The sequence below is a fragment of the Papaver somniferum genome, chromosome 7 (assembly GCF_003573695.1).
Source record: "Papaver somniferum cultivar HN1 chromosome 7, ASM357369v1, whole genome shotgun sequence".
NCBI lineage: Eukaryota > Viridiplantae > Streptophyta > Magnoliopsida > Ranunculales > Papaveraceae > Papaver > Papaver somniferum.
This window is the reverse complement of record NC_039364.1, coordinates 194,134,783-194,206,871: the sequence shown is the minus strand read 5'-3', so window position 1 is coordinate 194,206,871 and position 72,089 is coordinate 194,134,783. Positions and strand designations below refer to the sequence as shown.

The window sequence follows — 72,089 nt, the reverse complement described above, 5'->3', positions numbered from 1 at the left end:
CTTGGGCTTGATATGGTACACTGTGCTGCTTCATATTATCCTTCTTCATTTGTTGATGGTCGCCACGTGTATGGTGGAGATTATGGTATCTACAATTTGCCCCTTTTCTTGAGGGTCGATGATAAGCGATCTTTAAGAAAAATTCCTCTCACCATAATCGTTCATGCTTCGGTTGTTGTTTCCTTCGGCCGCTCCTTGTCGAAAGGTTCTGCATTCTTATCATACTGGTACAAGCACTCTTCGTGGCTTGTTCTTTGTTGGTATTTGGCATTGACATTTTCAATACCCGGCTTGGTGCTTGTCCGTTGCATGCTTCAAGTTGAAAATGCTTTGTAAGGCCGGTTGAGAAGCAACAACCTATACATCGTAGCGTCGACAAATTTTACTTCACAACACCGTATTATTTGGGGTCACAGGACCTCGTAGGATTACTCAAATTTATCTGGCACAAAAATGTAAGTGGACGACATTTCGTATCAGTTTTTTGTATTATAATAAATAAGGTAAATTCATCTTATGAGCAGTAACAAATTTATTAATTATTTGTATGGTTTGATCTTGCCCCTGCATTGTGGGGAATCGTAAATCGATTGTCGCTGAGGTAAGATGAGTGTTTGAACCTGTCACCCCGTTGGCCAATCTCGGGCCAGGAGATTACCGAACGGTGGGGGTTGAATATCTCCCAGAGACGTGGTGTAAAACTGAATGTTTTGCAAACACCCGTTCCGCTGAGATGCCAAAGGCATGTCATGTTGGGCATCTCTTTCTTATGGAAGCCTTCCCCCTGGTCGTACACTCATAGACGCTTATGGGGGAGTCCGGAGAGATTGCGTGTGAACGCTTTACCATAGTGTTCAGTATGAAGCAACGTCATCATATTTGCATATCGTTACCAGGTCCTTGTATTAGGTATGTAATCCCTGAAACTTTTGATACTTCCATAATTAGTGAATCAAGCCACACTGTCGATATTGGACTTAAGATCATCTCTTTAGGATTCACATCATTGGCTTGCCTTCTTAAGATCAGCGGACTTAAGATCATCTCTTTAGCTTGCCTTCTTCGCTCCTTGAACTACGAGACAAATCATCTCTTTAGCTTACCTTCTTCGCTCTTTGAACTACGAGACACTTTGTAGTCCGGGTTAACTTGGATTATTAACATCGAGCATCATATGACTTCGAACCTTGGCTCATCTTCTTCAGGCCTTGCATCTTTGTCTGCGGATTTTGAATCGACATTGCAGGATTATGACAATCAGTTATGAAACATTGGCGTCAGTCTTCGGTTCTTCAGTTCATCTGTATTCGGCTTCGGGTTTTGGCAAGCACTACTGGCATCGGACTTTGGCTGGTGCTGTGTCATCGGGGTGGAAGAAGAGTCATTGGGCTTGAGTTGTACGCTGGTAGATCTTGCATCATCGTCACTAGACTGCAGCAACCTCGTTTATTACGATCGTGCCAGTCATAGACCTCCCTGAAGTATGCTTCGTAATTAACTCTTGTAGAAAGTAGGTTAACTCATCGTCGTCTACATCAGACTTGGCATTTTCATGCCATTGTTGACGTCAGTCTTGGGTTAAACCGTGGCTTCTAGTTGTATTCCGACACATGCTTTTAACTAAGCTTGAGCCAAACTCTTTTAGTTGCCTCCACTGGTATTTTAGCTTAATTTATAGTCCCTTTTGAGCCGGAGCTGCATTATCTGGATATGGAGCCGAAGATATACCGTCATGTTGATAGACCGAAGCTGCACCACTGGGGGTAGAATCGTTCTCGTCGATGTACCAAAGAAGGTTAGACCTGTAATAACTTATTGTAATCCCTTGAGTCGAACAAGCAACATCACAAAGTATTAATACTTTAGTATTAATACCATGTGCAATCGTCCCTGTTGGACTTCGTAACTTGAAAATCATACTTTGGTTCACATGCGTCATCTTTGGACCAAAACTGAGCTTTGCATTTTTGCTTCCAGGTTATACGCCATCGTCATGTCCGGGTTTGCATCAGCGCACTTTGGATATTGTAACAAGACTTTAGCTCTTCGTTTCCCAAGACCGTCGTCATCAGATCATGTATCTTCGTTGGTTTTGCATCGTCATTGACTTTCAAAATCCATCGACTTTTGATTGGCCTAAAGATCACTGCAAATTCTCTTGGTCCTCTCTTGCTTGGTTTTCTAGCTGGCCACTTCGAGGATTAGCATCCTAGCAAGACTTTGGATTGTTGTGGTAAGACTAGAATCTTCCTTGTCATCAGGGTTGCCGTAGTGTGCGGGTTCACTTTGTTCTTTGGTGTGGAGCATCTTCGTTTCTTCATGAAGTATGGTCGAAGAATAGCGGGTGCATGTCACCATTGAAGAACCTTCGTTGTTGGTTCCTCGTCAGCATAGCCTGCGTTGGTGGAACCTTCGTCAACTGAGTGTTCAATGAATATCATAGCCTTCGTTGTTGGAACCTGAATGGTGGAAGCCTGCATCATCATCGTCTTGGTACGTTGGACCACCATCGTTGTACTTGGAGTCATTTTCTTCCTTATCTTCGGACTCTGGTTCATTATCCTCAGACCTTGCATGACTTTACATCGTCGGTATTGAACTTTGAACCATCGTCCATCCTTATGTCTTCATCCTCTGGTGGACTTTGTACTTCATCGTCCACTTGGGTGAACTCTGGCATTGGACTTCGATCCTGCCATCATCGTCTACTGGAGGAACTGAGCTACATATATGTAGCATCTCATCGTCTTGACCACCTACTGTTGTGGTTACGAGGAGTCTTTACAGCATCGTTGAAAGCTTGCATCGTTTTGGTGTGAACTAGAGACAATATTAATTGAAAACTTGTTTGTCAGACCAAAACTTGTCAGATTAATTCATAAAGACTAGGACATCAGTAAGATAAGACATGATAAAGTAGTTTTGCAGAGAAAATACAGTGGTTGACTAATAATATCTTAAAGTTTTGAAAGAAAATAATAGAATTCTCTATTCGAAACGAAGAGCTTGGGCTAAACAGTGCTAAATCCGGAAAAATGCAGAAACTTTCATTTTCTGTTCTTTTAAAAATAAAGCAAGAAATGAAGTGAGACAGAATGGATGCAATAAAAATAACAAATCCGGTGCATATTCTGGCAAAGATCAATTAGTTCATAAAAAATCCGTTCACACCAACTAGGAATGAAGAGTATTGGGTTGTAGACCAACAGACCTGCCTTAAAATTACCCATAAAAAACCAGTTCTAATAATGGTTTCATTGTAATCTTTCACAAACAGATTTTGAGCACTTCAGATTTTGAGTTACAATTGAATCATTTTTTCAAACAGTTGAAAGGTGGCTCAAGTTTTGATCTAGCAATGGTAAGACAAAGTGTTAAGTAATTGTGGAATCGTGCTTTTGAAAGCTAATATAAAAGGAAACGATGGTATAACGATACCCATTTTATAGTGCACCGGCAAAAGTAAAACGAAGGGAAAAATTAAGCAACGAAGAGTCTTGACTGAACTCTCGAAGAAATGGATAAAAATGGGTTTTATAATTGAAAATCTTTTTAGAAAATTGATAAAATACTGAAAAAATAATAATTATGGTTTTCAGATGGTAAACGTTGGATTTTGATGATAGCCAAACAAACTTTCCGTCTGAAAACAACGATTCAATGAAATTTCAGATGATAGAAATAAATTAATTTCGGAATAATAGCAGAATGCTTAAGAAACTAAAAGCACAGGTAGAATAAATTCTTTACCCATAGCCTGATTCTAGCGCCAAATTGTGAACACCCTTAATTTGGTTGCACAACCAATTGAAACACATGATAAAGTAATAACTAAAAACAAGATACAAAATCAAATCATGAACAAGTTTAAGTGCAGTAAAATAAAATAGAAATTAACACAGCAATATACGTGGTTCGACGGATTGTCTACATCCACGGGGCTAATGGGATAGTTTATTAAGTATTAGATCTGTTACATCTGGTATGAAGAAAAACTCCATTGATGAAGTTCAGAGAGGTAGAGAGAGAAAGCCGAAGCCCCCCCTTCTCTAAACCTAATCGCATCTGCTTATAAAGGGGAGGGATGTTTGGTTCATTACTAAAGTGACCTTGGCGTCACACTGAAGCAGTCTTGGGCTTGATATGGTACACTGTGCTGCTTCATATTATCCTTCTTCAGTTGTTGATGGTCTCCACGTGTATGGTGGAGATTATGGTATCTACAATTTGCCCATTTTCTTGAGGGTCGATGATAAGCGATCCTTAAGAAAAATTCCTCTCACCATAATCGTTCATGCTTCGGTTGTTGTTTCCTTCGGCCGCTCCTTGTCGAAAGGTTCTGCATTCTTATCATACTGGTACAAGCACTCTTCGTGGCTTGTTCTTTGTTGGTATTTGGCATTGACATTTTCAATACCCGGCTTGGTGCTTGTCCGTTGCATGCTTCAAGTTGAAAATGCTTTGTAAGGCCGGTTGAGAAGCAACAACCTATACATCGTAGCGTCGACAAATTTTACTTCACAACACCGTATTATTTGGGGTCACAGGACCTCGTAGGATTACTCAAATTTATCTGGCACAAAAATGTAAGTGGACGACATTTCGTATCAGTTTTTTGTATTATAATAAATAAGGTAAATTCATCTTATGAGCAGTAACAAATTTATTAATTATTTGTATGGTTTGATCTTGCCCCTGCATTGTGGGGAATCGTAAATCGATTGTCGCTGAGGTAAGATGAGTGTTTGAACCTGTCACCCCGTTGGCCAATCTCGGGCCAGGAGATTACCGAACGGTGGGGGTTGAAAATCTCCCGGAGACGTGGTGTAAAACTGAATGTTTTGCAAACACCCGTTCCGCTGAGCTGCCAAAGGCATGTCATGTTGGGCATCTCTTTCTTATGGAAGCCTTCCCCCTGGTCGTACACTCATAGACGCTTATCCGGAGAGATTGCGTGTGAACGCTTTACCCAGTATGAAGATATGAGACCGGTGGTGCTTGCCCCGGTTCTCCATTATCCAAAAACGTATCCAATTTATGGAAATGTATGCATTATTCCGAATTGAAATGTATCAAATGCATATAACAATGTATGCTAATATAAACAAGATGCAAGGAGTCTGAATATTTGCAAACTCTTTAGTTGTGTGTATGCCCCCTTTTGGTTTCGGAAGGTGGTTCTTAAAGCTTGCGAAAGCAAAAGTATCTGATCTAACGTAGGATGCTTTGGCTGTCGAATTTGAGCTGCCCCTTGAACTGTGCTTTTGAAATGATTGCCCCGACGAAGAATTTATTAACTTCTCCGTTGCTGTCACCTTTTCTCTATTGCAGTTGACAAAATCCTGATTTGCTGGAGATCTGTAACAACCAGCACATGCTTCTGCGTGTATTGCCGTCGGGCATGTTTGAATGAAAAAAGTTTCGAGGTTACAGTAGAAGGCTTGTTTACTTGGTATCCACGTGAGATATTTAATCTCATATTGTATTACCCGCTCGTTTTAGGATCGGTCCATGACAAGAAATTATTTTATTTCTTGTGCTTCAAGATACTCGTTAGTAATACCAACATTATGAAATTATTTAATTTCAATTAGCAACTTGAAAACCGCCAAAAAGACCTCGAGATTGACCTTTGTTTATTGATTGGGTTAAAATTATTAAACCCCAAGGACACTTTAGGAGCTTGTAGGGACTTGTATTGTCATCATCATGCATCATCGGAATTTCACCGAAGCTAGATTTTCGGAGTGGGGCCGACACCATATTGGCCAAACTTCTTATGCTTCTCAGTAGTTAACTAGTGCGGTGTCTGGAGCAATAATCGTCGTCTTCGGCAAGCATCATGTCTGCGCTACTTCTCATTTATTGTACAGACGCCTTCGTCTTCGAATCGTCGTTGCAAAGCTTTGCACTCTCCATTGGATTATGCATCGTTGATGTCTTTGGAGCATCCCCACCGGATTTTGGATCATCGTGAATGCAAAAGAGATATCTTCCTATCTCTGTGGTAAGAGATATCTTCATTCACGAAGATCATATCTCTTTTTTAAGGGATATCTTCATTCATGAAGATATGAAGTTCAGGGAGATTGCTCCGTAAACATTGACCGTCCTGCTCGACCATCATATTCTGGATCATAGTTGTGAGCCTTTGGCTCATTGTTAGTCTTTGGATACTTGAAATAACGCAAAATGGGATGCTGAAGAGACCCTTATCATAAATCATGTGAAAATACATCATCACAACAACCGCCTTGTTGTCATTGCATGATATATTAGACTTGTCTTATATAGACAACGAGACAATGAGAGCTGTCTTATATATTAAACATATTGCAGATTCTCTAGCTCTCCTTGTCCGAGTGGCGTCATCGGAGTACAGTATGTATGCATCATAGGGCAGAGCTGAGCGCCGGGAGAACTCTTCTCAAGTTTGCTTTCAGCATCGTTATTGGAATGAAGATCGAAGCTGGGAAGAAACCGTAGGTACACCATCGCTGGAGTGGGGGAACGCAGGTACATCAGACTCGTGCTTCGTCGTTAGAATTGGCATCTTTATGGCATCATAATGGTGCCATCGATGGCATCCCATTTTGCGTATGAACGAGGTTCGTACTTTGCGTACGAACGGAAGTATAAGAATCATTCTTATAAAGAATGAAGCATCAGCTCTCATATCATCATACTAAGCATTGATGCTTAGTTTAAGGCAAGTCCATCGTACTGATACAAAGCTTTCGTCATTCGCTTCGTAATTTGAAGGTTTTGTCATCAGCTTCGTATTTTGAAGCTTCGTGTTTTGAAGCTTCGTCCTTAGCTTCGTGTTTTGAAGCTTCGTGTTTTAAGGCTTCGTGTTTTAAGGCTTCGTGTTTTGAAGCTTCGTGTTTTGAAGCTTCGTCCTTAGCTTCGTGTTATAAGGCTTCGTGTTTTAAGGCTTCGTCCTTAGCTTCGTGTTTTGAAGCTTCGTGTTTTAAGGCTTCGTGTTTTAAGGCTTCGTGTATTATGATGACGTGTTTTGAAGCTTCGTGTATTGAACCATAGTGTTCAGTATGAAGCAACGTCATCATATTTGCATATCGTTACCAGGTCCTTGTATTAGGTATGTAATCCCTGAAACTTTTGATACTTCCATAATTAGTGAATCAAGCCACACTGTCGATATTGGACTTAAGATCATCTCTTTAGGATTCACATCATTGGCTTGCCTTCTTAAGATCAGCGGACTTAAGATCATCTCTTTAGCTTGCCTTCTTCGCTCCTTGAACTACGAGATAAATCATCTCTTTAGCTTACCTTCTTCGCTCTTTGAACTACGAGACACTTTGTAGTCCGGGTTAACTTGGATTATTAACATCGAGCATCATATGACTTCGAACCTTGTCTCATCTTCTTCAGGCCTTGCATCTTTGTCTGCGGATTTTGAATCGACATTGCAGGATTATGACAATCAGTTATGAAACATTGGCGTCAGTCTTCGGTTCTTCAGTTCATCTGTATTCGGCTTCGGGTTTTGGCAAGCACTACTGGCATCGGACTTTGGCTGGTGCTGTGTCATCGGGGTGGAAGAAGAGTCATTGGGCTTGAGTTGTACGCTGGTAGATCTTGCATCATCGTCACTAGACTGCAGCAACCTCGTTTATTACGATCGTGCCAGTCATAGACCTCCCTGAAGTATGCTTCATAATTAACTCTTGTAGAAAGTAGGTTAACTCATCGTCGTCTACATCAGACTTGGCATTTTCATGCCATTGTTGACGTCAGTCTTGGGTTAAACCGTGGCTTCTAGTTGTATTCCGACACATGCTTTTAACTAAGCTTGAGCCAAACTCTTTTAGTTGCCTCCACTGGTATTTTAGCTTAATTTATAGTCCCTTTTGAGCCGGAGCTGCATTATCTGGATATGGAGCCGAAGATATACCGTCATGTTGATAGACCGAAGCTGCACCACTGGGGGTAGAATCGTTCTCGTCGATGTACCAAAGAAGGTTAGACCTGTAATAACTTATTGTAATCCCTTGAGTCGAACAAGCAACATCACAAAGTATTAATACTTTAGTATTAATACCCTGTGCAATCGTCCCGTTGGACTTCGTAACTTGAAAATCATACTTTGGTTCACATGCGTCATCTTTGGACCAAACTGAGCTTTGCTTTTTGCTTCCAGGTTATACGCCATCGTCATGTCCGGGTTTGCATCAGCGCACTTTGGATATTGTAACAAGACTTTAGCTCTTCGTTTCCCAAGACGTCGTCATCAGATCATGTATCTTTGTTGGTTTTGCATCGTCATTGACTTTCAAAATCCATCGACTTTTGATTGGCCTAAAGATCACTGCAAATTCTCTTGGTCCTCTCTTGCTTGGTTTTTCTAGCTGGCCACTTCGAGGATTAGCATCCTAGCAAGACTTTGGATTGTTGTGGGAAGACTAGAATCTTCCTTGTCATCAGGGTTGCCGTAGTGTGCGGGTTCACTTTGTTCTTTGGTGTGGAGCATCTTCGTTTCTCATGAAGTATGGTCGAAGAATAGCGGGTGCATGTCACCATTGAAGAACCTTCGTGTTGGTTCCTCGTCAGCAGAGCCTGCGTTGGTGGAACCTTCGTCAACTGAGTGTTCGGTGAATATCATAGCCTTCGTTGTTGGAACCTGAATGGTGGAAGCCTGCATCATCATCGTCTTGGTACGTTGGACCACCATCGTTGTACTTGGAGTCATTTTCTTCCTTATCTTCGGACTCTGGTTCATTATCCTCAGACCTTGCATGACTTTACATCGTCGGTATTGAACTTTGAACCATCGTCCATCCTTAGTCTTCGTCCTCTGGTGGACTTTGTACTTCATCGTCCACTTGGGTGAACTCTGGCATTGGACTTCGATCCTGCCATCATCGTCTACTGGAGGAACTGAGCTACATATATTAGCATCTCATCGTCTTGACCACTACTGTTGTGGTTACGAGGAGTCTTTACAGCATCGTTGAAAGCTTGCATCGTTTGGTGTGAACTAGAGACAATATTAATTGAAAACTTGTTTGTCAGACCTTACAAAACTTGTCAGATTAATTCATAAAGACTAGGACATCAGTAAGATAAGACATGATAAAGTAGTTTTGCAGAGAAAATACAGTGGTTTGACTAATAATATCTTAAAGTTTTGAAAGAAAATAATAGAATTCTCTATTCGAAACGAAGAGCTTGGGCTAAACAGTGCTAAATCCGGAAAAATGCAGAAACTTTCATTTTCTGTTCTTTTAAAAATAAAGCAAGAAATGAAGTGAGACAGAATGGATGCAATAAAAATAACAAATCCGGTGCATATTCTGGCAAAGATCAATTAGTTCATAAAAAATCCGTTCACACCAACTAGGAATGAAGAGTATTGGGTTGTAGACCAACAGACCTGCCTTAAAATTACCCATAAAAAACCAGTTCTAATAATGGTTTCATTGTAATCTTTTCACAAACAGATTTTGAGCACTTCAGATTTTGAGTTACAATTGAATCATTTTTTCAAACAGTTGAAAGGTGGCTCAAGTTTTGATCTAGCAATGGTAAGACAAAGTGTTAAGTAATTGTGGAATCGTGCTTTTGAAAGCTAATATAAAAGGAAACGATGGTATAACGATACCCATTTTATAGTGCACCGGCAAAAGTAAAACGAAGGGAAAAATTAAGCAACGAAGAGTCTTGACTGAACTCTCGAAGAAATGGATAAAAATGGGTTTTATAATTGAAAATCTTTTTAGAAAATTGATAAAATACTGAAAAAATAATAATTATGGTTTTCAGATGGTAAACGTTGGATTTTGATGATAGCCAAACAAACTTTCCGTCTGAAAACAACGATTCAATGAAATTTCAGATGATAGAAATAAATTAATTTCGGAATAATAGCAGAATGCTTAAGAAACTAAAAGCACAGGTAGAATAAATTCTTTACCCATAGCCTGATTCTAGCGCCAAATTGTGAACACCCTTAATTTGGTTGCACAACCAATTGAAACACATGATAAAGTAATAACTAAAAACAAGATACAAAATCAAATCATGAACAAGTTTAAGTGCAGTAAAATAAAATAGAAATTAACACAGCAATATACGTGGTTCGACGGATTGTCTACATCCACGGGGCTAATGGGATAGTTTATTAAGTATTAGATCTGTTACATCTGGTATGAAGAAAAACTCCATTGATGAAGTTCAGAGAGGTAGAGAGAGAAAGCCGAAGCCCCCCCTTCTCTAAACCTAATCGCATCTGCTTATAAAGGGGAGGGATGTTTGGTTCATTACTAAAGTGACCTTGGCGTCACACTGAAGCAGTCTTGGGCTTGATATGGTACACTGTGCTGCTTCATATTATCCTTCTTCAATTGTTGATGGTCGCCACGTGTATGGTGGAGATTATGGTATCTACAATAGTCATTACAACTAGTTTTAGTGCGTTAAATGTGAAACTGATACAATATATTTGTTTCTAATATATTGACAATTTGGAGGAACAGTTTTGGAAACTTTTATAAACCATATTAAGTTTAGCAATATTTTTTTCTTTAGAATTTTTTTTCTTGAAAATAGATTATATTACTAGAAATTACCTAGTCAGGCAAAGGACCTGTCTAGCTTTATGGTTTACAAACACATCAGTGTCATGGAATAGCTCTCTTAACTCAAAGTTTAAGGGGTTTGAGTTATAGTTTGAGGCTATTGCTTGCATTTTTGGCAACCACTCCTGCCTTATGGAATTACAAATAAGCTTGCGGAAATATGAAATATAGTCTACATTGTCATCCAAGAGTGCATCGTTGCACTGGTACTGGTTATTGCTCCACTTCTTCCTCAACTCCTTTATCAACTTATTTTCCTCCACCTGGATATTGCATGTTCTTTGATAGTTCAATTGTTCCCATTTTAGAGCTGCGAGGACTCCAAGTGTACTGCCTTCATGTTTTGTATCTGCTCTGCAAGTGAACACCTTGTTGTCTTCGGTATTGGTTGTTTCATCTGCAATAATAACAATAACCAGAGAAGTTCTGGGGTAAGCTTGATAATAACAATGAGTAATTACAGACGAGATTTGAATTGGGACTGCCAGCTGAAGGTTTTGTAGTTGCATTGATGATGGGATTCTGTTGAGGATGGTAGTTGAGGGGTTTATGGATGATTATTGAAGATGTGAAGTAATCTGGATGATTATCGTCTCAGGATTGGTCCGGATTGCCTGAAAGCTTTTGGCACATCTCGTTTTCCATATGTACCAGCACGCTGTAGCCTCGTTTTTTTCCTCCATGCAATTTCATGGGCATCTCTTCCTGTATTAACAAACCAGTTTTATATCCATTCTTGAATAGTTAGGTCAGAACTATAAGGTCATCTGCATCCTAGGCCAAACCACACTTCCCTACTAAAAGAGCATTAGACGAGCAAATGTGAGATTGTTTCCTGATGATTCTAACAGAAGCATCACTGGGGCTAAAATGGTAGGTATTCTAGAGTTCGGTTTATCATTCACAGGTTGAACATCACTGTAAGCTTTCCAAATTAAGACTTGTATCCTGGGGAAAATGTCTAATTTCCAGATTTTTCTCCAGATTGGGTTTGGAGTTGGTTCCAGATGGGTTACTGGATCAGCTAATGTTAGGCACCTATACACCGATTGAACAGTTAGTTTGTCATTTGTGGTATGGGGGCAGATAAGCTTGTACTGGCTATTAGCTATGGTGTGGAGGTCAATTATCTGAATGTTTTCAACTGCCTCAGGACGGAACACTTATTTGAGGAAATTTAAGTTCCAATCTCTGGTTTGCTCATTAAATATTTCACTGAGAGTATTTAGAGTGTTTGTTATCACAGGTTTAGTTTGCTCGGGGGTCAAAAAGTTTGGATTTGTTTACCGGAAACCATTGATGTTTCCAAATTTTTATGTTTTCCCCTGTACCTATTTTCCACTAACTCCATTTTTTAACAATTTCTAGGCTAACATTTAGACCCTTCCAAAGCCAAGAGAGATAGATCATTGCTCGGTCAAAATCACAAGTATTGTTATCTCAAGATTGTTGTTAAATTTAGTTATTAAAACTATATCTTGATTTGTAGTCTACAATTAGTTAAGTCCCGGACTAGGATAGAAATGTAGTTGAGAAACAGAGGATCACGGCAGTCATCATTGCGTTCTACCGTTTGAAGACGGAGATCAACCGAAGCTTTTGGAGAATTTCATCAACAAAAGGTAAGTGAAGACTAAACCACCTATATCTCAAGTTATATTCATTGTTCTATCATCTGAGAAGATGTCGCATAACTAATTAAACTAGTATTCATAGACAAGAATTTCAAGTCAAGTTTATTCTGATAATTTCTCGAAATATAATGACTAAGCTTAATGAACATTTGTTCATGCCTGATGAATTTCGGTTAAGAACAATTTATTGTTCGGGATCAAAATCATGATTCAGCCTTTATCATTCGAGAATAGCCTGGAACAGTGATATGTGTCATTGATGTTATTCGGGAATGTTTTTGAATAAATTTAGAGAAATATAGAACTATCATATTGTCGGATACAAGACAGTGGTGTCAGTCTTACAAACTGGGAAAATTGTTATACGTCTGAACCTGTATTACATGTACTCGTACACGCAGCAGAGTATTTATACATACTGACTTACAGATTTGTGATAAGCATATTCTTATGCACATCATATGAAAATTTGTTTAACTCGTGAACCAGATCGGTATGCATACTCGTATGTAAACCATTCTTGAACTGTGGTTACGGAACCGGGGTAAGTATCCAAGCCAGTACGAGAGCTCAAACATTTTTCCTGAACTTGGTAGTGTTTCCAAACCGGTAACCGCAAACCGATTTAGTTCTGTGAACTCCAGAACCGACGATATTCTTAAGGTTTCCAAACCGGTACGCAAACCTAAAAAGTTATGTAAATTCCGGAACTTTTTGGTTTGGTGGAAAGCTTACAAACCGGTACGCAAACCTAAAAAGTTCGGTGAACTCCGGAACTTGGTTTTGGTTAAAAGTTTCCAAACCGGTATGCGTCCTATGACTGAACCGACTCACGAACGGCAATGGTATTTGTACCTTGTACACCTACTAACCATGTCGATTATATTTTCAAGTATGTTTAAATTATATCTACGAGATAATTAGCATTTGATCAATTCTCTAAAAACACTAGACTTATTTGATCACATGTTTGTGACTCGAAGTTAATGTCTTATGTGTTCATGAAAATGAAGGTTAAGCTTTTAAGTTCAAACCGGCTAGTTTCGGCTAACCATGTTGAACATAATCTTTGTACACGGTTCGGTTACGGTTTCACCTAACCAGAGTGTATATCTTGTTGTTTGTTGGTAAAAAGTATTTCTGCTGGTTTTGGTCAATTTGGGTGTGTGGATGAGAAACGAGCCTAAACCTTAAACAAATGCACTGCACGGGAGTACTTTAGATTCGAGAGATCAATCCGTACAATCCTGGCCTAAACCAAGAAATGGTCGTTCCATGCTTGCTTCGGCCACAAAGTGAAGGAGAAGGGTTGGTATTAGGGAGGGAAGCGAAGAAGGTGTTGAGACCAGAATGGTTAATTCTGAAGGTGTGGTTATTTTATGACTTGTATCAGAATATGGAACTGGCTTGCAGAATGTAAGCTATCAGTTCTTTGGTGTTTTCTGGATACTGTTTTGTTGTTAACCAAAACTCTTATAGTTTGGTTGAAATAGGTAGAACCTATTTATACAAGTCATATTGAACCCACCCTGATCTCGTAGAAAGTGGGAATCATTGAGTGATGGAGAAGTGGGGTCGTGTGTAAATGCCAGAAAACCACGTTCTCACTATGAAGGAGAAGGGTTAGTTTACACCCACTAATTCTTGCCCACTAACTGCCCTGCTTTCTGACACTTTCTTATAATGGGCGTGCTGCATACCGCACGCTGTAAACCGCCAGACCATTACCCTGATGAGCATCCCCCAGTTGTGACATGTTTGATGTCTCGAGTGTTTTTATGGAAAACATGTAGCATGTTGCTATGTGTGGCAAGTCAAATTCAGGAGACTTTCCACGAGAGAATATCACGTGATGCTATTTGGCTTGTCTTAGTTGGTCGCCCAAAACTTGCCACATGCCTGTCAATTTTGTGGCGAATTTGGACGGCTGAGAGCGTATCTCATGAGAAAGGGTGGCTATTGATTATGGCAATATTTTGTTGGCACCTGATGGTAGCACAGTGGCGTCATTGGCACATGCCAATGGTGTAGTGGCATTTAGCGACATGCCAGTGGCCAGGGCCGGCCCTAAGATTTGGCTGCCACGAAGCGATGGTAAAATTGTTGCCCCATCCATCCTGGCACCCGTACACACTTGTACTATGCTGAGCGGCACAGTTTTGTTGTACATTTACACTTCAATGAGACCTTGACCATCAACTGTAATATGATTATTAGGAAGTTAATTTTAATAGCCTTGTAAGATGAATGGAAATAATCCTTTCCGACAGACAATCAAGACAACAATAATTCTGCCCTGTTAGATATGCCAATTGTGTGCAACAAGGGCAGCATCAATCATAATAAAACTTACCAAACTACTCTTTTTAGATTGCAAACCTATCCTTACAACCATCCCTTGAATTATAAGTCTATATACTTCGGGTGTAAATAATATAGAGTGCACAAAGGTACATTCTAAATAACCTATCCTTAGAATCCGAAAACACATGATGGAAAAGAACCCAATGTTTCCAATCAAACTGCACAATCTTATTAAAGAAAACCACACTCTATTTGCAGGAGAAAAAATTCTCCTCCCCACTTACCAGGCATTTGAGCAAACAGTTTATGTGCATTTGAAGAATCGAAGTAGTTTTTGAACAGATACAAAATAAGAAACCAACAAACAATGGAAATTTTAAGTTTAACTAAATTGAGCATTTGATGTTTATGCCCTAAAATATTAAATCGGGGATTTTCTTAGAAAAAATAAATTGAATTTGTATCATGATTGTTGTATCTCTATAATCAATCTTACATGATTAATAGCTTACTCCACCTCCTGACTGTTCTGTAGCATGAAGGTTGATGTTTTCTTGTTGACATTTCGAACTCCACAGCAAATGGGTTCATCCATCACCAGCAACTTCAATTCCATCGGAGAACCCCCAAGCTCAAATCTGATTCGCACCCAAATTCAATCTCCGCGCCACTTTTTCTAGCATTCTACGAACAGTTTCACTCGCCATCAATGGTGGTCGACGACAGTAACAGAGAGGGAGAAAGAGGGTTTTAGAACTATCGAGAAGATTGATTGAGGCTAAAGAAAAGATTATAGTGTGCCCTTTCATATTTTTTACGAATTCGTCCCAATTTTTATCCGTAGTCGCATTTTATAGAAGTTTTTTTTATTTTTAACCTTGACACCCCTTGCAAATATCCTAATTTTTCTGCCCCAGTCCGGTGCTGCCCCAAAGTCAACCTTCGTTGACTTTGCTCTCAGGGCCGGCCCTGCCAGTGGCATAGTGGCGCCTGGCGTAGCCACGGCAGCTATTTTGGCATATTGGTGTTAGACCCAAATATGGCTCTGACAACATTTTTTCTAGTTGCCACATCAATCCCAATGCTCTGGGTAGCATGATTTGGCTTGGTTGGCGCAGCAACTTCGCCTAAATTAGGGTTTAGCATGTCGAAACCCTAATTAATGCGTGTGGCATGCGGCCGCGGCATGGTGACGCTTTTGTGCAAACGGCGTCATAATCATGCCAAAAGAACTATAGTAAGGCTATAATGTGGAAACTGCCACAGGAACAAGACTTGGTATGAGTGGCTATGATATGGCGTCATTCCTGGGGTTTCCTGGGTCCCACATGGCTCATGGCATGTTGTGGGGCCCAAAGTGGCGTGATTTGAGCCACAACTGGAAATTAGGGTTTTGGTTAATGCACCTAAAGTAGAGTCGTGCTTCTGACTAGAAAACCCTAATTTAAGCACATCATGGTGTTGGCCACATCAAGAGGTAGTTTAGCAGGTAGCGCACTATTTACGTCACGTTGGCACGATTGGCATGCTATTGCGGCAAAGTGGCACGTTTGGCATGCCAATTAGCGTATTGGCGCGTCTTTTGGAAATCCAATTTGGTATTGAGACCTTCTGGCGCAACTTTGCCTCTTTTGATACTGTGGGAGGTTTAGAGCGACCTGATTGGTCAAAAAAAGAGGGGTCGGCCAAGCATTGGCGTGGCCACACTTCTGGTGTGCGTGTGGAGGATTTAAAGCGACTTGATTGGTTGATGGGAAATAAGGCCGGCAAGTATAGGCCCATCCACAACTCATGTGCGTGTGGCGGGTTTAAGGCGACCTGATTGGTCGACAGGAAATAGGGGCCGGTTCGAGCAGCATGGGGTGTGGCCACTTGCAAGTGGCGCCAGCTGACCTATGGCATGGCTACACCATCCTTTGTTGTTGTTCCTATTCCGCGGCTCTTTTTATTCCTTATTTTCTGATTTTAGGTAGGATTTTGCACCTACTAATCCATGGCGGATTGATTACCAGGTCCACCTAAGCTTAATTTCTACAGGCAAGGTCTAATATACTGCGGATAGCGCAAAACCCTAATTTTTGCAAATTAGTCAGGATAATATCTGAATCTTGTGAATTATCACAAAATTGATTGAATTTTATGTGTTGACACAGAGTTCTTTAAGTTCATTGCCAGAGAGCAGTATGCTTTGGGATTAAATACTTTATGCAAGGACCTTAACCTTGATACTTGGAAATTCGTGCTACTCTGCTGAGAGTGAACACAAATTGTCATGTCATATCAACATTAAGGGTTCAGCCGGGGAACATAGCACCGAAAGCATTCAAAGAAACTTTATATTAACTGAGTAATACAGGCAAGGTGCCAAAATTTACAGAATATCTGGGATTCTTGCTACATGCACCATTCTGGATAAATTTCATGTGAATATATTGAGTTGCTCAATAAATGCGCCAGTGAAAAGTTTGAACACTCGTCACTTTTACATGGCTCCGTTTCTTTGCAGAGTGACGGCACATTAAATGAAGGGTTTTACAAATTTTGCCCTGAACTAAAAACCACCATCAACATTAAGTCCCATGCTTAGCATGTAACAGTGGCATTGTTGCGGGGTAAGCATGAGATGGTGACATACAAGAGTAAAATCGAAAGGGCAAGACATGAAGAGATTGCCAGGAAAATTCGACTAACCTTTGGAAGGAGGCATGAGTAGTCTATGGTCCTTGTGCTGGCGGCTTGGCGTATTTCCGCTTGGCCACAGGGTGCTGGCATTGGTTTGGACGTAGAGTTTTGCTTCCCGAAACGTTGGTGCCAATTTGGGCCATGGGGCTGATGCTGATGTTGCAACTTCGCCCACGGACCATTGATGTTGGCACTGCGACTTTGGAAGTGGAGCGGTGATGATGGCGCTGCAACTTCAGCCACGAAGCAGTAATGATGGCGCTGCAACTTCAACCACGGAGCGGTAATGATGTCGCTGCTACTTCAACCACGGAGCGGTAATGATGGCGCTTCTACTTCAACCACAGAGCGGTAATGATGGTGCCGTGGAGCGTTACAATTCTGAGTGGCTGGTGATCTTGGCACGCTGCTAGTTAGGTCGTGGAGCGGAAATCTTCGTGCGCTGCTTGTTCGGCTATGGAGCGGTGATCTTGACGCGCTGCTTGTTCGGCTATGGAGCGGTGATCTTGGCGCGCTGCTTGTTCGGATATGAAGCATGAGTATGGTGCGCCCAATCATCTATTCCCGTTCATGGATCAAGAAGGAATCCTTCTTCTGTTCAAACTCTAGAAACTCCGTTCGTATGAAAAGGGGTATCGACCCTCTTCTGTTTTTGTTACTCGTCCGTCTCCGTGCTTTCGTCTGCAGCGTCTGGCTTCTCTTTGTCATTTTTTAGCGGTAGTAGAGCGATCATTAACGGCAACAAAGCAATCTCCAATAGTTATAATCAGCAGCAAGGCGAGCCAGGAGAACTCAAGGTAGGTGCTCATGTAGCCACCCAACAGTACCATCGATCTTCTCCAGAATGTGTAATAAGGTTCCGACTCCAGAAGAATGAGTATCTAACCTCTCCAGTGGATTTAACAATTTACCAAACTCCATTGCACTCTTAGGATGGATGGATGAAATGTATGCTCGGCAATGATCATGTCAGGGATAATCTTGGAGATTGTGGTTGCGTTGTTGGTTCATCCTTGACTTTAGGTTATTTGGTGCCTTGACTTTCTGATTGCGATGATGATCTGTTGTGGATGCTTGTATTGTTTAATTCTTCCGGAGCCATTGGGTGAAGTGAGTTGAGAGACGTTCCGTTACCGATGTGCTGTTATCAAGTCTTCAAGGACTTCGTTCCAAGCGACATCCTTTGAACCATCTTCTGAATCTTGGACTATTGTCAGGAATGGGATGGGGTGAGCAGTCCCCAGTTATAATTCTGTTAGATCCGATAACGTGGCCGAATATGTGAATGTATCTCCGTGGCGTGCTTTTGGAGTCTTTGATGCACGTGTACGGCTTCATGTTGAGAAATTCCTGCGGCTCGTAAAGCTTCGACAGTGATGATGTTGAAATCAGAAATAACCTGGCTGAGGTAAGTGAAGTCATCCCATGCTGGTAGTCCCCATGTGTAATTATCCTGAGCCTATTTTCTCGCGGAAGATGTGCTTCTACTGCATTCACTGGTAAGGTGGTGGCTGCGTTTAAACTTTTAAACCTGAAGGAGGCTTCAGTCCCCAAGTGTAGCCTACTTTAATTGCATCTCCTTGAATCCACGCCTATGGGATTTGATACAAGCTTATTGTACTCTCCTGGATATCATGTTGGGATGCTTGGAACATCATATGGACGAAATATTCTGGATAACGAAAAGGTAGAAGTGAGAGAGTTATGTCGTTAATCGTGGCTCCCTCTGTCTTTTCAAGAAAACATTTTCAACCGCGTCTCTGGAGTTATCTCATGAATGCTTGATTGTTTTCGGGGATGGACCGCGATGAGCAGACCCCAGTCGCACCTCTATTCGGTCACTGAAGTTGTTTTCTCTGAGTAGGCTTGGGATCCGTCATGGGCCCCGTAAAGTGTTGCATGCGCCTTTTAGACGGAGAGGTGATGATATCCTTACGTTACACCTTTGAAGAGTAGATGACCTTGTCGTGGCTATGACTTTTGGGTTGAGCGTGTCTCCTGAGCTTTGACAGTGAAGGGATTCCGTGTAGAGCCTCAGTCCCCAAGTTTGGTTTACATGTTTCTATCTTGTATGGTCGGTGGGTTGACCATGATAAAGATATCATCTTGCATCCGTACTGGTAACTCCATTACTTCTTCCATGTGAAACTAAAATATGGAGAAGTATGGATTACCTTTGTAGTGGTTGTTGCTATTGTAAATCTCTGGTTGGTGTCAACAAACGAACATCAACAGTTCTTGGCAGCAGAAGAGACTACATTGTCGTGGGAACCAAAATAGGTTGGCTGGAATTGCATGGGCTTCCATGGATGCAAAGGGATTGGCTGGATGCGTAGGCGAGTAAACTATCCACGACCACGAGATTTGGCGAGATGGATCAAAAAGTGTCCATAACTACGAACCTTAGCTGGTTGTGATCACGATCCTTGACATGGAGGAGTGGCGACTTATGGAGAGAACGTTGAAGCGGCTTCTGGAGAGAAACGTTGAAGCGGCCCCTGGATCGAAACGTTGAAGCGGAGCGGCTTCTGGAGCGAAACGTTGAAGAGGATCCTTCTGAGTTGTGGCCGTGTCTGTCTGAGTTTTGGCAAGAACTTCCTGTCTCGCCATTAAATCGATAATGGTAATGGGAAGGTTAGTTTCCTCTGGCTCCTCCAGTCTCTCTTCCTGACGAAGAAGTGGTGGAAGCCCTGGTGATGATTGGAGGCGTCATGCTCGAAGAAATATTAGGAGTAGCGGCGGCTTTGACTCTAGTAATAAGAGGTGTCACGTCAGAGGGGATGCTTCTGGTGCTGCTGGTGTTGGTGGTAGGGGATGTAACGCCATGGTACGTGTTGATTGCGCTTGCGGATGGTACATTGGTGTTGGCCATTCCTTTTTTGCTCTCGTCCAATACGGCCACATACTCTATTAGCTTAGGGGTCTCTCCACAAAACTGAATTTTCGGGCTACAAATCAGAGTTTATTGTGTGACGCAATCCTGGACACGAGAAGTCCCCAGTCATCCTTTATTGTCTCTGTAACATCTATATGTCGATCCGAGGCAAGGAGTAGAACCTCCAGTCCCCAGGCGTAATTCCCCTGAATCAATCTTTTCCTGGACAATGCGTTTCAGATGCATTCGTTGGTAGGATGATGAATAAACCTGTGATAGTGGCAATATCTTGAATCTAGCATCTCCTGATCAGTTGGTGGACGCCCTACCAGGGGTAGTTGGACTACTCCCTCTCGTACCCAAATTTCCAGTAACTCTATAACTCTTCTGATAGGCAACGGGAAGCGTTGATATTTTGAGTATGGCTTCTCCCGCATCAGTAGTTGTTGTGGCGGAAATTCTTGCAGGCTTTGGCATGAAGCTCTCTTTGAGGGTGGAACTGACGCTTGAGCGATCATTGATTCATGAGCGGACCGTTTACTTCTACCGTATTGCTGAAAGGTAATTTCTCTTGAGGGGCATGCGTCAGCGACGGAGACACATGGTGGCTGAGCTGGATATTGTTCATTGGCGCAGTGTTCGTTTCCATAAGCGTCTTGGTAGATTTCCCCCTCTTCAGGTGCTTCTCTTTTCAGCAAAGCAGTCGTGGTTTCGGACTGTTGGACAACTCTTTCAACTTCTGCGAGGGTTTGGAGATAAATGTTTTCCAACAAGGCTTCATAGGCACGCTCTTTACCTTTGTCTTGCAGATGTTGTGGCGCACCTGGCAAGTCTCCTCCCCCGGTCTTGTGAAATTGTCCTGGCTCTCTGTGTTGGCAGAATCCAATCGGTCGCTCTTCTGCTGCTCCTTTATGATGTGGCTACGTGCTCCGTCAGCATCCTCGTTGGTAGAGGCGCAGGCTTTAGACACATATTTAACATACTTCGGATTATTCTTGAAATTGGCGGGATCCTCCAGAGAAACCTTTGCTGATTTTTTCCACAATCGGCTTATTATACTCTTCAGGATATGAAGCGTCTCGTTTTTCCGCCTGATAATATCAACTTGGCTGGCAACCATATCCTCTAGCATTTTTGTCATGTCTTCCATGGTAGTTGGCTTCCATCTATTTATTGATTCTGCAAGGTTCGAATGACCCAAATACATCTGGAAAGAATCTTTGACTGAAATGGGTTTCAATTAACGATTGAATTGGGATTAAGACCAATTGGGATGGAAATGAAATTGAGAATTGAATTAGCAATCGAGAGATTTAATATCCCACTGTGGTCGCCAATTTGTTTGTGGGTAAAAACTGTTTCTGTTGGTTTTGGTCAATTTGGGTGTGTGGATGAGAAACGGGCATAAACCTTAAACAAATGCACTGCACGGGAGTACTTTAGATTCGAGAGATCAATTTGTACAATCCTGGCCTAAACCAAGAAATGGTTGTTGCAGGCTTGCTTCGGTCACAAAGTGAAGGAGAAGGGTTAGTCTTATGGAGGGAAGCGAAGAAGGTGGTGAGACCAGAATGGTTAATTCTGAAGGTGTGGCTATTTTATGACTTGTATCAGAATGTGGAACTGGATTGCGGAATGTAAGCTATCAGTTCTTTGGTGTTTTCTGGATACTGTTTTGTTGTTAAACAAAACTCTTGTATTTTGGTTGAAATAGGTAGAACCTATTTATACAAGTCATATTGAACGCACCCTAATCTCGTAGAAAGTGAGAATCATTGAGTGATGAAGAAGTGGGGTCGTGTGTAAATGCCAGAAAACCATGTTCCCACTATGAAGGAGAAGGGTTAGTTTACACCCACTACTTATTTCCTTCACTAACTTCCCTGCTTTCTGACACTTTCTTATAATGGGCGTGTTGCACGCCGCACGTTGTAAACAGCCAGACCAATACCCTGATGAGCATCCCCCAGTTTGTGACATGTTTGATGTCTCTAGTGTTTCCATGGAAAACATGCAGCAGGTTGCTATGTGTGGCAAGTCAAAGTCAGGAGACTTTCCACGAGAGAATAGCGCGTGATGCTATTTAGCTTGTCTTAGTTGGTCGCCCAAAACTTTCCAAAAGTCTGAAAATTCTGTGGAGAATTTGGGCGGTTGAGATCGTAACTCATGAGAAAAGGTGGCCATTGATTATGGCCACATTCTGTTGGCGCCTGATGGTAGCACAATGGCGTCATTGGCACATGCCAATGGTGTAGTGGCATGTAGCGGCATGCCAGCGACATAGTGGCGCCTGGCATAGCCACGACATCTATTTTTGCATATTGGTGTTAGACCCAAATATGGCTCTGGCAACATTTGTTCTAGTTGCCACATCAATCCCAATGCTCTGGGTAGCATGATTTGGCTTGGTTGGCGCAACAACTTCGCCTAAATTAGGGTTTGGCATGCTGAAACCCTAATTAGTGCATGTGGCATGCGGCCGCGGTATGGTGACGCTTTTGTGCAAACGGCGCCATAGTCATGCCAAAGGAACTATAGTAAGGCCATAATGTGGAAACAGACACAAGAGCAAGAGTTGGTATGAGTGGTTATGATATGGCGCCATTCCTGGGGTTTCCTAGGTCCCGCATGGCTCGTGGCATGTTGTGGAGCCCAAAGTGGCGTGATTTGAGCCACAACTGGAAATTAGGGTTTTGGTTAATGCGCCTAAAGCAGAGTAGTGCTTCTGACTAGAAAACCCTAATTTAAGCACATCATGGCGTTGTCCACGAACAGAGGGTGGGTTAGCAGGTAGGGCGCTATTTACGGCATGATCGGCATGCTACTGCGGCAAAGTGGCACGTTTGGCATATTTGGCATGCCAATTAGCGTATTGGCGCGTCTTTTGGAAAGCCAATTTGGCATTGTGACCTTCTGGCGCTACTTTGCCTCTTTTGATATTGTGGCAGGTTTAGAGTGACCTGATTGGTCGAAAAAAGAGGGGTCGGCCAAGCATGGGCGTGGCCACACTTCTGATGTGTGTGTGGCGGATTTAAAGCGACCTGATTGGTCAATGGGAAATAAGGTCGGCAAGTATGGGCCCAACCACAAGTCATGTGTGTGTGGCGGGTTTAAGGCGATCTGATTGGTCGACAAGAAATAAGGGCCGGTTAGAGAAGCATGGGGTGTGGCCACTTGCAAGTGGCGCCGGCTGACCTATGGCATGGCCACACCTTCCTTTGTTGCTTCTTCTATTCCGCGACTCCTTTTATTCCTTGTTTTCTGATTTTAGGTAGGATTTTGCACCTACTAATCCATGGCGGATTAAATACCTAGTCCCCCTAGGCTTAATTTCGACATGCAAGGTCTAATATACTGCGCAGAGCGCAAAACCCTAATTTTTGCAAATTAGTCAGGGTAATATCTGAATCTTGTGAATTATCACAAAATTGATTGAATTATATGTGTTGACACAAAGTTCTTTAAGTTCATTGCCAGAGAGCAGTATGCTTTCCGATAATACTTTATGCAAGGACCTTAACCTTGATAATTGGAAATTCGTGTTACTCTGCTGCGAGTAAACACAAATTGTCATGCCATATCAACATTAAGGGTTCATCCGGGGAACATAGCACATAAAGCATTCAAAGAAACTTTATATTAACTGAGTAATACAGTCAAGGTGCCAAAATTTACAGAATATCTGGGATTGTTGCTACATGCACTATTCTGGATAAATTTCACGTGAATATATTGAGTTGCTCAATAAATGCGCCAGTGAAAAGGTTGAACACTCGTTACTTTTACATGGTTTCTTTGCAGAGTGACAACACATTAAATGCAGGGTTTTACAAGTTTAGCCCTGAACTAAAAACCACCATCAACACTTGCTTATGTAAATCAGATTCAAAGATTCATATAATGGTGGATATTGTTTGTTTGGTTCCAAATCTATCTTAGATTAAACCTAAAGCAACCTATGCTTTGAATGTCTATAAAATGGGAACTTCAAGAAACTGGGATCTTTGAATCCCGATACTACTTTTTTGTGTGTCCTAATTGTATCTAGGGTCGTCCTCTTCCTAACCGTTTTAGAGCTTAGCGACTACAAAGTCTTCATAGGGATTCATGAAGCCAGGTCCAGTTATCTTTCCTTGATAACTTGAATATCCTGATCTTGATTATTTGTTGAGCTTGCTCCATCGATAAAGATAGATAGAAATCATCAAAGTTCTCTTCGTCTCAAACTTTGTTGACTCCACAGATTTTATACTTGTAAGGTGAATAATAATCTAGGATGTACTTCGGGTTGCATAAGTACGGATTTTGAGGTTAGCTAGACTTTATCTATTGCTATCGATTTCCACACCTTTGATCCAGTTATTTGATTGTAAAGGAAATAAATATATAGGCTTAATCTGTGGGAGGCAGATTTGGATTAAAGTCTTCAATTGAGTTGAATCAACTCTTAGTTGGTATGATGTCATCTAAGGGAATCAATTGCGCGGAGTCCAGCTGGGATTCAAGAGGCGTAAGGAGCACGACTGTACCTTAACCGGCGGGATACCTTTTAGGGATTAACTACATTCCATTCTGGAGTTAATTGATAGTAGGCTAGTGTCTGTAGCGGCTTAATACAGTTTGGTGTTCAATCTGGACTAGGTCCCGGAGTTTTTCTGCATTTGTGGTTTCCTCCTTAACAAAACTTCTAGTGTCTGTGTTATTTCTTTTTCCGCATTATATTGTTTATCTTTATAATTGAAATATCACAGGTTGTACGTTGATCAATCTTAGTAGATACATCCGACCTAGTTTGTTGGATACGACTAGATTGATTCTTGGACAATTGGTCTTTGGTACCGTCCAAGTAATATCTTTGCGATTAGGTTCACGAACTTGTTTATGTAAACGCTCTAATCGCAAGAGAGTGAGACATAACTCTAGATATTATTCCTTGATTGAGGTTAACTCTCAGAGTTGTATTGAGTTTGTCCATACAGATTTCCTAAGAAAAAAGTGGTGGTGTATTTTGGTACCTCCGCATTTTCACAGAGCTATTAGTCTTCAGTTTTTTTATACATAGAGGGGAAATGCCTCTGAAGCATTTTTCCTCCATTACTCTAGCCCATAAATGATTACGATTTTGGATCATTCTCCAAGAAGTTTTTGTGATTAAAGCTTTGTTGAATTTCTCGAAGTTTTTAAACCCCATTCCACAAATTCATTTGTGATACAAACTGACTTCCATCTTTTTAGACATAACCATTTACCATCCTCTCTGGTATGACCTCACCAGTAAGCCCTATTTCGACAATCCATTCTCTTTGTGATTACTTTAGGAATTATAAAACATGTCATATGGTAGGTTGCTAGAGAATCTGCTACATGTTTGATCATGACTCATTTTCCAGCTACAAAGAGGAGTTTGGAGGTCCAGCCCGCCTGACGACATTTTTGTTTTTTAGCTTGGATTTGAAGCACTGAATTTTAGATTTGTGAGTAAAAAGTGGGATTCCTAAGTATTTATCCTTTAGCCTTATTCTTCCCATTTTGTAGAATGTCTCTCTCTGACATTTCTATTAGTAACGGTTTTGCTAAAAAATATCCCAGATTTCTCATAATTTATCAACTGTTCCGAGCCTTTGTTGAACATATTAAGGATAGTCATCAGACGTTTCAGTCCTTATTTTTAGTGAAGATAAGACAATCATCATCAAATAACATGTGTGACATTGTCAGGGAGTTTTTTGAGAAACTCACTCCATGTAACCATTTTTTTCTTCAGCTTTGAGAATCATTCTAGAGAGACTTTCCATGCAAATTATGAAGAGGCAAGGGGACAAAGGGCCCCCTTGCCTGATTCCTCTACTCGGTTTAAAGAAACCCGAAGGGGTGCCATTCACTAGGATAACACTCGAAGTAGTGTCGATGTATTGCATAATTAATTCAATCCACTCTTCATAGAAACCCAGTCTTGTCATCACTCGGGCCAAAAAACTCCATTCGACTCGATCAAACGCCTTAGACATATCCAATCCCTACAAAACCTTCTCTTTTTTGTTTTTGTTTTTCTAGTTCTCATAATGTGGATAAACTCGTGGGATATTACAATATTATCTGTGATTTGCATACCAGGGACAAAAGCCGATTGATAACGGGAGATGAATTTATCGACAAAAGGCTTTATTCTGTTTGCAAGCAATTTAGAGATGATTTTGTAAATAGTGTTGCGTAAAGAGATTGAGCGGTAGTCTTCTAGTGATTATGGGTTATCCTTCTTTGGAATCAGAGTTATGAAGGTGGCGTTGAGATCTTTTAGGAGATATTCTGATTTAAAGAATTGTTTGACCATTTTAGTGGTATCATCCTTTAGAAGATGCCAGTTTTTTTGGTAAAATCCTGTCGGGAAACCATCTGGGCCCGGCGATTTGTCTGGGTGCATATCAAAAACAATGAGTTTTATTTCCAATTCTGACGACATTCTTAAAAGTTTGTTGTTATCTGCCTTTGAAATGCTTTTTGGGATTAAACTTAAGATTTTTTCTTGGAAGACTGGCTTGGAGGAGGTGGCCATGTTGTTAAAATGTTTATAGAACGTATTCTCTATCTCTATTCTATTGTGGCACCATTCACCATTTCCTGCTTGATAGCCTCTATTTCTTAGTTTCTTTGCTCTATATTTGGCCGACGAGTGTAACTATCCAGTGTTTTTATCTTCTAGGTTTAAGTTATTATTTGTTGCCTTTATTTTCCAAAAAGCTTCCTCAAAGTTGTACCTTCTTTTTAGGTCATCTTGGGTAAGTTGAATCCTGAGACTATTCTCTGGGAGTTTTAAAACATTTTTAGCATGCGTAAGAGTTTGATTAATGTTGTTTTGAGTATTTTCGAAGTGGTCCCTATTCCAAATTTTAATCTTTTTCTTTTACATTTTTTATCCTAGATACAAACTTAAAGGCTTGTGAACCATCTACCTCAATCACGCACGCTTCTTCAATTACTTTGAAGCACATGGGGTCTTCAAGATAACTTCCGAAGAACTTAAAAGGTTTAGCACCGATTTTCCATCAAGGTGAAGTCCTAACTAGAATCGGGCTATGATCCGACCCGACCGGGGCGGGTAGTAGACCATTGCTCTAGGAAAGAAATAAAGAAAACTATTTTGAGGCATACTCATTTTTTTTGAGGCATACTCATTCATTATATTATCTAGGGTGGGTTTATAAAGGGTGTCTAAAGGTAGTGTAATTACCTATATATCCCTAAATAATTTCAATTTGTCATAGTTACCTTATCCTCAAAAACCTAAAATTAAAAATCAAAATAAACTTTAAACTTAAACATCTAGGACTCCTATTCAATGAAGAAATTAATCAAACAAAGGAAACACGAATCTAAGTGAGCGATGTTGGAATGCAAAATGAAAATCTCAATTGCTCTTAGATGTATTTTAGAATGTATGCGTAACAAACCCATCTTGTTTTTGATTGATTTTATTTTGTTTGATCGGTAGAATATGATTTCAAAGATGAAATTAGGGTTTTCAGAAGATCAGTTCGGCTGATCTTTCAGTATCAATTTTGAAGCGAACTTAGTGTATGATTTAGAGAAACACTATGTTCGGCTAATGCGACTTTACAATATTTTCAGCCGAACCTCAATTTTCCATCCGAACCTCAATTTTTCAAGCCGAACCTAGTGGATGATTCAGTTTCTTAGTGAAGTTCGGTTGATAACTTTTGAGCCGAACCTCTGTTTTTTGAAATTATGTTATCAGCCGAACCTAGGTATAATTTCAAAAAAACAGAGGTTCGGCTCAAAAGTTATCAGCCGAACTGTTCATCTGGTCAGCAGATCTGGGTTTTAAAAATTGAATTTTTTGGCAGATTCAACTTATAAAAGGAAATTAAACCTCGATAAATGTTTATCTCTGATTTGAATCACACATTTTGGTCACTTCTAATCACTAAAATCTCAAAAGTCAAAACCCAAGCTTTTTTTCTTCACTTCTTCTTCTTCCTCTCAAAAATCCCAACTCTCTCACATAAATTTGATTTTTCTACTAATTCACCACTAATAATTTAATATTTAATCAATCCTTAAAATTCATAATTAATCAATTCAAATCATAACATTTACACTAATTATATAAGGGTAGTTATGCCATTATCAAAAATGGTGGATGAGGGGTGATGTTGTTTTTTATTTAGTGACCCTATTTTGGCATTATCTAGTATGACTCAAAAAAATCTAGTATGCCTCAAAATAGGTTTCGAAATAAAACCATTCCGGGCTTGTTAACACTCAGTCTAACCTAGCTTCTACAAATTATTTTCGAACGATCTTTTGGGGACCATGGTTTTTTTGGGGGGACCATGGTTTTATTTTGGGTAAAGGCATTAAAAGTAATTATAGGTCACCCCATATCTAGTTATTTATTTAATACCTAATCTACCCTCTTAATTAATTTTAGGTTATGATTAGTGAATGATTTAGTTAAAAATAATTAGTGAGATTAAATTAAAAGATGGGTTTATTATTAGTTGAGTAGAATTATTGAGAGAGTAGAGTTAGAGAAGATGAAGGAGAAAAACATGGAAAATAGATTTTTTTCCAATTCACTAAGTTTGAGTATTCAAATGATGAAAACTCATCTGATTCTTCATCCGCATCCTCTCCTAGAATATTTGTTAATCTTCAAAATGATCTGGATTTGAACTGGATTTTGAACAGTTCGGTTACTTTATATGAAGAACAAGTAACCGAACTCATCTGAAGCTGTAGTTCGGTTTCCCCGTGAGATGAACAAGTAACAGAACTCATCTGAAAGTGTAGTTCGGCTACTTGTTCCAAACACGCAGGTTACCGAACTCTCTAATAATAGAATTTCTAGGAGTTACAGCATTATGTTCGGTTGGTTCTCAACTAACCGAACTTTGGTGTACAAAGTTCGGTTGGTTCGAAAACTGCATGCACTTTTGATCTAACCAAACTTTACGTAATATAAGAGTATATAAGTTTACAAAGTTCGGTTCTTTCGCAAACTTGAACCTAACATCTAACCAACCGAACTTTGAGTTCGGTTTCTGCGATAAAATTGTGAAGTTACCGAACTTAACGAACAAAAAAAATGTGAAGTTCCAGCGTATATTGGCTAAGTTCGGTTACTTTGTAGTTTTAAAAAGTTTTGCGAAAAAACCGAACTCTATTGGATAAGTTCGGTTATTTTGGAACTCAACATAGTGGCCACAACAACACAGTTCGGTTAGACTGGACTTGTTTTTTTTCGGTTCTAAGGGTGGAGTTCGGTTACTTTGTAGTTTTAGATTTTTTTGCGAAAACCGAACAGAGAGTTCGGTGACTTAGTTTTAAATCCAATAGAACCGAACTGTTCTTCGTGTTCTTCATTTTCAAGAAGTTCGGTTAGTAAACTAGGGTTTTTTGGAAAATCGGCCTTACCGAACATGGCTCTGTAACTCCTATTAAAACCCTATTTTGATGATTTCTATTCGATTGAAGCAATCAAAATCAAATTAAAGTGAAGGGTTTGTTGGAAAATACCTCCGGAGTGGTCCCATGGCAGAATCAGGTTGTGGCTGGCGTCTTTTATACTCGATAAAATTATCATGTAACAGAACTTAATTGTGATTGCATTGATGTTGTTACATTTCTTAAATAGGCGGTGGTGGTGGTGGTGGTGGTGGGAGGAGGTGGTGGTGGTAATCGGTGGTTGGTGGTGGTGATAATCGGAGGTGGTGGTGGTGGTAACCGGCGGTGATGGGCGATGGTGGTGGGAGGAGGTGGTGGTTATATATATATAGGTGATTATTTTGGTTTTAAATTAAATTAGGTTAAGAGTAGGTTAGTCATTTCAACGTTTTAGGACACCCCTTATCACTATATGGAAGATGGCCTAATGAAACCATGGTCCCCTCAAAAAGATCATGGTCGTTAAAAAATCATTCTTATTTTCCTTTTCTTCTATTAGCCCAGGTATATATTCATATCCTACAAAGCCAAAGTCCATCAGGCCTGCTTCATCTATTAGTTGTGAAAAAAACGAGATTCAACGGGTTTTATCTTCTTCCCACCTCTCTTCTCGCTCTCCCGAATTACAAAATTCAGGTCTCCCACAACCATCCATGGCAGATTTACAGAGTCTGCAAGAGTCCTACAATAATTTCAACTCGTGTTTTTTGACTTTATAAGGACAACCATACATTGCAGATAGAAGCCAATCAAATTTTCTGGATCTATCCGAGATTAGGACATCTATTTGACTATCAGAGCTATGAATTAGTTGCATCGAGACATTAATGGAACAAACCAACACCATTCCACCTACGGTACCAATTACTCTTGTTGGATTCACGACAATCATACTCAGATATTGAAGTTTTATTATAATTTGTGTAATGCATGATTCTTTGTTTTTGGTTTCTTGAAGAAATAGGATATCAGGGTTTTGAATTTTTACTAGGGTTTCCATATGATATTTCGTAATTTAGTCAGACCTTGACAATTCCATGTTAGAATATTGAGAAACATAATTTGAAAGAGATAAGACCTAATTGAATTGAATTGATTTGAAAGATTCGAAGGACAGGGTTTAGATTTACATGGTTCAAATTTATGCTTTGTCCCTTCAGAATTGAGCTAGCAGAAGTAGTTGCTGAGTTAGTGTCCACGGTTTTTGCCTATTTGTCATCTTGTGCTTTTGTGCAGGTTTTGATGGTATGCATCTGAAGTCTCTCACTGCTAAGCTCCATATCTCCATCAGCAGAAGGTGGGAATAGGAGACTCGATGGTAATTCAATGAAAGGCACATGGTCCAGAAGGATCGAATTGGATGGGATGGCTGAGGGTAGAGGTTGAGAGTTGGATTGGTTGGAGATGCAGAGACAAGTAACTGAGATTGGCATTTATTTTGAAGAGTGTTGAATTTGGGACAACTGGATGGTCACAGGATGTCTCTTGGTTCTTTAGCATGAGTTGGTGTGGGAGTTTTAGTTCAGGGTGAAGTTCAAAATCCATTCTTATGACCTTTTCCTTCATCTTTCTTTGCTTTTTCTTGGTGATTTTTAACATTGCCATCATAAGAGCCTTTTCATATCTAGTCTTGAGAATTTTAGTTGAAAGTTGTGTATTCATTCTTCTCTTTCTCAATTTGGTTTTCCTTGTCACAGAGCTAAATTTCTTAGGTTGCTGGAGAGGCCCAGAATTGCGATCCCCTCCACTTGATGATGTCATTTCCACTAGGTTCTTCTTGAGTACATTCTTCTCCTGACTATCTATATTCACGCCTCCAGAGCTAATTGACAATTTTAATTTTTTTTATTTTCTTTTCTGTTGGTTTTTGAAGGCCTCGAAATGATAATATTTTTTGGCCGAGGCACATTCGATGGTAAGAGTTGTCTCCTCTTTTGTTCCTAGGTAGTATACCACTTCTTCTCCCCCTTCAGATTATTTTCCTTTGCCTTTGTTTCTCTGAGTTTTGTCAAGTGCGTACTTTCCTTGAATCATTTGTAACTGAATTCTTTGTGTCGATTTGGTGGCCTTTCTGAATTTTTCAAATCCTGGAGGAGGCTCATCAAATGATGCAGGATCCACCATCTGAAAAACGGAGTCAGGTTGAGGTAGAAAACCCACCTCCACTGGTGGTCCATGAACAAAACGAAAGCTACCAGATTCCTATGTTCTTATTATTCCATCTCTCATAGCAGAGTCAGTTCTTTGAAGCTTTGATACTGGTGCTAACTCATCCCCTCTGTAGAGTACCTTTTAAAGTGAACATCACCATTTTCTATTAAAGAACTCTCTTGATTAGAGCTGCACATGGGCCGGTTCGGACCGGGTTTTTGTGGGAACCGGTACCTGTACACGGAGTTGACCGGTTCTTCAATTTGAGGACCTGTACCTGTACCTGGACCTGGACTTGTACCTGTCCCGGTAAGACCGGTCCGGTTCCACTCCGGTACCGGTTTTTTACCTGAATTTTAACACACACAGTAAAGTAACAACCTAAGACTAAGAGTCTAAGACTAAGTTCAACATTACAAAGTTCAAAATAACAAAGGTTTAAAACATCACAGAATAATAAGTGTATCACACTTTAAGTTCAAAGTTCAACATTAAAACATAGTACTAAAAACAACATTTCCATAAGTCTGCGACAAGAAATGAAAAGAAATCCTTGCAAAGGATGGGGGACTTCTCGAACAATTGGCACTGGCTGCACTGAGTCACTGACACGGAGTTTACATCAAGCTTCTTTTAGCAGAGAATCCCATATGGCTGCAACATGGAACAAAAAAGTAAAACAAGAAAGTAAGCAAGCAATACAAGAAAACTTGAAAAGTAAGTTCTATTAAATAGAAGAAAACCTAATATATTACCTGCCTCATCTTCAACAGCATCATCAGGTATATAGTCACATAGAAGATCAAGAGCAATGGGCTTTTGAAGAAAGCTTTGTGTACAGAGCAATGCTTCGACTGTCCTTGTAGACATAGAAGCTCTCCATGGAGTCAGCACGCGCTTCCCGGTGCTAAAAGCTGATTCAGAGGCCACTGAAGACACAGGCATGGCTAATATATCTCTTGCCATGTATGAAAGTATCTTATACCTGCTTGCATTAGCCTGCCACCAAGCCAATATGTCAAAATGGTCAGGTTGACCTATTTCACGCATTCCACCTTCAATCACATCTGTCAAATACCTGTCGAGCTCAGTTGTTCTTGCCTCTTCAACACAACTTGGGGTGTCCCAATGTTGTTTCCTCCTTGATTGAATTCTAGCAAACAGACCAACAGATTGCACACTAACTGGATAAGCAACAGTATGAGCATCACTACTTGACCCCTCCTCATGAACTGAATACAAGGACTTATAATCTTCAAAGAGTTCCTCAAATTCTAATTTCACCTTTCTCATAACTCTTTGAACCTCCCATGTATTATTCTCATACAAACAATTAAGAGTAAATTCCAAACCCTTTTGTTTCTCTCTTGGATCTAACAGATGAGCAATAAACATTACAGAATTCATTGATTCATACACACCCCAATACTTATGGTACTTAGCACACATTAGACGAGACATACGAGCAATAAAAGGATTCAGTGCAGGTAATTAACAAGACAACAAGATAGAGAAACGAGAAAGGTTTTCAATCAAAGCATCTTACAAGAAACTATATGAGAAACATTACAACATTAAGTCTACTGTCAGTGATCAAACGCCAAACAAACATTAGGTTCTACACACTGATTTCTCATGATTCTATATTTTGATTTTGAATGGTAATATTTGCTAATATGTTCAATCCAAACCTAAGTTCTATCCAAACCTAATTACAAAGACTAATTCATACAAACCCCTTCAACTGAATCCAAATCATTCACCACCCAAATCCATATCAACAGAACAACTTTATCAATTGTATTTACCAATACTAGATCTATTTCTACATAAGAACACCAACAGCAACACCCAATTCATCTTCCTCCCAAAACAATCCAATTAATTCTTAAATACAACCTAAAACCCTAGTTTCTAATTCTCCTATGCAGAACCTTAAACTATCAACCCAAATTCAATCCTAACCAATTCATCTTCTTCATCTGTGGATTCCAAAACAGTCACCCTTATTCATACGAACCCTAATTTTTGGGTTTTTGGGAAAAACAGGGGAAAACCCTAACTTTCTACAAACTCAAAAATTAAACCTCATGCAAAACTCTAACTAAAAATTTACAGAAGACTCATCTTTAATCTATCAGCACAAATCAACTTCAAGGAAAGAAATCAATCAATTCAGAAACCTAAATAATCTTACCCTTTTCTACTTCTTTCAGAACTCAAACAACAGCATCAGCGTCACTGCGTCAGTGCGTCACCTTATTCGTTAAGCTTATTAAGAATCTTTGTTTACTTTGTAGAAGAATCAGTAAACAAGAACCCAAGAAGATTCAGAAGAAAAACAAGGAAAGCAAATTTCTAAATTGAGAAAAAAAAAGAGAAAAAAAATTGAGATTCAAGCCAGGAGTCCAGGACTAACCTTGAATCTGTGGGGGGTGAAAATTGATACGTATGAACAAAGAAATTTCACGATCTATGGTGCATGTTGTTCACTTGTTCTTGTTCTCTTCTTCAGACTCTTCAGTGAAGGAGGAGTTCAGATCGGGAAAAACGAAAAAAAATAAAATGATATACCCTATGTTTGAAGATGAGACTAAACCTACAAGGGATGGCTAGGATGTAATATCCTAAAAAATATCAATGGCTCTAATTTACCGGGTATTTCGGTCCGGTACAGATCGGGAATAGGCCAGAACCAATACCTGTACCGGTCTGTTCCGGGTATCAACATTCAGAACCGGTACCTGTACTGGCTACTCCGGGTCTGGGTCGGTACAGGTCCGGGAATTATGGGTTTGGAGCGGGTCACCGGGTCTGGACCGGGTCTTGTGCAGCTCTACTCTTGATTTTGAATCCCTATCTTGAAACTTGGTACTAAAGGTGCTCCTTCAGCATAGCCTTGGTTATCATTTTTATGCATTACAGCTTCACTTTCTATCTGCAACTTGCTCGATTCTTCGAGCTGGTAGTTATTAGATCTTCTTGTAAGGGATAGGAGATTTTCCATTTGAGGCTGCAGATATTATAGCTTGGAGATGTTCCTCAACAAATGTTTCCTCGTCTTCTTTTTCCACCATTTCTTCCATTTGAATATCTTAAATGAAGTTCTCTTTTTTATTTGGAGTGCATTTCTTCCTTGGATGGTTGAGTACTTTACAGTACCTGCAGAATCCCTTTGGTAGTTTTTCGAAGAACAACTTCACTTTATTTTTTCAAGATTTTCCAATATTGACTGGATGTGATCCCATAATTTCTGATTGACATTAATCTCCACTAGAGCTGTGGGACAGAATAGAGTTAGCTGACTTCTTGATGGTTGTTCTACCATGAGACAAGTTGCCATTGAGCTTGCAATATTATACGATATCGGATCGATTGGTATCTCAGGTGGAAGGTCAACTAGCCCATCCCACATAGTAATGATGTCCATATTGATCGAATCAGGAGCAAGGACGGATCCAAGACTTACGTGCTATGGGGTCAAAAAAAAATATTAAGCTACAATGAAAAGTAATATGGAAGCTCCCATGGTATAAAATCTTACATCTTTTGCGCACCGTTGATCCCATTTTGAATACACAATCTTGGCAAAGGAATCGTCCAAATTGATGCCAACATCCGACGACAACATGTCATGCCAGAGTAGTCTAAAGATTTCGTGAGAGTCTCCCTGAAATACAAGTCGGATACATACATGCAACCATTATGCAACAAAATTCACTAAACTACAAGCAAACTAGTATTAAACTAAGGGACAAACACACTAACGCTGGACAAATATATTGGAGAGTAAGAACATACATTAGTGAGCTTAGAGGGTAATTACTATGCGATTTCATGAAAACAGCTAAGAGCACATAACAATGGTGGAGACTTTATTCTTTGTTGTGAGTGGTATTTCAGGGGTGGAGGAAATTGAACTTGAGGATACTGAACGTGTTAAGTTCCCTGATTCTCCCCCATCTTTTCTTGCCAAGGCGTCCTTCAGCCTTGAGCCTAGAAATCTTCAAAGTGAGAACAGAAATTAATTTAGGTGGAATGTTCTCTTGCTGTAACCTTTTGCCAATACATTTTTAATTGTAAAATCAAAAAATATAATCGAAGCATGAGATGAGGAGTGGAGAGTGCGAAAACCTGTTCTTTGAGCTCTTACATCTCCATTTTCTGTTTGGCCGCTCCAAGCTCGACAATAGTAACCCGCTCAGCAAACTTGTGCCTGCTTAGTGTTTCTAGAACAGCATCAGGATCATGGCTTATCCACAATAATTTACATGCGGAGGAAAAAATATGATAAGTGCGAGAGGCTTGTTATACCTAGCAGTTCCTGTAAGGAACATGAGCATAATCAATATATGATATTGCATTAGTAAAAAACTCAATTTTAGAAGTGATAATCAACAAATTCGAAGTAAGGTCTGGTTAGCGACTGAGTACATCATTCAATAACATAACCATTCAGTTCATATGTATCAGTTGGAGAATCAAAAGTTCAGGAGATCATCAACGAAATTTAAAGTGATAATCAACAATTTTCGAATAATTAACCGTCCTTCAAGTGATCATCATTGTTTTCGTTAGTTTTCCACCTCAGAAAGTGTTTTTCGGGTGGAAAAAGAGAAAAGCAAGTTTTGACACTTCGACCACTTTACTAATACAAAGTTTCAAGTATTTGCACCCACAACCCATTCAAATTACACAAAACCCAAGCCTTCTCTCCATGAAATTCAAAATCCAGTGGGTGCAAGAGACCCCAGTTGCACCCACTTCCCTCCGTCCATGGGAGCAACACCATACAGATATTCTTGGACCACCAACAGAAAGGGACCTAGACTCCAGAGATTTCTTGATAAAGCATATTAAACATCATTTATGGTTTTCAGCCCAAAAACAAATATGTTCTTTTCTTTCCCTTTAAAGATCAATGTAAGTTCAGGAAAGTAATCACTATTCCAGACTTGTTGTACAATTTCTATTGCTTTCGTCTTATTGAGCATAAAATCACAGTGGATCTTAGTAATGATTAGAAATTTTGATTTGTTTCTACTTTCAGCAATTTCGTAATCTGACATGACATACTCTCTGTTGATATCCAGTTGTTTGAGCATACTCGATGATAACTCTTATTCATTCATTGTGTTTGACATCATACCAATCTTCAAACAATCCGGTGTGATAGATGATACCAAATCTTTGAGCTTCTTGCACCAGGTTACAGAAATCATTGTTACTAAGGCAAATAACCAAAGCCAGAATAACCACCAGAGAAAATTGACTTCTGCTTTGACCAACAGTCTTGACGACTTTAGTAAGGACACCCAAAAGTAGGCCATAACTCGCCTGGGTCAGAGGGAAAGTCTATAAATAGCAAGTCAGACAGAGGTTATTGAATTTGGGCACAAAGCAGTTGTGAAGATGGGGATGGGTGATGAGCATGCAATGCAGGGGAGGGAATGAGAATGAGAATATCTTAATTCTTAAGTCAAGGGCAGTAACAACTGATTTGTAAGGGAAAGGGACAAAGCTGAGAGGTATAGGTTGTGGTTGATAGAATTGAATGGGAAAAGTACCTCAAAAGTTTCCAACATAGTCGAGCAGTTGAGTGGAGTGAATGCATGAACAGTAGGCAAATTTGAAAAAAAGACATTGTTCGAGAAAAAAACAGAATCCAGAGGGATAATCCCCAAATGAGTGGGAAAAGGCTATAAAGTTGGTTGAGCTTGGAGAAGCTCGAGCGACTTCAGATGAATACCTTGCAAAAATTACAGCATATTAGCACAAAATGAAAAGGGTTAGAATGATACCTTATGCTTCTGTTGCTGCTAGCTCAGGGAGCTAGATTGAACTAGGAGAGAAGAGTTACTAGGCACACATTTCATGTCAGAGCGACTTTAGAGAGAGAGAAAATGGTGAAACTCCTCTTTTTCTTTAGAAATTTGGAACTCATATAAGCATTGTAATTTGATGGCGAGGTGGATTTACCTTGGGGCACGCACCTATTTGCAACGTGCCGCAAAGTTGCAAGGGCTATTTTTATTTGGGTCCTTATATGTTTTTTCTTTTTTTCGTTAGAAGTTCTTATATGTTTCTCATATTACGTCCACACTAATGTAGTAAATATCGGTTGTATCGGCCGATATTATAGGTTTTTATCGTGTATCGGAAAAAACCTTTAAAATATCTAAAACATCGGAAATGTAAGGAGTAAACGATAAAAACGCACATTTCGGCCGGCACAAATAGATATATCGGATTCACCGATACACTGATAATATCGGTAAGAGTAATTTGGTAGAATAAATTATATAAATCTTAAATTATATACACAATACCCTTCCTCCTAATAATATCCTTCTTTTGTACCCATGAAAACTCAATCCATTCGGTAAAGAAATTTCCAACCATTTCATTTTTTTTAACGAGTTTCTTATCCGTGAAAGTTTCTTATCCTTGAAAATGGAATGAAATTGAATTTGTACTGTGAAACTTCTAATCGTGAGAATTAATGCATCATATGGCACAATTTATTTTAAAAATTTAAATGTTTGTGAATATTTAAAAATTCTAATCTTGATGTATCACCGATAAAAACCGATGTTACCTTTCGTGTAGGTACACAAATATTAATTACTTTGGTCTGCACCCCAATATGCACACACCGAAAGAGTTTCCGCCACTCCGATTTTTTTGGTGTGCCAATCGTATGGACCTTATGTGCGAAAGTCAAAATTAGTGTTAGATGTTGGCGGGTTTTAAAGGGTTGGATTTTTAGTTTGTGCCGTTTGCACCATTCTTGTTGATTATAAAGGAAAAAGTTAATACGCCCTTTAGATAAACAGTTATTCTGGCTGAATGAACTGTGGCATTATCTAACAAAATATCATTATTGTTTTGCTCGATCAGCAAAAATGAACTTTCACCTGACATAATCACCTAATAAAATACCTTAAAATAATATTTTAGAAGTCAAATGACAGAAACGTAACATATATATGCCGAACACTTTTCAATTGGATAATGGCGTATAAGAAAGGTCTTGTAACTTTTTTTATAATAAAACTTAAGGTAGAAACACCTAATGGCACCGTTACCGTTCCATCTAACACCATTACAAAGACCATTATAGAAATAATGCATGCAACGAGATTATAAGGACAATGTGAGCAACAAAACTTACAAATATGATCCAAGAAACTTGATTAAGTAATCTACATTTTCAGTTACTAGCTAGGTTGCATGCCATTGTGCAATTAGTTTCAAGTACCGGTTACAAATGACAAGATAATGGATTGATTCTAGATATTAACTGAACAAAAACTCGATAGAAAATTTAATGGTGATTTGGAAGTCATTTCAGTCGTTATGATATAAGACTATTGTAATGGGCTAAAATGGGATCCAACTCTCCCGCAGAATTCCTCGATCAATCTAGCATTAATGATTGCCTGTCTTAAGTCGGCAACTATCAAAGATCAAAAGTAATTCATGGCAAAAGTTGATTTCAAAGTCACCATGGTCTACAGGCGTCAACATGGTGTAAGAAAGAAATAACTGAATTCTGGTAATAAACTGAAACCCAGTTGTTACTTGAATTACGTGTGGTTCAAAATTACCTTAAAAGAGAGAAAAATAGGGAGTTTAATTTTGACCAGGTCAACCACATTACTCAAATTGGTCTGTCTTATTTTTGAAATGAAAGTTTGTGACCACCAACACAGAGACACCCCTAATAACGTGCAAACAACTAGACCTTCAAACCAAAAACTAACCTCTCTACCACTCCTCTTCTCTAATTCCTTCAATTTCAATGCTAAAACAATCTTTCAATCCTCAAAAATTTTGTTAAGTTTCAATCATATACTTCCATCAAAGAAGAACAATGGGCATGATGATTTATTAACACCCAAATTCATTCAAGGTATGCTATATTCACATTCTCTTAAGATTTTGGATGTTTGCTCTTTCCTAAACTTGTGTTTTTCTTGATGGTTCATGAATTTTCTGACTTTGATCTTGGTTGTTTCTTGTGCAAAGCACTTATGTTTTCTTCTCTTGTGAATATATGTTTGATCCTGGCTTTTCTTGCTTATTTTTGGCATACCTGAATTATAGATAATCGAATTTGTGCATATTAGACGAATCTCTAGTAGCAGTTATTATTCTCTCTGGTTTTGTGTAGGTTCTTATTCTATATTCGCAAATGGCTACAAAACCAAAAGACGCTTCTCATGGAAAGGAGAAGATTGGTTCATCATCATCCCCTTCAAACCATGAAACTACCCATGGGAGAACATCGAGACTCGCAACTAAATCATCAATTCCAACTTCTCCTGATAAGGTTCATGGGGCTTTATCGGAAAAATCGACACCGAATTATCTCAAACATACATTAAGTTCATCTAAAGAAACTACTGGCAATTGCAAGCTTCAACATGCAAAGAAACCAGCTACGGGCGATACGAGTAATCCTAAATTCTTAAGAAGAAAATCTTTTGATAAACCTCCATCACCTGCAACACTTCAAAGAACTCTATCATCAAATTCTTCAAAAGAGAAAACACCCATTAAGGTTTCATCTCCCACACCAAAAACTGTCATTTCGCCAAGACCCATCTTGGAGAGAAAAATCATTTCTCCAAAACCTGTAGCAGAGAGAACCTCCATTTCTTCAAAACCCGTCCTCGAGAGAACATCATCGGCAAAAACACTTCGAACTGTAAAACCTGTTCAGGCAGCACTCACAAAAACAAGGACCCTAAGACGGAGCTCCAGCAGTACCAGTTCTAGGACTAGTAGATCCAGTCCTGCTCCATCGGTTGGTTCCAATACAGCTCCAACTAGTCCTGAAACTACAGAAACACCAAGTCATTTCAAAGTCGAACAAGAAGATAAAGTGATATTGGAGCACGAGGTACCTGAACAAGAGATATTGAAGGTTGAAGACGAGGAAGAAATTCCTTTCGAGATTCCTCCTGATCATGATCAAGTACTAATTGATCACCATGTTGAGTACTCTGACTCACCCACGAATATAGGCATGGAGAACGAAACAATTTCAGATACACCGAAGTTAGAGGAACAAGAACAAGAAGAATTAGTAACACCTGCAGCCCAAATTGAAGAAGCACAAGAGAAAACAATAGAGCAAGTTCCGAAAGAAAACCAACATGAAGATGAAGAGAAGGACGAACAAGACATGGTTGACAACAAGGATATCGAGGAATCCCCAAATAACCAGATCCAGAATAACCAAGAGACTGAATCTGGTGAACAAGTTGAACTCGAACCCAATGTAGAAGAAGGTGAGGATGAGACAACAGTGAAGCCAACAATTCATGAGAAACTTGCAGGTTCCAATGGAGAAAATAGTGAAGACAATAAGCCTTTTAAAATGAAGTTCAAACAAACAAAGGAGTTGGAACTAGAAGCACAAGATGTGGCAACACCACAAAAGCTGAAATTTAAAGAGAGGGACACTCAAGATGCAAAAGGGAAGAAAGAAACTCAGGCTTATAATGATGTAATTGAAGAAACTGCAAGTAAACTTGTAGAGAAAAAGAAGAACAAGGTGTTAGCTCTTGCAGGAGCTTTTGAAACAGTTATATCCTTGCAAGAGACAGAAGGTCAGTCAAGAACAAGGGGTGGCTAATTCGGTTCTTAAGGTGCCATCGACTATGAGGTCATAAAAAGTGTTCTGTTTTTCTGTTTTCAACTTTATTTTGTTCATTCAGATTGGATTTTATGTAATTTTTAATTGACTCGTATTTATGTGGTATGTATACTCTTATACATTTATACATAAATTGATTCCCTTTATTTGAACATCAAGGCATTCAGATATTTTTACATGAAAAACCTACCAATTTACTTACAATGGCAGCACTCTTTAAATAAATGGAAGATTCGGATATGCATAAATGAATCATAAACAATTTACCATTGCAGAACTACTTTTTACGAAAATGTTATCTATCATGTCTAGACATGTCTAAAGCAAGCTAACATAATAATCAAGCCAATTTCTCGGCTCTCGGCAACTAAATTTGAACCTGTAGGGTTAAAACCACTACATACTACATTTTAGACAGTAAAATCTGATCTCCCCCATTCTGGATTATGACTAGCCTCTATTAATAACATCGGCTACAGATGTGAGTAAGGTGCATCAGCACATACTTCAACAACTGTAGAGCGTGTCACAAACTAGACCTTCAACTTGATTCATATCCCTTGCAACAGACAAGCTAGGGATTTGAATATCCTTCAATTGAAACCTCTCTGTTTTGAGGATAAGCAATACTTTGGGTTTTTAAACTAAACTTACCAAGATCTGGTCCGCTACTGTCTCCATTTAGGGTTCTCCACGTCTAAAGGAAGGACACAAATTTACCGAGATCTGGTGATAGCATAAATCATGAAAACGTTAGGGTGCAAAGGACTAACCAAAACTAGAAAGAACGGAAAGGCTACACATTAGCTTAAATTTGAAACTACGTCCATCAGATAAGTAGGTCTAAGTTCTCCGTCCTAATTTCTATTCTAGTTGATAATGGCTCTACACATATGTAGTACTAACTACTAAGTAAGTTTCTAAATGAATTTGGGATCTATCAGAATTACTAACCTCACTATTTTTTTCCAGTGTTGGATTGATTATGAATTCATAATCTTAAACTAATTATTCTCTAACCTCTATCAACTTCTAAACCATAATGTATTGGTTTAACCCAATTCTTACTTCATAATATGCACACAGAACAAGAAAACAAATCAATCAACCAAATAAATTTTTTAGTTCTTGGTAGCTTTTAGTGGTTCTAAATGAGCCAGCTTTAGATGACAAAAAAAACCAGGCCATTGCATCTTTCTCAAACAATTTCAAGCTTTCCCATGATGAAACCACAAGATATACTTTTAAGCAATTTATAAAATTCCTAAAACATACCGACAAAACAATGTACTGAGAAATTTATGATTACGTCAACCAACAAAACAATCAACTACTGAGAAAATTATAATTACGTCAACAGCAGGGTTAGAGCCTGCACATGCAAAGCCCAACTAATTTCAAGTCCGTCTCCTTAACTACTCGGACATATCGACTTTAAGATACTCAAACGTAATAATAATTATCATAAGGAAGTCCATGAGAAATCAATTCATGAGAGGTTGAAGAGAAAACGCAATACAAAGACTTGTTCGGGGCCTTTTTCAGGGCCTTTTTCAAACTGAATTACGAAAGGCCCCGAGAATTTATTATTTTGGGAGACTTTGCTCTGCAAATCAGCTACTAACTCCAGCACTGCGAAAAGAATACAAAACCGGAGAAATCTAGAGTGTACTACAATAGAAGCTATCGGTTAAAAATCATGATTACGTCGGAGTGTACTACAATAGAAGCTATCGGTTAAAAATCATGATCACGTCGACAGCAGGGTTCGAACCTGCGCGGGAGAAGCCCAACAGATTTCAAGTCTGTCTCCTTAACCACTCGGACATATCGACCTTTGGTACTCAAATGTAGAATAATCATTCTAAGGAAATACAAGAGAAATCAATTCATGACAGATTGAACAGAAAAATGCAATAGAAAGAAATATATCGACTTGTTCGAGGCCTTATTCAAAACTGAAATTATGATAGGCACGGAGAATCGATTTTTATTATTGCCAACCTTCAATGCAAATTTCACGTCATTATTAATTTGGACGGCCTTGCTCTGCAAATTGGCTAAGAAATTACAAAGTAAATCAAACACCGTAAACAGAAAACAAAACAGGAGAAATCTAGTGTAGTCTATCAGTTAACAATTATGAATTCGTCGACAGCAGAATTTGAACCTGCACCGACGAAGCCCAACAGATTTCAGGTTTGTCTCCTTAATTACACGGACATAGCGACTTTTGGTACCCAACTGTAGTAAAAAACATTATACGGAAATATATGAGAAAAGTTTAGAAAAAAAGGAAATACATGAGAAACCAATTCATGAAAGATTGAACAGAAAAATGCAATAGAAAGAAATGGATCAACTTGAACAGGAAAATGCAGTAGACAGAAATGTTTCGACTTGTTCGAGGCCTTATTCAAAACTGAAATTTTGAAAGGCACGGAGAATCGATTTTTATTATTGCCAACCTTCAATGCAAATGTCACGTCATTACTAATTTGGACGACTTTGCTCTGCAAATTGGCTACAAATAACAAAACCAGAGAAATCCAGTGTAAACTACAATAAAAGCTATTTACAAACATAATGACACGTCTACTACAACATAAAATCGTAAACAGAAAACAAATCCGGAGAAATCTAGTGTAAACTAGAAAAGAAGCTATCAGTTCACAATCATGCTTTCATCAACAGCAGGGTTCGAACCTGCGCGGGCCAACAGATTTCAAGTCTGTCTCCTTAACCACTTGGACATATCGACTTTTGGTCTCAAATGAAGTAATAATCATTATAAGGAAATACATGAGAAATCAATTGAAGACAAGATTGAACAGGAAAATGCAATAGAAAGAAATATATCGACTTGTTCGAGGCCTTATTCAAAACTGAAATTATGATAGGCACGGAGAATCGATTTTTATTATTGCCAACCTTCAATGCAAATGTCACATCATTACTAATTTGGACGACTTTGCTCTGCAAATTGGCTACAAATAACAAAACCAGAGAAATCCAGTGTAAACTACAATAAAAGCTAATAGTTACAAACATAATGACACATAATTATGTGCTACTACGACATAAAACTATTAACAGAAAACAAAACCGGAGCTATCAGTTCCAAATCATGATTTCCAAAAATAATCACTTGGGTTAGGTCTTCATCATATCAGATGGCCAGGTCTTCATCATATATGCAAAACTAAGAAAGTTTAGATAGTACTCCATGTGCGTGTAATCTTGTATATGTTATTGTATACTTACCTAAACAACCAAATTTCTATGCGAGAGACTTCTATCAAAACCAAAGAGAATTCAGACAAATCAAGCAATGTAACCAAAATTTAAGTAATGTATCATCGTTTACTGAACTTTCTGTTAATAAAGTGATTTAAAGAAGTTCACCCAATAACAATGACTCACTATAATTTCCATGACATCAACGAGAGATATGTTCACAATAAGGCAACAAATCCCTGCTTTTTCTCATCAGGTTTAGATCATATATCAAGTAAACACTACACAAAATCTACTGCAGCTTCATTCATAAAAAACACATATTAAGGAGAACTCTTTTTTATCAAATGTATATATAAACAGAAAAACTGTAAACAGAAAACAAAACTGCTAGTGTAAACTATAATAGAAGCTATCAGTTAAAAATAATGATTTCGTCGACAGCAGGGTTCGAACCTGCGCGGGCGAAGCCCAACAGATTTCAAGTCTGTCTCCTTAACCACTCGGACATATCGACATTTGGTACTCAAATGTAGTAATAATCATTATCACTTACAAGGAAATATATGAGAGATTAATAAATATTACGACTTGTTCGAGGCCTTATTCAAAACTGAAATTATGATAGGCACGGAGAATCGGTTTTTATTATTGCCAACCTTCAATGCAAATGTCACGTCATTAATTTGGACGACTTTGCTCTGCAAATTGGCTACCAACTACAACATAAATCCAACACCATAAAAAGAAGACAAACAAGAGAAATCTAGCGTCAACTACAATAGAAGCTATAGGTTAAAAACCTATGCAAATTGCTTACATGACAAAAAAAAATTTGCTGTTCAAGAAGGGTCTCCAAAATGGAGATTCCCATGCCATCTCTTCCTACTTCCCTTCCTACAACAACCTTACATAAAGAGAAATAACTATATAGTGTTTGGTTTGTAGGATTTGTGAGAAGTTCGGTAAGCAGATATGTCGATTAAAGAGAAAAATCTCACAACAACCGGCCAGTAAACTTCTTTTTTCATTTATATAGCTACAGCCGCAATGGCAAATCAAAATTAAGGATTTATGGATATGAAACCATAGACCTTAATCTTGGTACAATGCAGCACAGATTCATCATAACTGGAAGAAAAGAAAACAAGATGCGACAAGTAAAGCCGAATTCAGAGTATGCAAATGAAACCTGCAAATGAAACCTACTTCAACAGAAAGTCCTGGTCTTACAAATGCATTAATATATGACAAATCTATAAACAATTATTACAAATGAGTGTAAAAACTATTGAAGGGAGAGTGAGAATAAAGATTACTAAATTTGAGCATAGTGTTGAATTGAATCATTTAAATTTGAGAATGCAAGACGAACTAAGAAAAGTTAGATTACACAACTCCAAACATGTATAACCTGACTGATCAAGTGCAATGGATTCAGATTCTGTACATAGTGAATATATCAACAATAACGAGACTGAAATTACCCACAATACAAGGAAGAAAAATTGTCACCAACAAAGAAATTTTAAGACTGAAAGTACTCTATAGCACCAAATCAACCATCAACAATAGAGAGTACTTGAACACTCACATTGTACCCAATCTTAAAATACTCACACTTACCTAAGAAAGAAATGAATCTCAAAAAGCTGGATACATTATCAAAAAGAACTATAACAATTCACAGACAATAAAATATGAAAATCATGACTTTCTATATAAAAAGAGACTTATGAATGTTAGTCAGAAGTAGCTGGTTGTATGATCATATTAATAAAAATCAATGTGAATCCGACTGATTTCTATTTTTTTCATCATCCCAACATCAGAAATTCTCTTTCACTTAGAATTGAAGGACAAATAAAACACTAAAACCTGAAACTAAGAAAACAAAAGATTTTAAAATGAATAAAATCCATTGAGCAGAGCAAAAATATAAGATAACTCGAAGGATACTTGTTGATGTTAGTCAGAAGTAGCTGGTTGTATGATCATATTAATAAAAATCAATGTGCTGATTTCGATTTTTTTCATCATCCCAACATCACAAATTATCCTTCACTTACAATTGAAGGACAAATAAAATACTAGACACTAGATTTTGTGAAATCTGCATTACCAATACAACAAAACAGGATTAATTAATTGATCACCAAACCAAAAATGAGAATGTAGCTGCTGTAAATTTGAAGGGTGTCATTCACAAAACTGGGCACCATCCAATCATGTTAGCAACTAATGTTTATTGGCACCATCCAATCATGTTAGCAACTAATGTTTATTGGCACCATCCAAAAGGTAATCTGTTATCTATTTACATACAAATCCCCGTTGTCTGAATCAATGCCCATAAAGCCATCTCAAAGTTGTTTTGATCAAAATCACGATTAACTTACAATTCATTAAATTAAACCCAAATTGAGTCAGTAAAATGAAACCGATTCATGGTTTGTAGATGTAGCCAGATATTGTGGCTTGGAACATGTAAGTGAATTCCAAACAATCTTACTCTGGTTAGATTAAATTACTGTTGGCTCTAAGCGGCAGACAGGTTATTGCCATTGAAACGACACCTGCTGTTGACTCAGATATAGAGCCATGTTTTAATCAGCTTCTCTTTACTAAGAATTTCACAAACAAACATCACTACTTAGGAAATAACAACTAGAACTATGCATCTACTTCAACAACAAGAAACAAAATCTAGAAATCAACTCTTGAAATCAGTGAAAAAAATGAGTAGAGAGGAGAAAGTGGCAAACCCTAATGGTTGGCTGCTGGTAACATCCACTCCGCGTAAGCTTTTTATAAGGATTTTTCGGAAATTTAGTTTCGTAGGACCAAATTAGGGTTTTCTATAGACAAGAAGAGCATGTTATATGGACACTTGGTGAATAGGTACTGGGCTGAATGGTTATTGGGACGATAAGAGAGTACCTACCTATACGAAGAAGTTTCTTCAACCTGAAATCTTCCAGGAAGTTTCACTTTAATGTTTCATCAATTTGGCCCCTAAACAAGCTCAAAACTCAAAAAAAAAAAAGACTTTATTAAACCGAATATTAGGTATCACCCGGCCTACGGCCGGGCTCAACCTTTTCTTGGTAGTCGACTTTCAAGGTTATCTAGGCCTACTGTTAGGTTAAGATGTAGTCAAATCGCGATCCGGTATGATTAAGTTCAAGTCAGCTTTGGTCGGATCATGGCATGATCCCTGATTAGGTTGAGGTTAGTTTTGGTCTAGCTCCGGCATGGTTAAAGTTAACTTGGGTGGAGCTATGGCATAATCTCTTGCGACATGGCAACAATTATTCGTCAGAAAACATAAATAAAATTTTCTTTTTTTCTAACGTGGATAACAACGGCACACTTGGTTGTTGTACCTCTAATAACAATAGAGTTCGAATTTCTGATGAAGATGGCGGAAATTTTAAAATAAACAAATGATCAAACATTTACTCATTACCGGTGAATACATGCATTTCAGAAGAACACCATTATATTAAATTATAAGTTTATAACAATCAGAACTATCAATCAATAGCACATTCCAAACCACAATACATGTGTACCTCTTTATGGATTAGGAGAAGAAAATACAAATGACTAAATAAATATATTCTTCTACCGTGTTACTCTCTCACATGCATCTAGACTTCGGTGCTTCCCCAACTCCTAAGCATGTACAGTATTAGATAACAGATGTATCAGGTAAGATGTATCCCGTAACCATGTCACTTACCCAATTATAACAATCTTAGTCCTAATATGTATGATTATCTTAAAAGCATTTTTGTTCTTCGTTCTTTTTTAGTAATGAGCAAATTCGACTATATATGTGAACGATTTTTTTTTCATTTAACTTTTCCAGTTCCTTCTTTTGAAGGAAATTAAGTACAAAATTACAGTTTTATGCCGAGATAGCTCTTTGGTGTACAAATTTTTAACTGGTATTAGTATTTTCTTTCAAATTTCTTTTATCAGATTATTTTTAACTATGAAACCTAATGGCTAATGCCGATATATGCACGAAACCTCATATAACATAACATTTTGGCCAGTGATGAATGTTTTTGTATATTTAAACAACCAATTGGATCTTCATTCTTACGTCACATACTATATTGCAAATCTTCCTCATTATCTAGGACATATTATCGTTGTACTTTTCTATACTGTTTTGGGCCGTTGATTTATGTTCTAATATAATAATAATAAGACAAAGGTAGCACGTCATTCATTGCCATGAATCATAAGGTAGAAGTAGTGAAACATGTGGCTCTTCCTCATCTCACCACCTCGCCCATGACATGTAAAACAAACCTCGCAATTCCTGAGAAGAACTGAGATTGTTTGATTTAGAGTTAACCGGAGAAGAAGAGTGTATATATCAAGAGACGTGCGAGCCTGTGAGGAAAGAATAGTTTAGTCTGTGAACAGAGCTAGGGTTATAACGGGATAAGCCGTCCAAAGCTGATGTTGGTTATAATGGGCCGAGGCATTATCTTAGCCGTCCAACCTAGAGATAATCCTAACCGTCCTTTGTCCATCTTAGACAGTACCTCTCCTTAGAACATTGATATAATCTTCCGGACATTAAAATTTTGGGATAGAACACCGAAAAACGGACACCGCGTGAAGATATTAAATCTTTTCAATGAAGGCCTTATATTTGATTTTTTTTACGACGAAATTTTAACAAAATTTTCATTCATTCACATAAGTTTATGTTCATTCCACCACCAAGTGACAAGTTTATGTCACGGGGATAATACAAGATGAAGACTTACTTGGATGGTGTTAAAATCATTTGGAGAGTTGGAATTGTCGTTGTTATCATTGGAATCATCATTATCTTCACTCGACTCGGAATCATGTTGATTTCCCTCCTCGTGAAGATGCTTGAGTGCCATTATCACCTTGATTATCAAGTGAAATCTTTTTCTAGAAACAACAACGAAAACAAGTATTAATACTCCTCTAAAGATCATCACAAGAAATCATACAAACAAGATGCTCACATCAACAGTTTCACTATCAGACGATCCAAAAATAAAAATTGGTTGCAACAGTGGGTAAAATGAAAACCTTCAATGCTTGAAGGAGCAAAACCTTAGAAACTCAAATGAAAAAATCATTTGTTTCACAATCTTAAACACATGGGGTAAAAAAATCATAAGACAAGCATCTACAACTAACTAGAGAAGTAAAAGGAGGAACCACAATATTCGAGAACATTTTGTCTTTCGGTTTTTTCTTCTTATCTCTCTAAGCTAGGGACTATCTTCATAATCAATAAACTCTCCGCTATTTTGAGGCTTACGAAGCGTTCATCATATGGTGAAGGTCAATGGACTAATCAGAATGTCGTTATCGTATTTCTATGAAAGTAATATGGAAGATACTTACCTGTGAAGATTATGAGAGTATTTTGCGCATCACCAGGGATTGGCTTCAACCTCGGACGAATAGACACCACCTCTGCAGAAGGATCTCCATGTTCCGGTGATGGAGTTGTTTGTCCCAAATTCTGAAGATGCTCATGCTTATGAGTCTAGAGGTCTTATAACCATAAGTCACATACGTCATTCGATCTGAATATAGGGAAAAAATAGTTGCTCCATTTCACATGGGTAAGATCTGAATAAGACATGATGTTAGAGCATTGCTCGGTCGAACTCGCATGTGTTGCTATCTCAAGCATGTTTGTCAATGTTAGTGATCAAAACTATAAGTCTTGATTTCTAGTTTACTATAGCTAAGGTCTCGGACTATGATAGAAAGCGTAGTTGAGCTCAAGAACTACATGGCAATCATCATACAAGACGAATGACTGCTCAAGGAACCAGTGGATCTTCATCGACTAAAAGGTATGTGGAGACTTGAACTTATCTATCACTCAAAAGTCTATTTATCTCCTATCTTGAGACAAAAGTCGTTTTGCTATATAGACTTAGATTATACACATTTGCTATTTCGAGTCGAGTTTATCTCGTCTATCTATTTCTCGAAATATGTGTTGGTAAGCTTTCGCTTTAACCAAGTTCATCTTTACTTAGTGACGAAAGTCATGACAAGTTTCAATAACTTTGAAAATTCCTTACTTTGACGAAAAATAGTTTGTGAATAACAACTATAGAATACCAACGTCCTCTAAGAATGTTTCAATGATTAAAATGAGAGTTTAGATTATATAACCATTGGAGGATATAAGCATTGTTGTGAAAACACATATATGTATAAGTCCTTATTCCTTGAACCGAAGTTTGCGAACTTTGTTGATCAAGAGAACCGGCATGGTGGCGTGAGCCAAGTCCGCGAATTCAGTCCGCCAACTGGCGGAAGTTCTCGTCCCCGAGAAATTCTGCTGGAGTTTGTGAACTCCGTCCGGGAACTTAAGTCCGCGAACTTGAGTAGGTTATATCTAAAAATGAAGTTTGTAAACTTATTCTTATATAAACTAAGGAATGCAAATTGCAAACCGTGGTTATATAGTTCATCAACCGACTCGAGTGAATCAAATCGTTTTTGCTTCAATTGTGTCTTGTGTAGTTACATAAGATTTCCTTGCAATTGAACAACTCTCTAACTAGTTCATTTGAGTCACTTGAACTAGTTATGGTGAAGAAGAATATGGTTTATATGAAAGTGATCATATGACTAACCATTTGGTTGACTATTGTTTAACCAACAAATGTACAAGTTTGGGTACGGTTATACAAGCCTAGAAACGTGCATTTTATTTGTGTGTAACAAGCTAGTTTTCAATCTAACGGTTGAAATATATTAGCTTGAATCTAATCAGGTTTTCATCTAACGGTGAATATAGAATACTTTGTTACCAAGCTAACATTGATTGCAAACCCTGATTTGAAAGACTATATAAGGGAGAACTCTAACAACTGGGAAACCTAATCCCCACACCTTCTTTGTGATACTATTTGTGATAAGCTAGAGTCGATTCTCCTTTAACCTTTGGTTTCTTCTTCTAAACTAGGTTAACGACTTAAAGACTTCATTGGGATTGTGAAGCCAGACAGATACTACTTTCTTGTAGTTGTATTATCTGATCTTTTTGTTTCTATCGTACAAGTACAATTGTAATAATTGGCTTGAGATTGATATCTCCGATACGCAAGATATAAAAGAAATCACAAACACTTCGTCTCATCGTTTGTGATTCCGCAATATCTTTTTTCGCTGCGTCGATTAATATTATTGTGAGGTGATTGATAATACTAGGCTGTTCTTCGGGAATATAAGTCTGGTTTATCAATTGGTTCCTGTTCACCTTGATTTATCAAAAGACGGAACAAAACTCATAGGTATATTCGTGGGAGGCGGATGTATCTATTACCGTAGACTTTTCTGTGTGTTTATTAAAGTCTTCGACTTTGGGTCATAGCAACTCTTAGTTGTGGGTGAGATCAGCTAAGGGAATCAAGTACGTAGCATCTTGCTGGGATCAGAGACGTAGGAGCATAATTGTACCTTGGATCAGTGTGAGATTGATTGGGGTTCAACTACAGTCCATACCGAAGTTAATTTGGAGTAGGCTAGTGTCTGTAGCGGCTTAATACAGTGTGTGTTCAATCTAGACTAGGTCCCGGGGTTTTTCTTCATTTGCGGTTTCCTCGTTAACAAAATTTTGGTGTCTGTGTTATTTCTTTTCCGTATTATATTTTGTTATATAATTGAAATATCACAGGTTGTGCGTTGTTCAATCAATTAGAATATCCGACCTTTTGGTTGTTGATTTAAATTGATTGACACTTGGATATTGGTCTTTGGTACCATGCAAGTTATCTCTCTAGTATTTGATAAAGACTCGCAGATTTTTATTTGCTTGAGTATATATCAAATCGAGAGATTGAGATATAAACTCTTTGATATACTTTTTATCTAGATTGAGTCTGATTGTCTAGTTGATTCTCTAGAAAGTATATTGGAGTTTGTCCATACAGATTGCTAAGCGGAATATTGGGTGTGGCTGTTGTACCCCCACTTTTTCAATTGGTATCAGAGAAGGCAAACACATTTAAGACCTTACAAGTCTGTGTTTGTAGCGATTTGACTCTATGGACAGATGTGTTATCTCAATTAACGTACCACCAGTCTTCGATGGCTCTAATTACTTGTGGTGGAAAATTGTTATGCGAGCTTTTCTCCAAGCACGTGATTTTCAATCATGGGTATATGTTGTTAATGGCTATAATGCTCCCGTCTTGGCAGATGGAGATGTAAACGTTCCCAAGGATATTGGTGAATACACCCCTGCCGAGATAAATGCTGCAAAGCAAAATTCTGACGGTTTGAATGCCATTATACATGCCATTACCCCAAATCTTCAGCACCATGTGTCAAATTGCACGAGGTCTAAAGATGTGTGGGATATCTTAGAAACCGTATTCGAAGGTAACTCCAGTGAAAAGGAAGCTAGGCTTCAAAACCTTAATTCCGATTGGGAAAACCTTCGTATGGCAGATAAAAATACATTTGATGAATTTAATCACAGAGTGTCTGAAACTGTTAATGCATCTTTTGCATTGGGTAAGACTATTCCTGAAAAGGACATTGTGATGAAAATTCTCATATCGTCGCTATCTAGATACGACTCTAAGAAGCATGACATCGTTGAGGGAAATAACCTTGATACTCTATCCAGAAGTTCCCTTACTGGAAAGTTGAAAATTTTCGATCTTGAACGTGAACAAAGAGAGAAACATCATCTAGCTAACAATCTTGTTGCTGCATCTGATCGTAAGTCTCGACGTTCTAAATTGACTGACAATAGAAATGAGAATTGCTTTAATTCAACCTTGGGACTGTTTATACAACAGCTTAAAAAATCTCTGAGTCAGAGAAAAAGAAAGTCTCAAAAGAAAGGTCAATCAATCAATAAAAAGGTTCAAAAAAACTATGTTAACAATTCTAGTTTCAAGTGCTATAGAAGTGTTCACAATGCTTCTATTCATCCTGATACGGAGAAAAGCGAGATAACTAAAGCATGGATGGATACTCTTGACTACTGTCCTGAGGATGAAATCTATGATGGTTCTCTTAATCTATTTGCTGATAATCACGTGTGTCCTCCTAACAGTCCTGATTATTCCATGATAAACAATCTTACTTCCTCATAAATACTTCAACTTGAAAAGGAAGTCTTAATTAAGAGGATTGAAAATCTGGAATGCCAACTGTATAACTTAAAACTGGAGATGAACAATCGTGATTCTTACAAGACGACCTTGTATTTCCAGCAAATTTCTCCTAATTTTATATCATTCGTAAGTCACCTTGACGACAAGAATCATACAGAAGATCACAAGGATTTATCTAATCCCAAGATTTCCTCTTGTGATCATCAGGATCATCCTAAAACCTGTGACACTTTGAAACAGGAAAAGTACTCCTCTGTCAAACGTCTTTTGCAGAATAAGAAAAAGAAATCTCATACAAAACCCTCATCTTTTGTAAAAGAGATTTCAAAAAGAATACATAGTTTACGAAAATCAACAATCAAGGTATTCAAATCCGTGCTAAAACAAAGAAAGAAAGAATGAATGAAGTACATAACTCTTCTTTCTTAAAAACAAGACAGAAACAAAGTATATCAAATACTTCATCCCCTCGAAAGAAGTTACCCACTCCTGCAGAGGATTGGAACAACTACAGTTTGTAATATTGTTTTAATGATTCTTGTCTATCCCTCTTAGACAAAAATAATGATCTTCAAGAGGGTTTGCTAAGTTATTTCTGTTATTTTTTTAGCCTAGAACTGTTTTGTTTTCAAACGGATTTTCCTCTTAAGACTCGTTTTGAGGATAATCCTTTAGGGTTTTGGTCAAAGGTTATTTTGGATATTTATCCCTTATCCTCAGTTCCTATTTAAATGAAGTTTTTCTCCTTTGCATAAAATTTTCATCTATCTCTTCTATCATGTCCTCTTCAAGTATTTCAAGCAAGAAAAATGATGTTTGGACTGTTCTCTTTCCATATAAGAAGATACAGTTTGATTCTTCTGATAATGCGATGAGCCCTGATCTTCACGGCTCTTCTCTAAACGGGAGTGTCTCTGTTTCTCATTTTGATAAGCTCTCTTTAACCATGAATCTCGTTTTGGAACAAGTTCGTTCCCTAAAAAGTGAACTTGAAACTTCTTCCAAGAAACTTGAAGAAAAGATGGATCATCTGGAGTCCAGAATTGATGTGATCGAAGATGAGCTTGATGAATACAGAGAATATGAGAATAGTATTCAAATTAAGTGAAATGACTTATAAGAGTTTATTTGCCTAGTAAATCTTCTATTTTCCTGTTTTTGTTAGAAGAATAACTAGAGTTTGGAATAGCCATTATTGTGATTACACATAGCTATGTCCAACGTTTTCATCTTCATGTTTTTAGATTTATTGGTTTAAATTCTAAATTTGTTTGGAAGATGATTTTTGAAGTATTAATCTTTATGATTTTATATATTGCAATATTGTTATGGGATATGTGTGTTTACGTCCGTGAACTATGATTGTCCCATACCTTGTCAAAAGTAAAGTCTTTCGTATGTCGATATGCATGTATTGATAAAAGAATGAATAGACTTTTGACAAATACAAAAGTTAAGCCTATTATGTCAATTATTGATGGAAGATAGGTTAAAATCTTTTTTTTTGCAAGGATTATGTCTATTGAATGTCGTTATGCGAAAAGTGATGGAAAATAGAATGAATCCTTGTGTATTCCGCAGTATTGATCTTCCCTGATCCATATTTTATGTATTACTGTGAGGCTCCGTAAAGTTTCTTATGTTGAGCATTAAACAACCAAGTTGATTATTTTTATGATTAGCTTAGTTGTTGTTCCGCGAGATACTTTGTGTCGAGCATTTTCAACTAAATTAATCATCTTGTTTGGTTATTTATTTGTTGCTCCGTAAGTTTTCTTATGATGAGCATGACCAATTAAATTGATTACTTTTGTGATTAGTTTGGTTGTGTATTTCTATTAGATTAATTATGGGTTCTCTTATGATAATCTAATTGTATATTTTTGAGTCTCCATAAGTTCACCTATGTTGAGCATTTTTCGATTAAATTAACCATGGGTTCTCTTGTGGTTAGTTTAATTGAATATTTTGAGTTCAAATTCATACTTGTATGTGATTTGTTATGTCCAAAGAAATCCTTGTTATCTTTCGAAATTAAGGTCGCTCTTGTTGTTCTTTCGGGAATGACATTTTATGGGGGAGAGTTCTTAATTGAACTTGTGCTTAATAGCCAAATCTTTGTGGGGAGTGCGGCTGTGGAATATTATAGGGGTTATCTTGTATCTTTATAAACTCCTTGATGAATGCATTTAGCTTCGACTTTATGATTGCATCTAAATAAGATGATATGTGTTTTGTTTCTTTTGGTCATGAAACGTCTCTTTCGAAAATTTCATTAGGATCCCGTTCTTGTACTTTTGCCAATTTTATTTACAAAAATGGGGAGAATTAATATGTAGTTCACACTACACATATATATGGTTTTCGGATCATTATGTAAGGGGGGAGTGGTTTCCATGTGAGATGGAGTATTGACTAAGGGGGAGTGATACATATCACCATAGTATTGTTGTTGAAGTTGTGATACAATTGAACTTTGACGTTGTGTAATGATATTATGACACTGTATAACAATGATTGAGAACTCTTGTTTTCTCGTTGTTATAGCTACGGATTTTCAACAACGATGATGCTGAACTTACAATCTTTGGGATCGTTGGCGTACTTGGAAGTGACGAAGATTTCGAGTAATGTTGAAGATTAGACATGTGGAATAGGAGCTACAAAAGTTAATTTATTTATTTTTTGTGTTCCATATGTATTGATAGTTTTGTCACTAAAACTGACAAAGGGGGAGATTGTTAGAGCATTGCTCGGTCGAACTCGCATGCGTTGCTATCTCAAGCATGTTTGTCAATGTTAGTGATCAAAACTATAAGTCTTGATTTATAGTCTACTATAGCTAAGGTCTCGGACTAGGATAAAAAGTGTAGTTGAGCTCAAGAACTCCATGGCAATCACCATACAAGACGAAGGACTACTTAAGGGACCGGTGGATCTTCATCGACTAAAAGGTATGTGGAGACTTGAACTTATCTATCACTCAAAAGTATATTTATCTCCTATCTTGAGACAAAAGTCGTTTTGCTATATAAACTTAGATTATACACATTTGCTATTTCGAGCCGAGTTTATCTCGTCTATCTATTTCTCGAAATATGTGTTGGTAAGCTTTCTCTTTAACCAAGTTCATCTTTACCTAGTGACGAAAGTCATGACAAGTTTCAATCATCTGAAAATTTCTTACTTTGACGAAAAATAGTTTGTGAATAACAACTATAGAATATCAACGTCCTCTAAGAATGTTTCAATGATTGAAATGAGAGTTTAGATTATATAACCATTGGAGGATATAAGCATTGTTGTGGAAACACATATATGTATAAGTCCTTATTCTTTGAACTGAAGTTTGCGAACTTTGTTGATCAAGAGAACCGGCATGGTTGCATGAGCCAAGTTCGCGAACTGGCGGAAGTTCTCGTCCCGAGAAATTCTGCTGGAGTTTGTGAACTCCGTCCGGGAACTTAAGTCCGCGAACCCAGACCGCGAACTTGAGTAGGTTACATCTAAAAACGATATTTGTGAACTTATTCTTATATAAACTAAGGAATGCAAATTGCAAACCGTGGCTATATAGTTCATGAACCGATTCGAGTGAATCAAATCATTTTTGCTTCAATTGTGTCTTGTGCAGTTACATAAGATTTCCTTGCAATTGAACAACTTTCTAACTAGTTCATTTGAGTCACTTGAACTAGTTATGGTGAAGAAGAATATGGTTGATATGAAAGTGATCATATGGCTAACCATTTGTTTGACTATTGTTGAACCAACAAATGTACAAGTTTGGGTACAGTTGCACAAGCCTAAAAACGTGCATTTCATTTGTGTGTAACAAGCTAGTTTTCGATCTAACGGTTGAAAGATATTAGCTTGAATCTAATCATATTTTTCATCTAAACAGTGAATATTGAATGCTTTTTTACCAAGCTAACATTGGTTTCAAACCCTGATTTGAAAGACTATATAAGGGAGAACTCTAGCAACTGGGAAACCTAATCCCCACACCTTATGTGTGATACTAGTTTTGCTAAGCTAGAGTCGATTCTCCTTTAACCTTTGGTTTCTTCTTATAAACCAGGTTAACGACTTAAAGACTTCATTGGGATTGTGAAGCCAGACCGATACTACTTTCTTGTAGTTGTGTGATATGATCTTGCTGTTTCTATCGTACGAGTACAATTGTAATAATTGTCTTGAGATTGATATCTCTGATAGGCAAGATATAAAAGAAATCACAAACACTTCGTCTCATCGTTCGTGATTCCGCTATATCTTTTTTCGCTGCGTCAATTAAGATTATTGTGAGGTGATTGATAATACTAGGCTGTTCTTCGGGAATATAAGTCCGGTTTATCAATTGGTTCATGTTCACCTTGATTTATCAAAATACGGAACAAAACTCATAGGTATATTCGTGGGAGACGGATTTATCTATTACCGTAGACTTTTTCTGTGTGATACAGATTTGTTTATTAAAGTCTTCGACTTTGGGTCATAGCAACTCTTAGTAGTGGGTGAGATCAGCTAAGGGAATCAAGTACGTAGCATCCTACTGGGATCAGAGACGTAGGAGCATAACTGTACCTTGGATCAGTGTGAGATTGATTGGGGTTCAACTACAGTCCAGACCGAAATTAATTTGGAGTAGGATAGTGTCTGTAGCGGCTTAATACAGTGTGTGTTCAATCTGGACTAGGTCACGCGGTTTTTCTGCATTTGCGGTTTCCTCGTTAACAAAATTTTGGTGTCTGTGTTATTTCTTTTCCGCGTTATATTTTGTTATATAATCGAAATATCACAGGTTGCGCGTTGTTCAATCAATTAAAATATCCGACCTTTTGGTTGTTGATTTAAATTAATTGACACTTGGATATTGGTCTTTGGTGCCATCGAAGTTATCTCTCTAGTATTTGATAAAGACTCGCAGATTTCTATTTGCTTGAGTATATTTCAAATCGAGAGATTGAGATATAAACTCTTTAAAATACTTTTTATCTTGATTGAGTCTGACTTAGTTGATTCTCTAGAAAGTATATTGGAGTTTTTCCATACAGATTGCTATGCAAAATATTGGGTGTTGTTGTTGTATCCCCACTTTTTCACATGAGATCCTGCCAATGTAGACAATCTCGAATTTTGGCTTGTCTCAGCTGGGACCAAGACACCGAGACAATATCATCTCACCGAGATTCCCGTTGAAATTTCCGTTTAACTTTCCGGAGTCGCTGCTTCAAATTTATATATATATATATATACATATGTGTGTGTGTTAAGTTTCATACTATCAAAAAAAAAAAACACTTATCAAACACGTGTATACACAATTTAATCAATGTAACATCTGTATACACAATTTAATATTAATCAAACACGTGTGTCATGCAAAGAATAGGATATAAATGTCTTGATCGATTATCATCATCGTCCATCACTGTCCTGCCTTATACCAAAACCGATGGCTTATATAAAAGAAACAAAACCCAGAAAAATCAGCAAGATTTACTCTTCTCGATCTCTTTTTGTTTTGATGAAATTGATTATGTGGTACTTATGCGTATATGATTATATTGTTAATCTTGTTTTAGAATGATTTGGTATCTATATTAGTGTAGGTTTTCCTAATTTTGCATTTCTTAGAATAGCTGAAAGATCTTGATTTGGTTGGTATCTGTAATAGCTGAAAGATCTGATTTTTTAACCATTTTTTATATTTTCGGTTCTCCTTTTATTGATTCAACTTAATATTGATTATGTGTAAAAATATTGAAGCAGAGAAGTAATGTAAATTACGAATTATAATCATGAACATATTTCGTAACAGTGATGAAAATTGGGGACAGTCTCGGCCGAGATTAGACCGATCCAAGGGAAATTAGAACTGTTCCGGCGAGTTTCTAAGCGAGATTTCGTATCGCCGAAAACTTGTAATTCGCTCGTTGCAAGAGCGAAACCGGGAGAATAGCTGGAATCTCGTCCGAGACAGCCGAGATTGACTACATTGGATCCTGCACAAGTGGTTTCTCGAGTCGACAAGAAGGTGTACACTTATTGAAGCCCATCTGACGAGACGCCTTTTCAATATTGTACTCCTTAACTATGTATGTACTTTGAGTGGATACCAGATCCCTTTGTGTAATATTCAACATAAAAATAAAATAATCTACCTTTACTGAGTTCAGTGTCAAACTGTAATACGATACCAAATTCAGTGGTAAAGGTGGTCAAGTAAGTAATATGTTGAGGATTGGGTTATCATGTTCCACTTGTCTACTATTCCACGTTTATACAATTGCCACCACTTACACGAGATCAATGTGTTAACTACCTCTGCTACAAATAGGTTCCTCGACATGATATGACAGTCGTATCCCAGAAGCACCATACAAAAGCTTTCTATCAGTTCTAACAAAAATAAATCATCTTCAAATCAGTAAAATACATCCTATCATTGTCATCCATCCATTGATCTCAACACCTTCTCAGCTTCTCTCCCTACAGAACGACCCTTTTTATTTCTATTGTGGCCGAATCGAGACTGGAACGACCATTTCTTGGTTTATGTCATAATCTTACAGATTAGTCTTTCGAACTCAAAGCACTTATACAGTTTATTTTGTTTAAGGTTTTAGACTATTTGCTCTTACTAGCATCTGCCTACTCCACCATGTTACCTTTTACCGAGTAAAATAATTTTACCCCAAAATAACAGCTCAGCTAAAAGATATGCTTTATCGACTTAGCTCAGATATATATGCTTTAACAGCTCATCAAGATGATATTATTATTGAGATAGATTAATAGGTGATACCACCTAAATACTGGATGTTAGGTTTGTAATTTGATCAAGAATATTTCTAATCAAGTATTCATCTCTCTTTACCAAAAAAAAAGTATTTTTTAATGAAGATATTGGATTGTCGGCTAATTTTCTAGGTGATATTTTCTCCACCTTTTCTGGTCACGCTACACATGTCAAAGTTTAGTGTTAAATAATATTCTCTTGAAGAATATTAGCCGCTAATTCTAAGAGGGATAATAAAATACTATAGCTAATGTCGTAAATCGAAGAGTTTAGGTTGGTTTCCTTCATCTCTCTTTGAAAACCGAAAAAATTATAATTATTTTAATAGATCATGCACTTCATGATTTGTAACAATCGGCCATTGATAAGTGTATCATTTACATGATTTTAGAGTCCATTCCATACTTGTTATAGCTATTAAATCTTGCATATTATCTTGTTATTGCTCTTGTTTTCCTTTTAATTGTTTCTATTAGCTGAATCATCTCAAGAAGAATGGAAATGGATACAAAAGAGCTAGGAAGTGGAGTAGTCCAAGTCAAAGAGAAGTGGAAGAAATGCGATGAATTGAAGCAAAGAATGCTCAAAAACATGAGAAGAGATAATCACTAAGTTCAACTCACTCAAACCTACGAGTTCTTAATACCATTCTAAAATTAACGGAAGTGGATGGAGAAAAAATGAGCTCGTTCCGTGTTCGGACGAAGAATTTATAGGCAAAATAGCCGAAGTGAAAGAAAAAATATTTACATCACAACCATGCCAGAACAGTTAACAACCATGACGGAAGTAACACTATTTTGGACAGTTTTTTTGTATTTTTTTTGGTTCAGAATCGGCACAGTTCACTAGATCATCGACCATGCTGGAAATTACACTTTTCCAGATAGAAAATTGGGTTTTTAAGATCCAAAGTCGACACATTTTATACAGAATAGACCATGCCGGCACAAGCAATTTTTGGGACAGAACTTTGACGCGTTTTAACTTTTAAATCAAGGAAACTTGGTCCCGGATGGATTCTAAGACCTAGATCTCATGAATACTATATAAGAGGACTTTCACTTCAATTAGAAGGGATTTTTTTACATTACTTTGCAAGTTTGGAGAGGAGAAACAATACAGCGGAGCAAAAGCTAGGGCTTCGGAGTGGTTCTCATCAGTAGTAACAATATATCTTCACCTTTATTATATGTATATCATGGATGCTTCTACATCCATGAGTAGCTAAACACTTATTGATTGAGTATTAATTCTAAGTTTTATATATGATTTGATTTAGTATATGAATTTGTTTTAATTTCTTCAAATTATCATCATTTGTGTTTATTATTAAGAACGTTTATGATTGATTACTAGATTATTTAGGTGGCCAACTGAATATATTTGTTGATTCAACATATTTCTAGTTGGTATTAGGATATTCATAATTGTTTAATAATTCCTTACACAAATAAAGAACGTGAGACCTTGCAGAGGGATTTTGTAAAATAATTGCGTGTAAACACAACACTAGCAAGTAGACCGGGAGTACTAAGTCTAACTACTAGGATTAAACCTAAATTCACAGACCATAAAGCATTCGACTGAATTACACCTTGTGAGCGTACCTCAAGGTGGTTCGGGCGAATATAATCTGGCGACTAAGTGATGAGTGCTAAAAAGTGCATATTTCTATATATTTTTCTTGGCATTTAACTCATCTTTTGTGCATTAATTCTACATTTTATCCCATATTCTGTATTTTCATTGTTTTCAAGAATAAATATTTTTCTTACTTAATTTTGCATTTTTAGGTAATAAATAAAGTTTGGATGAATAGCAGAGCGGAAAAGAGCAGAAAAGTAGTGAAAAGCCGGGAGGAATTACACAAGGAAGCCGCGAAGAATGTTGTGCACAAGACCAAAAGGCTAGAAGTGGGCTTGAAGAAGAAGAATTGTCCTTAAAGAAGATATGGGCTTGGCATACCCAAGGCCCAAAACCCTTACTCAAACACATTTCCACTATCCAAGCCCGTCTCGGATTTCAGCCGTCAGATCGAAGCATTTCAGCATCCTACGGTCGCTCCATCATCGCACATCAAACTCCGAAGACCCTGCTTTACATCGCAACGCCCATCTCCATCTTGGGTCGTCCGTTTTGCTACATCCCTTCATCCGACGGTCGCTCCACGCTTACCTCCGTATCGCCGTTGGATCCACCTACCATCTTCCCATCCATCGCTCCTTGTCGCAGATCATCAAAGTTCGCTACACCCGCTCAACACCCTAGCATCCAAAACCATCGACTTCACCCAAACAAGTTCTTCTTCCCCAAATCTTTTTTCCCCAAAATCTTTCTTCTTCCCCCGACAGTTGCAGTCGAGCTCTGCTCCTGCCTCTCTTCCATGTCCACTGCCACCCTCTGCCTCACTACCATCTCCATACCCCGACACCACCTCAAACCCATCTCCCTAGCCTAGTTATTTTCCCCATCTCACAACCACTGAAACCCTAGGTTTTGGGGTGAGTAAAATAACTCGAACTAGGGAACAATTAGAGCAGTAGAGGCGTCAATTGAAGCATGAGAGAGGAGCAGGAAGGTCAGAAGAAGCATGGGTCGAGTCTATTTGCATCAGAGGGTGAGTTAATTTTAGTTATTCTCGAAACCCTAATCCTGCTGATTTGGGTATTTTCAAATTAGGGTTTGTAGAAATTTAGGGTTTTGTTGTAAGCTATAAAAGGGAAGTGATGTAGGATGTTAAAGGTTGTTCTTGGTTAGCCGAGATACCCCCAAATTTGGGTTAATCACTGTTTAATTTTAGTTTTAATTTTCAATTTAATATTTAGGGTTCTTCAATTTCTGTTCATGTTTGTTCTTTGTTGATCTCACTGTTAATTTTTAGGGTTCTTCTTTTGCAATTTTCATTCACTGTTTAGTAGTTTAAATGATCATGTTTAGTTCCATTGTAGTGTTAATTATGTTCTGAGTTCACTGCTGAGGCTCAGATGAAACCTTAGTGCACTAATGAATGATGAATTGCTAGGAAGGCCTGTTTTGCTTGAGTAATGGGAAGAAGTTGGTGCTCTGATATGCCTGTGATTGATTGTTCTGTCAAAAGACAGTCAATGCTAGGGGCAAATCAGTGAGCAAGCTGATTCTCTTCCCATTCTAGTTGGATGCTTAAGTTTTTGCATTGTTTAGCTAGGACACAAGGTGGATTCTAAGCCTTAGCTTAGCCACAACTGTAACCTCCTCTCTGCCCTTGGCTCATAGCCTTGGTTTACTTCAATACCATTGCTTCACATCATCTTCACTGCCACCTTTCTTTTACCACTTTCTTTTGTAACTTACTTTGCTTCGTTGGCACTTTGCCACTGTTAACAATCACCATTTCACTGCCATTGTATATGCTTCCATTGTTTCATTGTCTTTACCACTGTCACTTTAGTGTTTTTGTCTCACTGTTTTCTTATTCACTTCATCTGTTTTCTTTCTCTATTTCTTTTCTGTTTTCATTTCACTGTCACTCTTTGATACACTATATCTTTGTTACTCTTCACTACTGTTTCTTTACCTTCACTGTTCTTTCTTTGCCATTGTTTTTTTGTCCTTCCTGGTTTGTTCTCTGTTTCTTTGTCATTGTAGACTGTTAGGTTAAGGCCAAAAGCCCAGCTCATTGCTAGGGTGAAGCAAAAGCCCAGATCACTGTTAGGGTGCCCAAGGCTCAGTTCAGTCCATCTGTAGTCCAAAGGCCCAAAGCCCAGTTCATTCTTATAGAATAAGGCCAAAGCACAAAATCAATCAAGAGCCCAGTGCACTTCAAAACCAAAGCCAAGCCCACTGTGCCTAGAAGTTACCAAAGCCCAATAGCAACTTAGAAGCCCAAAATAGCTACACACTCCAAACACACCCAGTCCCTGTGGATTCGACCCGTACTTGCACGAGCTACAACTGACGACCGTGCACTTGCGGTATTACTGTAGGCCCGTTTCATTTCGCTTCAATTTCATACGCTTTCCCGGGTCCCACCAAGTTTTTGCCGCTGCCGGGGATTGGTGCTGTGTTTTTCTTGTAGTTTTATTAGCTATTTTTGCATTTCACTGCATAGCATTTGCATCTGCATCTGCTTCACTTCATTTGCTGTTGGTCCTGCTGTTCTGAACCAGTTTTTCCTCTGCTGGGACGCCACCAAGGAAAAGAACCAAAGCCCAACTGGGTTTTTGCAACAATATCAGAGCAGCTGGGCTGTGCTTAAAAGGTAACCCATTTAAGAGAACCCGAATTGTGGGCTTCCAATTTTTAATTGTGGGCTTGTAATATTAAAGCCAATTTTTGGGCTTTTTATTTTCTGTTGGGTTTGTAATTAATTTCTGTGGGCTTGTTTGTTTAATTTGTGGGCTTGTATTTAATTTTTGTGAGCTTGTTTAATTTGGACTGGTATTTTGTATTCTGGGTTTTTAAACCCAGCTGAGCTTGTAACCGATCACGCTAGGTTAACTCGTTAGTGGGCCGAGTACCCAAATTCTAGGCCGAGATTTTAGACTCAGTTTCACCAAACGTTTTCAAACCAGCTGAGCCAAAGCAAACACAAAACCAAACAGTGGGCTTGCTCCCATTCAAAAACCAAATTTTATTATTTAAAAAAAAAAAAAAAAAAAAAAAAAAAAAAAACCAAAATTTTGCTCCTAATTTCAAAAACCAAAACTTTTCTCCCATTCAAAAACCAAATTTTACTTGCTCCCATTTTAACAACCAAATTTTTTCTTCTTTATCCCATTAAAACCAAACTTGCTCCCAAATTTTAAAAAACCAAATAGAAAAAATGAAAAAAAAAAAAAAAAAAAAAAAAACCAAAATTTTGCTCCTAATTTCGAAAACCAAATTTTAATCCCAATAAAAACCAAAGTTTTCAAAACCCATAAAAACCAAATGTTTTTCATTCCCATCAAAACCAAAATTTTCCCATAAAAAACCAAATTTTGAAAACCCTTTAAAACCAAATAGTGGGCTTTGTGTCTTTTTCAATATGGGCCAACCTAATACTCTTCATGAATGCATGTATCCCACAATAAAAATTCCGTTATCATGTATCGTCTTACCCCAGACTGATGGCCCATTTGAACTAAACGCAAGTATGATACAAATACTTCCTATATTTCGAGGGTTCGATTCTGAGAATCCCTATAACCATGTAAGAGAGTTTGAACAAATTGTCCGGGCTTTACAACCTGACCATATATCCGAAGACTCTTTGAAATTGCGTTTGTTTACATTTTCTCTAAAGGAAAGGGCCAAAACATGGTTTTACGGTTTGAGACCACAATCAATCAACACTTGGGACCAACTCACAGATCTATTTTTTAAAAAATTCTTTCCACATCATAGGACCATCGCTATTCATCAAAGTATCAATTGTTTTGTCCAATTGGATGAGGAAACTGTTTTTGACTATTTTGAACGTTTTAATGATTTGTTGAGTGAATGTCCACACCATGGATTTGAGAAGTGGAGACTTGTCGCTATCCTCTATGAGGGACTAGACTTTAAATCTCGAGCCATGGTTGAGTGTATGTGTAATGGTGAATTTCTTGATAAAACTGTGGATGATGCATGGAAATTTTTAGCTGAGATTGCGGAGAAAACCCGTCAATGGGAATCCATTAGGGAAACTGAGACACTATCACATGATATAGGTGGTAATGAATTGAACTTTGAAAATAGCATGTCTAGTCCTTCTCATGTGTATGATATTGAATATGAACCTAATCTAGAGGAACATGAATCGACTAATGACACCACCACTGTTAATGAGGACCAATATGCATGCTACCATGATGATGATTATGATGATTATGATGATATGTTAGAAGAACATGAAAATATTGTGGAACCTGTTGGTTCAAAAACATATGGCTTTTCGCCCTCGACCTTCATGCATGTTGTTCTTTCTAATACTCATTGTAATTCATATGATTTTGATATTGACATGGGATTCGTACAATTATTCTGTGAAGATGAGCATGACATAGGAATAGTTGAATCTTCTGTAGACACTAATATGCATGAAAATATATTTGATGTGTCTGATTCTCTACCTGGGTCACGTTGTGATATTTCTCCTGATTTGCCGATGCATGAGAATGAATCTGTTGATGATGTTGATGACTCTGATGGTGATCTTGCCAATTTGTTTGATGATTGTGAGCATGTTGTGACACTTGTAGAAGACTTAGGAGATGTTGATGTGATTAGTAATGATGTGCCTATCTTCCTACATAAGTCACAATCTGATGGCCTTCCACCCAACCTAGATTTGGTTTGTACCGATATTGTCAAACCGACTTTTCTGAGAGTCCCTAATCTAGGTTTGGAACTGTGTGCTTCCCAAGTACTCTTGGACTATTTTGCTTCTAAGTATAATACATTTGAGGAACCACAGTTGGAATTAGCATGTTTGCCCGTCCCTAGCACAGTTCACTTTGAGTTAGACCTTGTGCATGATGAACCCCCGAAACTGCGCGATTTTGTTTTCAAAATTATATCTTCTGTAAAATCCAGGTTTGGGGGTAGCTCATTTTGTTTCACAGCTTCACTTGCATGCCTATCATATTATTATTGTGTGAATATGTTGAAACCTCTACACTTTGTCTTTTGGGTTGATCCTCAACTCTTTAGATTGTTAGTGTATGGTGAATTTTTGTATATAATCCAGTAGATAAAATTTCTTAAAAACCTTTTTGTTCCTTTTGTATAAATTTTGCTAATCCAATATGATCTCGGCTGACATATGTTGGATTCTTGCCTTGAATAACGGAGTTCTAATATTGCTTTCGCCGAAGTCGGGTATTCTCTTTCCTTTTTCTCTACTCAACATGATCCTCTTCATATGTTGTATTATAATTTTGTTCATATTTTGAAACATTGAGGACAATGTTTAGTTTAGGTTTGGGGGTGAAAAGTAGATACTTTGATAATATGCCATAATTGAAAACAAGAACTCCTTCTTTTTGAAAAAAAAAAAAATGAAAAAATCAAAATAAAAAATTAAAAAATTGAAAAAAAAAAACATAAAAAATGGAGCTCATTTACCTTGAAATGTTGACTCTTGTGCAAATATGTAATTTTTAGGAGTCTTAGTCTAGATATTTAGGCACCCTGATTCTAGCACAATTCACATAGTGATAAGAAATTTGCACGCGCACGATCTACCAATACATGTATGGCCTCGATCTTCAAGGTGTTTGATAGGAAGTCACGATTGCCAATCACTTTAGAATACTGAACGAAACTTGACTAGCTTGTTCTTTGGTTGGTTGGGATAGAAGGTGGAGGTTACATTAAGAAAGACAACCATCGAATTTAACTGGGTGCATCAAAAAGGGCTACCTCTTGCAAAGTGTCATGTAATTTTTTGTTTCTTTTTGTTATGTATCAAAAGAGCTACCATATGTAAAAATCAATTTCAAGTTCTTGTGAAAAAAAAAAAAATCAGAAAAATACAAAAAAATCAAGTATTTATCAATTCCATCCTCTCTTGTTCCAAAAATAAAAGAGAGTAGTCAATGTAAATAAGAGTCATGTAAAGAGTCATTTTGTTGTTTCATTGTAATAAGCAAGGAGGGTGTATGCCATTGATGTACAACGCGAGTAATTGTGAAATACCTCCAACTCATTCACAATTCTCGTAAAGTCCGGACAGCTAGCTAGATTTCGACCTTGGTTCTTAGCCTGAGAAACTATCTCTTGGTGATTAGTAGTCATAACTTCAGATCTTTCTTTACACATGTGTAGATACACTTTACACTCTTATCACATGTCCTTTTTTTGTTATCAGTGCTAGGATTGTGCCTCGATATCTTGATTGACATCTCCATTTTGCTGTGAGCTTAACTGACTTGCACATGTCACATTTGATGGAATCTGAGCTTATATTTTGACCTAGAACTTTGTAGGTACGTTCTAAGCAAACCTTCACGAGACTTCAACTCGTCCACTAGGGACACTTAGTGGTTTAAAAGGCTTAGTGCATACGCTAAATGCATTCGAGAGACCAGCGACAGTGGTATAGGTAGGATTTCCTTAGTTTTGTTTTACTTGAGGACAAGTAAAATTCAGGTTTGGGGGTATTTGATGAGTGCTAAAAAGTGCATATTTCTATATATTTTTCTTGGCATTTAACTCATCTTTTGTGCATTAATTCTACATTTTATCCCATATTCTGTATTTTCATTGTTTTCAAGAATAAATATTTTTCTTACTTAATTTTGCATTTTTAGGTAATAAATAAAGTTTGGATGAATAGCAGAGCGGAAAAGAGCAAAAGTAGTGAAAAGCCGGGAGGAATTACACAAGGAAGTCGCGAAGAATGTTGTGCACAAGACCAAAAGGCTAGAAGTGGGCTTGAAGAAGAAGAATTGTCCTTAAAGAAGATATGGGCTTGGCATACCCAAGGCCCAAAACCCTTACTCAAACACATTTCCACTATCCAAGCCCGTCTCGGATTTCAGCCGTCAGATCGAAGCATTTCAGCATCCTACGGTCGCTCCATCATCGCACATCAAACTCCGAAGCCCCCGCTTTACATCCGCAACGCCCATCTCCATCTTGGGTCGTCCGTTTTGCTACATCCCTTCATCCGACGGTCGCTCCACGCTTACCTCCGTATCGCCGTTGGATCCACCTACCATCTTCCCATCCATCGCTCCTTGTCGCAGATCATCAAAGTTCGCTACACGCCTCAGCACCCTAGCATCCAAAACCATCGACTTCACCCAAACAAGTTCTTCTTCCCCAAATCTTTTTTCCCCAAAATCTTTCTTCTTCCCCCGACAGTTGCAGTCGAGCTCTGCTCCTGCCTCTCTTCCATGTCCACTGCCACCCTCTGCCTCACTACCATCTCCATACCCCGACACCACCTCAAACCCATCTCCCTAGCCTAGTTATTTTCCCCATCTCACAACCACTGAAACCCTAGGTTTTGGGGTGAGTAAAATAACTCGAACTAGGGAACAATTAGAGCACCAGAGGCGTCAATTGAAGCATGAGAGAGGAGCAGGAAGGTCAGAAGAAGCATGGGTCGAGTCTATTTGCATCAGAGGGTGAGTTAATTTTAGTTATTCTCGAAACCCTAATCCTGCTGATTTGGGGATTTTCAAATTAGGGTTTTTAGAAATTTAGGGTTTTGTTGTAAGCTATAAAAGGGAAGTGATGTAGGATGTTAAAGGTTGTTCTTGGTTAGCCGAGATACCCTCAAATTTGGGTTAATCACTGTTTAATTTTAGTTTTAATTTTCAATTTAATATTTAGGGTTCTTCAATTTCTGTTCATGTTTGTTCTTTGTTGATCTCACTGTTAATTTTTAGGGTTCTTCTTTTGCAATTTTCATTCACTGTTTAGTAGTTTAAATGATCATGTTTAGTTCCATTGTAGTGTTAATTATGTTCTGAGTTCACTGCTGAGGCTCAGATGAAACCTTAGTGCACTAATGAATGATGAATTGCTAGGAAGGCCTGTTTTGCTTGAGTAATGGGAAGAAGTTGGTGCTCTGATATGCCTGTGATTGATTGTTCTGTCAAAAGACAGTCAATGCTAGGGGCAAATCAGTGAGCAAGCTGATTCTCTTCCCATTCTAGTTGGATGCTTAAGTTTTGCATTGTTTAGCTAGGACACAAGGTGGATTCTAAGCCTTAGCTTAGCCACAACTGCAACCTCCTCTCTGCCCTTGGCTCATAGCCTTGGTTTACTTCAATACCATTGCTTCACATCATCTTCACTGCCACCTTTCTTTTACCACTTTCTTTTGTAACTTACTTTGCTTCGTTGGCACTTTGCCACTGTTAACAATCACCATTTCACTGCCATTGTATATGCTTCCATTGTTTCATTGTCTTTACCACTGTCACTTTAGTGTTTTTGTCTCACTGTTTTCTTATTCACTTCATCTGTTTTCTTTCTCTGTTTCTTTTCTGTTTTCATTTCACTGTCACTCTTTGATACACTATATCTTTGTTACTCTTCACTACTGTTTCTTTACCTTCACTGTTCTTTCTTTGCCATTGTTTTTTTGTCCTTCCTGGTTTGTTCTCTGTTTTTTTGTCATTGTAGACTGTTAGGTTAAGGCCAAAAGCCCAGCTCATTGCTAGGGTGAAGCAAAAGCCCAGATCACTGTTAGGGTGCCCAAGGCTCAGTTCAGTCCATCTGTAGTCCAAAGGCCCAAAGCCCAATTCATTCTTATAGAATAAGGCCAAAGCACAAACTCAATCAAGAGTCCAGTGCACTTCAAAACCAAAGCCAAGCCCACTGTGCCTAGAAGTTACCAAAGCCCAATAGCAACTTAGAAGCCCAAAATAGCTACACACTCCAAACACACCCAGTCCCTGTGGATTCGACCCGTACTTGCACGAGCTACAACTGACGACCGTGCACTTGCGGTATTACTGTAGGCCCGTTTCATTTCGCTTCAATTTCATACGCTTTCCCGGGTCCCACCACTAAGCGTACATGTTATCCAGTGACTTAAGGAATTTTCGAGGTAGCAAAGCGTACATGCCTGTTTTCTTACGGTTGGTGATAATTTATGATTGATGACAAATGGATGAGTATACTACTTTGATGAATATTTAGTAACGAAAAAGGATTCCTCGATCATCTCTCTCCCCGTTGCTTATAACTTAATCTTTTAATTGCTTTGTTTATTTACTTTGAAATCTAAAACCAAACCCCCCTTTGTGACTTTTTGAACAACTAAATCTCATTGCTCTTCGTGGGAACAAAAATGACTTCCATTATATTATTTATAATTGAGTGGACTTAATATCACTAATTTGATTGCACCTACGATACACAACAAATAGTTGTCTGTAAATTATAAAATGGGGTAGTTGAGATAGTGAACCGGTTTAGTCGGTCACGTCTTTTCACTTTCCCTCTCCTTATTACTTAAGGTTTTCATATCTATGACATTATTTCACAGTTCATCTTTTTCATTATCAAACGCTATGAGTTAAAGGAAAAGTTCAAACTTTTTGTTCAGCTTTTACTGCTTCAAAAGTTTTGTTTTTCTTAAGAATTTCTTTCTTATTGTTATTTTATTTTAATGGATGATCATGTTTCAATCCCTCCTGAGGATATATTCAGTTTATATAAAATTCCAACTGAACTTCTTACTAGAGTTCGTTATCCACAACCATATACCATTAATGTCTCTGATGTTAAATGTTAGAGCATTGCTCGGTTGAACCCGCCAAGCATTGTATGTTAAGGTTGGTTGTCATATTTTAATTTCAAAACTCAAGGTCGCTTGATTAGATTACTAGAGTCAACTTCGATAGGTTAGACTAGGAAAAGAAAGATCAGGATTCACGAACTATCAAGGTAAAGATAGTCGTGAAAAAGCGGGGGTCTAACAACCACACCCAATATTTAGCTTAGCAATCTGTATAAACAAACTCCAATATAATTCCAAGAGAGTCAACTAAACAGTCAGACTCAATCAATGAAAATATATCCAAGAGTTGTATCTC

At 38.1% G+C, this 72,089-nt stretch overlaps 1 protein-coding gene, 1 long non-coding RNA gene and 11 other non-coding genes across 15 annotated transcripts; 2 read left to right on the top strand and 11 right to left on the bottom strand.

Moving 5' to 3' along the window:
* Positions 1 to 30,109: 30,109 nt before the first annotated feature.
* LOC113299288 lies at positions 30,110 to 31,678 on the top strand. Of its 3 annotated transcripts, XR_003334778.1 has the most exons (4): positions 30,110 to 30,418; positions 30,798 to 31,088; positions 31,259 to 31,331; positions 31,435 to 31,678. It is a non-coding gene; the product is annotated as an uncharacterized LOC113299288 (long non-coding RNA). The 3 variants fall into 3 exon arrangements; XR_003334777.1 differs by having other exon boundaries at positions 31,259 to 31,678; XR_003334776.1 differs by having other exon boundaries at positions 30,798 to 31,678.
* Positions 31,679 to 39,458: 7,780 nt separating this feature from the next.
* On the top strand, positions 39,459 to 41,531 carry LOC113299287 (microtubule-associated protein RP/EB family member 1-like). Its single transcript, XM_026548288.1, has 2 exons — positions 39,459 to 39,627; positions 39,889 to 41,531. The coding sequence occupies exon 2, from the start codon at positions 39,910 to 39,912 to the stop codon at positions 41,356 to 41,358; it is 1,449 nt and encodes a 482-aa protein (XP_026404073.1). The 5' UTR covers positions 39,459 to 39,627; positions 39,889 to 39,909; the 3' UTR covers positions 41,359 to 41,531.
* Positions 41,532 to 43,132: 1,601 nt separating this feature from the next.
* On the bottom strand, positions 43,133 to 43,214 carry TRNAS-UGA. Its single transcript has one exon. It is a non-coding gene; the product is annotated as a tRNA-Ser (tRNA).
* Positions 43,215 to 43,304: 90 nt separating this feature from the next.
* Positions 43,305 to 43,429, bottom strand: LOC113300835. Its single transcript, XR_003335946.1, has one exon. It is a non-coding gene; the product is annotated as a small nucleolar RNA snoR86 (small nucleolar RNA).
* Positions 43,430 to 43,768: 339 nt separating this feature from the next.
* LOC113300834 lies at positions 43,769 to 43,893 on the bottom strand. The gene has a single exon (XR_003335945.1). It is a non-coding gene; the product is annotated as a small nucleolar RNA snoR86 (small nucleolar RNA).
* Positions 43,894 to 44,064: 171 nt separating this feature from the next.
* Positions 44,065 to 44,140, bottom strand: TRNAS-UGA. The gene has a single exon. It is a non-coding gene; the product is annotated as a tRNA-Ser (tRNA).
* Positions 44,141 to 44,231: 91 nt separating this feature from the next.
* LOC113300836 lies at positions 44,232 to 44,356 on the bottom strand. The gene has a single exon (XR_003335947.1). It is a non-coding gene; the product is annotated as a small nucleolar RNA snoR86 (small nucleolar RNA).
* Positions 44,357 to 44,728: 372 nt separating this feature from the next.
* Positions 44,729 to 44,865, bottom strand: LOC113300891. The gene has a single exon (XR_003335995.1). It is a non-coding gene; the product is annotated as a small nucleolar RNA snoR74 (small nucleolar RNA).
* Positions 44,866 to 45,051: 186 nt separating this feature from the next.
* TRNAS-UGA lies at positions 45,052 to 45,133 on the bottom strand. The gene has a single exon. It is a non-coding gene; the product is annotated as a tRNA-Ser (tRNA).
* Positions 45,134 to 45,196: 63 nt separating this feature from the next.
* On the bottom strand, positions 45,197 to 45,318 carry LOC113300837. The gene has a single exon (XR_003335948.1). It is a non-coding gene; the product is annotated as a small nucleolar RNA snoR86 (small nucleolar RNA).
* Positions 45,319 to 45,565: 247 nt separating this feature from the next.
* On the bottom strand, positions 45,566 to 45,664 carry LOC113300881. The gene has a single exon (XR_003335987.1). It is a non-coding gene; the product is annotated as a small nucleolar RNA snoR109 (small nucleolar RNA).
* Positions 45,665 to 46,357: 693 nt separating this feature from the next.
* On the bottom strand, positions 46,358 to 46,443 carry LOC113300827. Its single transcript, XR_003335938.1, has one exon. It is a non-coding gene; the product is annotated as a small nucleolar RNA R12 (small nucleolar RNA).
* Positions 46,444 to 46,583: 140 nt separating this feature from the next.
* Positions 46,584 to 46,662, bottom strand: LOC113300829. Its single transcript, XR_003335940.1, has one exon. It is a non-coding gene; the product is annotated as a small nucleolar RNA R12 (small nucleolar RNA).
* Between the last annotated feature and the right edge of the window lie 25,427 nt (positions 46,663 to 72,089).

What these genes read in the sequence shown, in the direction of transcription:
- LOC113299287 (XM_026548288.1), top strand. Translation starts at nt 39,910, where the DNA reads ATGGCTACAAAACCAAAAGACGCTTCTCATGGAAAGGAGAAGATTGGT.